The sequence below is a fragment of the Neolamprologus brichardi genome, chromosome 11 (assembly GCF_056152115.1).
Source record: "Neolamprologus brichardi isolate AB-2024 chromosome 11, ASM5615211v1, whole genome shotgun sequence".
NCBI lineage: Eukaryota > Metazoa > Chordata > Actinopteri > Cichliformes > Cichlidae > Neolamprologus > Neolamprologus brichardi.
Window position 1 is genome coordinate 23931042 of NC_142114.1, and position 51753 is coordinate 23982794.

Genomic DNA, 51753 nt, shown 5'->3' on the forward strand with positions numbered 1-51753 from the left:
TTTAGTGACTGAAGAGAGAATGTCTTTGGTAGAACAGCTCTATTGATGGGTGGAGAATAGGAGCATGCCAGACAGCTGCTGTAATGCCATTCCAGCTCTTCAGCTTTGTCATCCTGAATACAACCGTCCGCAGTTTCCTTCCTAGCTGAATCTCCCATTGGGCAGATATGGGCAGCGAGGAGGCGAGCACCCACTGAAATAGCCATCATTGTTCGGTAAACTGACTAATGAAAGACATGAGGGGGGTAGGGGGAGTGGGGGCGGGGTTGTGAAGGAGAGGAGATGAGGTCATACATTGTTCTCTTTTGTACTTTTCCCCCGGTCGCCTCATGGGATGGCTGCATGCTTACGGAGAGCCTCGGTGGTGCTTTGTTGTCTCGCCTGCTTCGAGGTCAGCGAAAACTGGGCTGTTGCCAAGTCCAAGCACATACGAGCTTTACTCCCTTCTTCTATGCAAACCCCAAAGGAAATGGAGATGGATGTTGCTGGAAGGCGGCAAGCAGCTGCTTTTCTTGACCTTCTCTTAAGAATACAGCTGTACTCTAAAGGAAAAGTTCAGCACTTTTGAGAGGCTTGTCTCATTCACATCAAACAGCTTTTTGTTTGATCTGATTTAAACCCAAATAAAATCTACTGGTCATTTATTTGTTATTAAAAGCTTAATTTCTCATGTTGGATTCTAGCCTGCAGGAAGATTTTATACATATTCAACTAAACATGTGACAACCAAAAGAGAGCTGAGCACTGTCCCTGTCGTTCTATAACGAGTAAAAAAGACAGGCATGTAAAATGAAATGTTATTGTTCTAAAGCAATAATTTGGCTTTCAGGGTTCTGTAAAAATGTGTAAAAAGTTAATAAATTCAGGCGCTAACTGAGTCGTGTGGAAAACGCTAATAAGATGTTAATAATGTTTACCAAAAACAAACTTGACCATTAAAATATTTCTGTTTAGCTTTAACCTTTACTAGTGATAAGTAGGAGTATATTTACACCAGTGAAAATGTCATGTGGAAATAAATGCATGGATGAGGGGCACTGTGCAAGCAAATAAGTTCAAAAAGACAAAAAGACAGAATGTCTAGAAGCTATTGTTTATTTTGGAACTTGAACTGTACCGCAGTGTATTATATATTTTCATGAATGGAAAAACCTTTATTCTTTGAGATCAGCCAAATACAAACACAACTATCTGCTTATCTAAACTGTTTTATGCCATTTTACCACCAGTTATTCATTTTACATGTGTAAAACATGCACCAAGTCAACTCTGGTCTAGTTAAATAAAATAACTCACTAACAGAAACACTAGCTGTCTGTCGTTTCTTTGAATAGTAGCTCGACAAGTAATTCTACCCTTCTGCTATTATTGATTCCCACTAGTCAGTACAATCAGATTAGCAAACAATCAATAAATGCTTTGACTTTCAAATGACATGTCTTTCATTGTGCCGTTCCCTCATGCAAAAGCCCCCAATCTTTTTCCACAGCATGCACACTAACTGACTGAAACCTTTAAACAATTAGGAATGAGGAAAACGTGAAACACGGCAAGTGCTCAGTATGTTTGTAGACAGAATTGGCACATTGGTGGTTAGCGTCACTAAGGAGCGCACCAAGGCACAACTTTGGTTTTAAAGAAAACACACTTTTGACTAACACTACATCTAAAACTTCACACATTTTTATGCTGGTTCCTCTCCAGATGACCACAATTCAGCTTCAGCTTCAGACTCCTCAGAATGAACCAACTCCCCCTCGCTAACATTTCTACCCAACACCTGCTTTACTTGTTTGTGCATTTGTTCCTGCTCGCTCTTAGTAGTGAGCGCTGACTCAATATCCACCCTGGACTTGCCGTTAAAGGCATTCTGGTTTTTTGTAATCTCCCAGACTAGGTTGTCAACAAATCCCAGATTCTCATTAGTTTGCTCAGCTGCTTCATTGCAGGCATCAGCTGGTTCACAGGTGGCACCGCGCTCTAAAGAGGACACCCAGAAGTCACTCTTTATGCCAGAGGAAAAGAGACTATTGAGCCCATTGTTTGCTGGATCATTTGCCTTGAAAATACCATTTTCATCAGCTGTACTTTCATTGGGAATCTCAAGGGGCTCCTCCTGGTGTGTAACATCACCCTCGTTTGTGGTTTCTGGCACTTTTTGACATTTATCATCATGTTCAATCTCATCCCTGGCTTCAGAATCCTCTCTTGGGTCTCCTAGAACTTCCCATTCAGCTTCAGGAAGCTCCTGGCAATCTTTATCACTCTCACCTTGTTCTTGAGACTGACCAATAACTTCAAGAGGGAAAGCATCTTTTACCTCATCCTGAGCTGCCATATCTTGCACATTTTCCTCATCTGTTGTCACGAGTAACACAGAATTTGGATCCACTGAGTTGTTGATTTCTTCCATCTCAGGACTGCTCATAAATTTGCTAAATCCAGACTGATCTTCTGCTACATCAGCATGCGTCACCATGGACACATTAGGCCCACCCTCTTCTTCTCTTTTCTCTGGGGTATCTTTCACTTCTTGATATTCATAGTGGATGTCCTCTACCTCTACAGTGTCTATGTGATGTGTCATATCCGCCAAATCACTGACACTTGGGTTTTCAGAAGTTTGATCTATAATTGTAGTGGAAGATACAAGTTCATGGTGCACCTTTGTTCCAGTCTCACAGTAAGACACGTCCTCTTCTTCCTCTGTTATCTCACGGTCAGACTCGTCATTCGTGTATAGCATTTGGTCGCCATCTTGCTGCTGCGCAAAGTGAGCACTATAGCTGTCTGTGCACAGATTTTCTAATTCCTGCTCCACAAGTTTGTCCGTTTCCAACTCTTCGTCATAGGCTACATTTGCAGGTACCATGTGCTCTGTTAGTTCTTCAGTTTCTTCATCTGAATGTCCCTCACGGTCATCTCTGATCCCTTCTTCTGCACTTTCTTTATCATTCACCTGGATAACGCGCTCACTTACAGTTGTACCGTCATCATCATCCCCATCTTTGATATGACTGTAACTCAGATTATATTCATCATCCATTGTTTCTCCCTCAACTTCTTCACACAGATCTTCCATTGTTCCAAATTTCTTTGCCTTGCTTTCACTCCACGTTCCAGTTCCTGTCTCTCCGAACTTTTTTTCCTGCTCACCTTCACTGGACTCACTCTCATCCATGTGTGACGCCTGAGTGTTGGCATCAGTCTCATCGCTTTTGTATCGGATCAGAGGGCGAGTATCAGCCAGAGTGTTATCCTGAGCATAACTGTCACCCTCCACCTCGGTCTTCCAAGACATGGAAACATTTTGAGAGTCTTCATCATCATCATCTCCTTCATTATCGGGAGGTGGAGCGAGCTCTTGCTCTAATGCAGTGTGCTCTTGGTCATCTGCTTGCTTGTCAATCAGGGAAGAAGTCATAATGTTGCCTTGCTGTACAACTGTAGCAAAATCCTGCATAATGCTTCCTTTCTGCTCATTCACTTGTTCTCTTGCTGATATGTCCTCCTCTGGTTCAGCATGTTGTCCTTTTACTTCATCATTTGTAATGCAATCGTCTTTCTTTACATCAGTCTTCCTCTCTATTACACTATCCCATGTATCCATCTCTTCTCCGTCTGGGTATAATTTATCTTCGACATCCATTTGGTTTGTCTCTATCATAGAACAACTTATTTCTTGTTTTATTTCAGTTGGATCGACATCATTTGTAACATTTTCATCTAAATTTTTATCAACAGCTTGGTTAAAAACGCATTGAGATTCTGGGCTGCTAGGCCTTGATTCGGGTGTCGGTTCGAGCACTGCCTCTGTTTCAGAATCTGAACTCTCCTCTTGAATATGCCCTGTATCCTTGTCTGTACACACTTCCCTTACACATGCATCAAGTGGATCCTGTTGCTTGTATTGCTCTTCAGCTTCCCCTAACAAAGCTACATCCTCATCAGACTCATCTGGGAAACTGCTGGGTTCTTCTTTCAAATTTGCATGATATGGTGTATAGCTCGGTGCTGTAAACTGGTGACGACCAACTTCATCATTAAAGGATTGCTCAGTGCTGAGGGTAGATTCAACCTGACAACTGACAACTGACTCAACAATTGGCCTTTCATCAGAGCATTTAACATCAACATCGTTCCAGTCTGCTTCCTCGTCCCCTGATGGTGCTTTAGCATTAGTTTCTGGCTCATTAGGAGGCGACAAAGGCTCAGCATACGTGACTTTTTCACAAACTTCCTGTGGTCTGAAATTTTCAACAGCTCCATCCTGCATTATTTTTGGATAAGGGGTTTCCCATGTTTCTGCCTTTCTTGCATCAGGACATTTCTCTGAAGTATTTGGTGTTTCATTTGATGTTACAGGTTTTCTACTTAAAAATAGAGTGGTAGACATTACTGTTGGTTCTGCTATGCTGCGAATTAATGAGAGAGAAGTGGTTTTGCGGCTAGCAGACAGCTGAGTCTGGTAATTCTTTTTAACCCCTTGAGAACTGAAAACTGCATCTGTGGAAGACAAGAGCGCAGCTCATGAATACACAATGACCTTAGCTACTGTAATAATAATGATGTACAACAATCATTTCAACACGTGTCATCTAAATGTTACTAATGTTCCTGACAGTTTTTCTACATGCTGAAGTATCTCCACAAAACATTAGTCAGTGTGTGTAATTTTCTGAGGAAAACTGGCATCTACAATGCGTTATTAAATGTGTATTGAGTATGTGTATTGTGTGTTGTCAACCGGGTTTGGACACTAATGGGGAGATATTGATCGCAGTTTCCTTTCTCTGCTGTCTAAGTTACTGGAAAGCAAAGCCATATGGCTCAATAACCTTTGGGGACTGTCATAGGTTGCTTGCATTACAAGACCCAAAGTGCCTACCTCAGCCCTTTTAGTCAAGTCCCCCCACCAGCACCAGTCTCCAGTGAGACTAACGCGATTACAACTGAATCAAACATGTCTCCCTCTCTGAGGAGCCTTTACTTAGAATAATTTCAACTTTACTTTGAGAAAGGATGAGGTTTAAAGTAGTAAGAAGAGTGGACAAAAGCAAGAGGATTAATGTGACGTGCTGTGGTTCTAAACAAGCCAGAGGTAAAATCAGTGGTGATGATGCTGCGGATGTGTTAATACAGTTTTCTTTAATTACCTGTGATGGAAATGTTTCTTGGCTGATTTAACACATCTCCCCTCAGGCTTTCACCATCCATCAAAGCTCTGTGGAGATAGACAGCAAGACACAATTACGTCCTGAGGTTCCAGGATAAGATTTGGAGGATGCAAACATGATGCTGCACATTAAGCTGTGGGTGGGAAGAGGAGCGAAGGGAGACTCTAGCTGTTCTTAAGCAGAAAGAAAAGACTGAGGTCTGTTGTTATGGTAATGAGAGAAAGGCAGTGCCATTGAGGAGCCATCTGCAGTGCACAAACCTCCTCACATACACAACAACAGAGGGGACTCTCATGAACACACATACGATGACAGCAGATTTTACAAGCAGCCCATGCAGCACTAATACAACTGTTTCCATTCTCATGTTTGGATCACTGTTGTTTCCATTCCAACACATACTTAAATAACTAGCTCTATTACAAAATAATTTCTTCTTTTTGGCGTAGCATCACAATTGAACATGGTATAAATGACATTCAGATTTGTCCTCTAGTAATGTCCTGTCTCCATCTGCTCCCCTACGCTGTAATTCTAGACTCCCATAGCTGAGAAATTGGTAGCTTCTCACTAAAGGGTGAGGGTCAATATTTTGAGGGTGGGGTGGGGACGTGGGCTATAGAGCTTCATAATGGATAAGTTACTCAGTTCAAGGCAACAGAGGCTGCTGCTTCAAAGAAATGACCTTCCAGACAGGCTGCTCCCTCCGCAGGCATCTTTTCCTTTGTCAGTTACTCTAACTACTGGAAGAGACAACATATACCCTGTTACTGAGCTTCTAAGTGGGTTAAATTAATCATGCAACTCATAGTTTACATGGTAAACTGAGCTAATTGCTAAGCTGAATGCATGTGTAGTTTGAGTCAGTTTGTCAAAACCTATTTAATTAAATCTTTAAATCATATTTTTTCCACGTCAGTTTGGTTCATTCTTAGAGTTTTGCAGGAAATCAAAAACACTGATTGTTTTATGCATTAATAACCAATTTACAGACAAAGACTATTTCTGGAAACTGATTTTGGAAATATGATAATTTAGCCATTTAGTGAGATTCTTCAAACACCTATCAAAAACACATGAAGCTGCACTTGCCTCTAAGCAAGTCAAAATCAACTGCAAGGTGCAGCCCCAACTGTCTGACATCAAGCAGCTCAGTGTTTCAGATCACCCTACCTGGTGAAGCAATATTGTTTTTACATTGCACTGTAAGGCACTGATGTTTTAAAACAGCAACCTGAATACAGGACGTCTAAGTCAATCCACAGGCCGACTTCTTAAAATAGAAAACATATCCAGATCAGTCTAATGTTTCATTTTAAATCACAAAGAGCATGAAGCATCTTCAGCCACAGATAACCAGTGTTGGGACTAACGCGTTATTAAGTAACGCGTTACAGTAACTACGTTATTATTGTGGTAACGCGCACGGTAACTAGTTATTATGCCAAAACCAGGAACGCGTTACTCGTTACTGGGATTTAGATAGGCTCGTTATTCGTTACTTCGTGTGGTGGCTATCGCGGAGCTTCCACAGATTCAATAACATTAGCAAGTGGTGGAAGCCAGCAGGTGGATGAGGGAAAAGGGAGGCAAGAGGAGAGACCCGAAGCGGCCGCTGGTCCGAGAGTGTCAGGTGAACTGAACTTCAGGTAAGAAGTTATAACCTGCAGTCCATCTGGGTCAGATATGAACCAAGTTTAGGTGGAGTTTATTTTCGTTATGCTGACTTTTTCGTACTGCGTGCTAGCTAGCATGACGGAGTTTCTATACAGCTGGGTGGGTGAGCTGAAAAGGAACACAGTTTGTCCCGGACTTCAGCTACAATGAAAAAGACACAAAGTTGGAGTTATTCTGTGTTTACGCTGCACAGCTGCCTCTTCTTCTCTCATCCTCTCACCCCCCCTCTCCTGTTTCTACTTCAATCATGAAACTGATCAATGATCAGCTGATCGGCTTTTCTCTCTTGTTTATTTATCGCCCACTTTGCGCCAGAAAGAGGAAACCAGCGGATGTCACGGTAAACAAGAGCAGCACTTTTAAGCTTGATCAGCTGTTGTTAGAATTTATTTAATATTAATTAAGTATCAGCTGATGTTTGCTGGAGCCACAGCTGTAAACCTGCTGGTCATGATATCGGTTTGAATATGTGGTGAGAGGGAAACATGAGGATGAAACCAGGAGATGACAGCTGGTAACTGTGCAGGGGCGGGTCTAGCAAAGTGTTGCCAGGGTTCCATGTAGGGCATTAAAAGGGAAAGGGGGGCACAAGGAAATACTTTTCTTATTCTCATTTAAAATGTCTCACTTTTAAAAAAATAATTATCTGAGTCTTACAACAAACGATTGATAGATTGATACATATATACCATCAGAACAGTGTACATCACTGTTACAACAGTGTTTATTTTCATTCAAAGGCTTTATGATTTTTCCTATAATGGTGGGCCGGTCTCTAGCGAAAATGCCCAGGACGATTTTTTTTGTCCCAGTCCAGCCCTGTATGCAGCTCATCTGCAGTCTGGTGTTGCCTACATCTTCATATTCAGAAGGCAGAATTTCCGAGTTCTGAGTACAATCGAAAACACCATGACTGCAGTTTTTGTGTTGGATGTAAAAAGCAGGCTAGGATAGAATCAGGCGTGGGATTTCTCTTGTGGAAATGTGCACATTATTTTTTCCTTTCTATTGGTAGGTGGCACAGTGCACTTGTGGCAAGTAAGCAAGCTAGAAGACTGGCAATCTTGCTGGGTATCCAGTTACGGAAGCAACACATTAACAAGAGAATTCTGAGTAAAACCAAAGTTACTTTCCCTAGTAACTAGTTACTCTGAAAGTAACGAGTAACTTGAAGTAACTGAGTTACTTTTGATAGAAGTAACTAGTAATGTAACTAAGTTACTAATTTAAAGTAACTTACCCAACACTGCAGATAACACAGAAGAAAGGGGGGCTGGCAGACACAGCATTAGACAGTCTCTTTATTAATAAATAAAACAGAAGACCTTCTGCAAACTGTGTGAACCTCATGCAATAGTGGCATTGCGAAATCAGGTAGTACTGCTGATGAAATAATGACTCACAATAAATTTGACAGAGATAAATATGATAATTTTGTAACCACTAATCTTATATTCTGTTACTGAAGCACATAAGACAAACTTTATTTCACTTTGAAAGATACTCCATGTGCAAAGTAACCCATGGTTTTGATACATTACACACTCATGAAAAAAATAGTAAAAAAAATTTCTAAGTACAGTTTAGCTTCTACTTCTACTATCAGGTAGAAAAATAAGTGTTAAAGGTGCTTTAGAATTGACAGTGCAACAGGCAGTTCAGTGTACCTGTATGTTGCTACTTCGAGACCTAGAGACATTTTCAGCTGCATCAGGCCTCGGTTCTCCATTATGATATGATCAATCTGTTGACCAAGCTCATGCTTCTCCACCTCTAAGGCCTCCAAGTGCTCCTGCCAAAACAGGAAGCAGAAGAGGAAAAGGAAGAGGTTAAAAAAAAGCATTGGAAAAGAATTCAGTGTTGTGCTATATTAACCAGGAATAAATCTCCTTTGTTCTTTTGCTTGTTATATGTGGTGGGTTGTTTACAGGCTTTTATTGTTACTGCATCTAAGTTATTCAACCTGTTTTACTTATCACACTAGCGTGCTTTTAGATTTACACACTGTTACAAGCAATATAACCGTCTGCTAGTGATCTGGGACCTCAGTGGGAGAAAAAGCAGCAATGCCATAAAAAGTATTTAGTGTGGGTGCTTCACCCCTCAGACCTAACTGTGACCCAGAACTAATCCCATCAACCCCAGCCTATAAATATGTAGCCCCCAGTTGCTTTCATAACCAAATGTGTTCATTTCATCAGCATATAAAATGTGGATGCCGAGGGAGCAAAATCCCTGGGGAGGGGGGGGGACTCATAAATGCTTCCAAAAGCCTTTAGTGGAGCGTCTTGCATATTTTGCTGGAGGCCTTGAATATTTCCAGGAAAATCTATATTCAAATAAAATGTATCTAGTATTCTTGTTCTTTTTACTGAGTACTTGATCTCTTAGGACATGGCTAATCAAATGTAGTGACAGTAGATATCCACAGACTCTATTTTGTCCAGCTGTCACGAGTCTGCCAATTATCACATGTTCAAATTCCACTGTGGTTTGTCCATTTGTTATCTTAGACTGTGACATTGACCACAATGACTTATTGCATATTTCACAACCAACACCCAATGATTTTGTTGGCATTCTTTTCCAACCAGTCAGAAGTTGCCTAATGTGCGAATATGCGGAACAATTTTCAGTTTCAAAGGGTAATAATTGGATTGAATATCATGTACATTCAACTATTGCAACTGTTGTAATAACTGTTGCATCCCAACATGTATGGATTGTTTCACTCACCTGGAGCTGCTGCATCTCTTGGCTGTATGTGTCTGTCTGCTGGGCAACAGTTTTCTCCAGATGCTGTCTGATTTCCTGAGCTGAGATGATCTCCTTCTCCAGGGCTTGGAGCTTCAGCTGGCTCTCACGTTTCTCCTGGCCCACTTGGGTCAAACGGCTCCTGGCCTGGTTAAGTGACTCCTCTAACTGAGTCAGCTGGCCCTGATAGGCCTCTGCTGCCTCCTGCCATGCTCTGGTGGCACTCTGAGAGTATTCATGTCCCAGCTGAAGGAGATTCGGTGTATGGTTGCCCTTTTGAGAAAACGTGTAAGATAATGTAGCTCTAGAATGGGTCAGTGTGGCTTCCAGGTGGGCTACATCCTCCCCATGTGTTTGGATGAGGAGTCTCATCTCATGCTCCAGCTGGTTGACCTTCTCTCTAAGCCAAATCTGTGCCCTCTGTTCCTCCTCCAACTCCTTCCTGCTTTGCTCCAGCTTTGTCTTGGCCTTCACTTTTTCTTCAGCCTCCCTCTGTCTCCACAAGTCCAGCGCTTGAAGTTCCTCAGTCAACTTGCCAACTTCCAGCTCTGTGAGGACCCTATCTCTCCAGACTGCATCTACTTCCAGTCTTGCCTGCCGCAACTCTTCCTCCAGGCCTCTTCTGCGTGTCAAAGCACCTTGATTATTGTGTCTCGTAGCTTGTATCTCCTTTGCAAGCAGCATGTTTTCCTCCTCTAGGAGTTTAACTCGGTTCAGGTAGGTCCCGAGTCGTTGATTTAGGTTCAGCATCTGCTGCTTCTCCTCACCCAAGTGGTTGGTGTGGGTGGTCCTTTGTAAACTGTGGAGCTCCATGTCAGTGTTAAAAAGAAGAGATATGAAAAACTGAAGCCTCACTCAAAGGTATGCTGATTAGAAATTGGCAACTGATCCCTGTATCCAGGCCTGAGACAGCGTGTGTGTGCGTGAGAGTGAGGCTTCTGGGAGACCCCTGAAATGTGACTGCCTGCAAGAGGGTTTCCTTTCATACTAGGAAGGGGCCGGGCACATGGACAAAAGGGGAGGGGGATGGAGAGGGAGGAGACTCAAGGCTGGAAAGGGAGAGGAGGGGAGAGGAGAGGAAGATGGATGGAGTGACTAAGTGGGATGAAGGAAAGCAGAGATGAAATGAGATAGAGGGTTGGAGTAGCAGGGGTGGATATAGCAGTGAAAGGGCAGAGAGAGAAGCAGTGATCTAATTTATAAAATTAACTCTTTCACCACTGGCACTTTTTTCCAGCTGAATTTGAGCTGAGCCATGGAACCTTCCATACTTCCCTCTCCTCTGTATCCCACTTTATTAGGAATTTAAAGCTTAAAAGGACTCAGTGTCAATACGTTTTTAGTTTAGACTTCACAGTATTAAGCAGACTGAAACAAGTGATCTTGAAAACCCTAACCAACAGTTAATACACATTTTTCTTTAAATAAATCTGACTAAATTCACAGTGACGTGTATGAATCGTTAACCCTGATAATGCAAAAATAATATGAGCTTATGAAATCCATAACCTTATTATGGAACAAGGAAGCTCAAAGATAAAATGTGTGTGTAAGCAAAAGTCGAATCAAGCTTTGGTTTGGTAACTATGAACTTCTACAGCTACAAAATAGTGAGAGCCTGTCACCATCTACAAGAAATCATAATTAGGCCGATGCCAGAAAAAATTTTCTTGGGCCGAACCACAGATAGAAACATATAGTCTATGGGCCAAGTTGGAAAAAAAAACCCTCCTAATAACAGCACAGAGGGACAATAAATTGAATTGTTTTGCTTCACGGTTTATATAAAATCAACATTTAAAGTCTAAGGTACACATTAGGTCTTCTCGTTTGGCTCTCAGCGGAGGCGGTCGCACTTTTCTCCTCTCCTCCTTACCCTTATCTTCCCTGCTTAGCCTCTCTGTCCTTGTCTGTCATGTGCATTACTTTTTCCCTGGAACAGTCTCTCACTGTCGTTCTCTAAAACCTAAAAGAGAATTATGGATTTGATCAACTGGTCTCTGAATGCTATTGACACCCTCTTCTCAACGAGAAGTCTGGGCTCGGGAGAGCCCGAGTGCCCCGGAGGGACTTTCCCTGCCGGATACACGATGGACGGGTGGCAGAAATGGAGGCTCGTGTGCCTGGCGGGACTGTCGATCGAGGACGCTGAAGATATTTACCTATTCGGAACCATGATAACGGGGTTCTTGCTGATCGGAGCTGGCATGGCCCTGACTTATCGGAGAAATAAGAGAGCGGAACCGGCTGTTCAAACCCCCCCAAAGCTGCCCGCTGGAATTGAAGCGACGGGACGAGTCGCGACCTCTCACAACGAACGCAGCATGGTTAACACCTTGGAGACGCTTATGGCTGATGTGAAGGCTCAAAACAACACCATTGAGCGTATGGTGGGATACATCAGAGAGGGCCCTGCTCAAAATGAGAACCTTGAGCGAAAGCTGGATCACATCACAGAACGGATCACAGCAGTTGTGAGGTCTCAGAATCAAAAGAATGATAACACCACGGATCAGAAGTTTGATACCATCATGGGGAGGCTCGCGGCTCTCCAACGGGAGATAGAGAGACCAGTATCAGAGTGTTAAAGATCAGCTTTGAAAATTCTCAATAAATCAACAAATTCGGGATCAAATGCAGACACCACCACGGCGCCAGCTGCACAGGCCCAAGGCTGAAGCCGGACAAACACTCCCTGATAACGACTGTGATTTGACTATTCTCCCCATCCCATGCAAGGCCACCTGGATTGGCTGGAGGACTGTTTACTTAGCCTGATAGGGCGAAGGACACTGTCTCAGCTGAACTATGGACACGCATACACACACACTTACACTGATAAGCACTCACTCATCTCCCCTTCCCTTTCCAACGCCTTCGATGCTTGTTACCTCCTGGGAACACGAGGCGGGTCTGGGCCCGCGCTGGCGAGTCGGCGCAGTGGCAGGATGTCTGCTGTGTTGCCTGGGATTACTCCATCCCCCTACTCCCACCCTGTGGCTTGTTATGTCTTCATAATGTTGTGCTGTGAACATTCATGTGCTTTTTTTTGTGCAGAGGAGTTTTTTTGTTTCCTGTTCTCGTGCTGTCCTACCATGGAAGCACAGCATGAGTAGGGGTCTCTTTTTTTCCTCTTGTACCTTCCCATTGTGTGTGTACATTTCAGTGTTTTTTTCCACAACTGCCGATCTCCGACTTGTAACCCCCATGTAATGTCTGTGTTATGTGTGTAAGGTCGGGGGGGGGTGTCTCATTTCACTGCGGGGAAACCTGTATGTGACAAATAAAATCTGAATCTGAATCTGGTATCTGTTCACAACATATTTACCGCTCACAGTAATAGTATTATCTTTTCATCATACTGTAAAGTGTTTCCAGCCAGACATGTATGCAAATTACATTCAAAGCCAAAAGCAGAAGTTGGTGTTAGAAACAGACTTAACATAACTCGGGAAACAACAACTTCTCTCATGTATACCCTGTGGTTCAAATACAATACTCTTCTCTGTCTACGAGTCACAAAAAACAAAATAGAAAGACTGTAAGGATGGCAGAGGACGAGGTTAACTACGCATCAGTTGTATTTAAATCTAACCAACAACAAAAATCAGAAGGTAAGTTAAGCCTTTCAAATGCACTGCGTAAAGAAAAAGAGATTAATCAACTCAGGGTATTTATGTAGTCTTTTCAGTATAATGGATGTGAAGACACACACTATTATTTTCACTTCCTGTTTAAGCAACCTCCACCGAAGATTACAATGTGACTAAAAGAATGAAAAAAGATTTCAGAAGAATGTAATGAAGCACATTTAAAGTTTTTTAAGGCAGTTGATCCTTTCTTCCTCTTAGGCAATAGTTATAAGACAGGGGGAAACATGGACTAAAGATGCTGTAATGTTAAGTCCAAATAATGAAATAAGCATTAGAATGTCCTGTTATTTGATAACTTGTGATTACTAATTCATTTTTAAACCTTTCAGTTAAAAAGGAAGAAACAGTGTATGACGAAGTAAAGGTGCAAAATAAGGCAACAGAACAAACTCCTGTCACAAATGGTGAGTAGTCAAATGAAAAACATGAAAGCATTTCTTCTTCTTTTTTCCCCGCCTGTCCCGTTTGGTTCTTTTGCCATCAGAATTGTTGTCTAAAGGCCAAGAAAGATGCCCAATGGATTCACTCCACCAAGTGGACCATCCCGGCCTTGCCATATTGGTCCATTTGATTGACCTTTGTTTTTATTGTTTATTTTATTTTATTTTCAGTTGTTACATATGGGACAGACATGACTGGGGGAAAGGAAAGGGAGAAAGAAAGAGAAGGGGGGGGGCACTGAATGAGAGCTCACATGCATTAAAGATATTGTGATGTTAAGTCAAAATAATGAAATAAGCACTAGAATGCCCTGTTATTTAATAACTTGTGATTACTAATTCATTTTTAAACCTTTCAGTTAAAAAGGAGGAAACAGTGTATGACGAAGTAAAGGTGCAAAATAAGGCAACAGAACAAACTCCTGTCACAAATGGTGAGTAGTCAAATGAAAACCCATGCAACTGAAAACATTTCTTTTGCAATATTTTATTTTAATTTTTCAATATAGAAAACCCCGTCAACAAACAAATAAATGCAGCTCAGGTGCTAAGGCAAGGCAAGAAGACAAGAAATAGCACAGTAATAATAAAAACTACCAGTATCCAGAGTAAATCAAATATCGTGTATTTGTAACAAACAAAGAAACCACAGCGCCATGACACATGTTCATATAACCAGGGCTTTCCCAAGGTAATTAAAAAACAGAGTCCAGGATTTTGAGAAAACATTTACTGCAGAAGTTTGTAGGTATCGAATATTTTCCATTTGTATGACTAATAGCATGTCATTGAGCCAGACATTGAAGGAGGGAGGAACATCGGACTTCCATTTCTTTAGGATAAGTCTTTTTCCAACCATCATTCCAAGATCGACTGGTACCCGCATAGTTGCAGGAATAGTTCTGGAATGTATGCAACCAAAAACTGCAAGATGAAGATTCCGTAAGCTTTAGAGTACCAATCAAATAATCTCGACCAGAAATTAGTCAATGAGGGACAATGCCATAAAGCATGAGACTGTGTTCTATCTGATATTTTACATCTGTCACATATGGGGGAAGTTGGAGAATACATTTTGTGTAGTCGAACCTTGGAGTAGTGTAGCTGATGGACAACTTTAAATTGTATTAATTGATGTCTGCTGTTGAAAGGGCAGGAATTAATTTTGGATAAGCACTTGTCCCACATTGATTCCAATATTTCTATACCCAGTTCATCCCTCCAAGCGTCTCTTATCCTCGTAGTCCACGCCTCAACACTGTCATCAAACAAATGTACAATTGTAGAAATCAGATGTTTGGAATAAGGAGGGCTCAGGAGCACATTAAAAAAGTTGTGTTAATTTGGACAAAATGCCTAAGCTGATTAAATGATGGGAATGTCTGGTGCCAGAAGGTCAGCACTTGTACATTTGCAGCCCAATAATAATGTTTGAATATTGGTAAACTCAGACCTCCCTTCAATTTGGATTTATGTAGATGTAGTTTTGAGATTCTAGGATTCTTCTTGTTACATATGTAAGAATGAGGATGAGGAAGTGAGATAAATAGGAAGATTCTGGCAAAGATACAAAAATCTAGGAAGAGAGACAATTTTTATGGAATTTATACAACCAATCATGGATAAGGGAAGAATTTTCCATTACTCAATATTATGCTTTAATGTTGATAAAAAAAATATCAAAGGTCAAGCTAAAAATTACATTGGGATCTTTAGGGATAGTCAGTCCATAATATGTGAAATGGTTATAACTATTTTGAATGGAACATTGCAAAGAAAACTTGGTGGACATGTTTTAGATAAAGGCAACTGAAAATATTTCTAAGACTGTCACTAAATTAGGTTGTGGCAAGTACTAATCAGCCTATTTGTCTGACAAACTAGAGATTTTGAGGTTTGAATAAAACTTAAATTATTCAGAAAGCTAAAACTATATATTTTTATCTGTTGTTTAGCCTCTGCAGAATTCTTGCCCGACAAGAAATCAAACCACAGATGTCGCCACTATCAGCAGTTGGCTTGTTGTTTGGGCACGCTTTGTATAATTTTGGTGTTGGTCATCATAGCAGTCGGTGTCTACCGTAAGTATGAAAACATTCATACATCAGTCACACTTATGGTACTTTCTCTTTCTGATTTTGCAGATCTGTTAGCAAGAAATTTCACAGAAAATTATGCTAAACAATATTTTACAATTTATGTTTAATTTAATTTAATTCAATTTAATGTTTCAAAATTATCCCAAACAAAGCTGTTATTTGACATTGGAAATGTTCTATAATAACATAATTGGTTTTAAGGTGAGGTGATACACAAAGAAATACAACAGCAGTCATAGGGGAAGTCTCTATGCTGTAACTGATGACACACCCAATGTAGCTGTGGACTCTGCATTTAAAAAATGAATTCCCAACAAAAATGCATTTTATACTTTTTATTTTCTGAGTGGATTTAATTCATACTAAAAGATTTAAATAAATCTAAAAAAGACTAAACTAAAAAGGTTTAATTAGAACAGAAGAGGAAATACTTTAAACAGTAGTAAAATGATAATAAATAAATTGAGATCCACCATATTCTAAAAAACTAATTTTAATTTTGCAGATGTCACATCAATTTATGAGAATGATGAAACTGAGCTGAACCAACTGAAAGAAAACCAAACAACTTTAAATGCTGTCAATCGTAACCTGACAAAACTCAACAACAAACTCAGCTCAGACAATGAAGACTTGAAGAGGAACCAAACCCAGCTCACACTCCAGATGAACAACCTGACTCAAACCTTTAATGTCTTAGATAAAGAGGTGACAAACCTGACAAAAGAAAACCGGAACCTTAAAGATAAAAATAAGGAGCTGAAGACTCAGAATAAGGACCTGGAGGCAGAGAAGAAAAACCTAACAGAAACAGAAATACAAAACCTGACAACATCATCGAATGAGCACAATGTTAGTCGAGCTCAGTGGAGCATTGATGCCTACTGTCCCCAAGAAAATAACAGTATGTTCCAATTACATTTCCTACAATAATACCAAATTTAACAGCAATATGCAGTGATGTTTATTAATTGATCTCCATCCTTGCAGACAGAAAGTGTAAGGCTTGTCAGAAGGGCTGGGAATTAAATTCCAGCTGCTATGCAACTAATAATGCTGACCAAGGTGAAAGGAAAACCTGGGAAGAAGCTCGAAAAGACTGCAGAGGAAAGATTTCAGATTTGGCTGTTGCAATTAATGAAGAAGAAACGGTAATGACAGCACAGAGAGACTCTTTATTACAGACTTAGTTAAATAGATCTGAACTCAGTCAGTGGTTTAAGCAAAGTATTTAAATATCTCTGATCATTTTCCCTCTGTTCTCAGAAAATTATTTGTGAAAAGAGTTGGCAAAAAAATGAAAACACAGGATACTGGATTGGCCTGAGAGTTGAAGATGGGAAATGGAAGTGGCTGGATGGAAGGGATCTAACTAATAAGTAAGAGACAATTAAAATATTTGCCAAATTTGGAATAAATTAGTTACAATGTACAAGTGTCCATCAACCTTGAGCAAATTTGTTACTTTCCTCAGCTCCTGGATCGACCAGTCATCTCCTTCTGATGGTCACTGTGCAATCTCTCTCCAAAACCAAGGATTTAAATCAGTGAGCTGTGATGAGAAGAACCGATGGATCTGCAAGAAGAAAGCTTTGTCTGTTTGAATGCTGCAAAGTAAATACTTCAGAAGACTACTGGATATTCAGAAACTACTATATTAATATTGATGTTAATATCAATAAAAAATATTAATGTAATTTATAAATAGAATATTAAAATGTGAAGACTGATTTATGATTTTTGTATAGTTTTAATGCCAAGACAATCTTGCGGGTCCTTGTTTTCAGTTACCGTCTGTAACCTTGTTAAAATGTGCTTGATTCCTAAAATTAATTCTGAAAAACGAGTTGAAGTTTTACTGAAGCACACCTGATTTTTTAAAAGCCTGAAGGTTATAAATAAATGGTTTAACATGTGACCCATCTGCAATTGAGCAGGTAACAACCCAGAACCAAAGAACCAAGGTCACCCACAGTAATAACAGACACAAGTGTTGATTCAATAAATGTCCTCACATTTAACCAAACACAATATCATACCTCTCACTGTATCATACACATGCCTGTATGTGTAGACTAGGCTCAAGAAAGTGAGATGCGATGGGAATAATGGAAATTCTTTTCAAACATAAATCATAGAAAAAATATTGTTTATTGAGGTGCATGTGAATTTACTATGTTTTTTTTATAGAAAAAAAGAGCAGTCACCTCCAGTGTCTAATTTAATCTCTCCAAAAGCTGATTCTGTTCATCTGGACTTATTCTGTTCATCTCGACTAATTTAATTTAATCTAATCTAATTCCTTTAATTATAGCTTTATGAATTCTTTTCTTCCATTGCAGTGTTTGTTTTTGCAGCCGACAAAACAGCAGGAACTGAACATGTTAACATGTGAATTCAATTAATGCTAAGAGGAATTAAAGCACTTTTGAAAGCATACGAGGGTCCAAACCAGTTAAGGTAGATGAGGGATTCCCAAAATTTTGGGCCCCCTGGTGGGCTGCTAAAGTACTGCAGATGGGCCACAGTAAAAAAAGAAATTCAGTTTGAAATAACTCACAAGCATGTACAGTTATACATTCATATACGCTTATTTATTTATGTAAAAGTAAATTAAAACTGCTAATATCAGGTGTTTGGTTTATGATGTTACTCATTATTCTGACCTAAATTTAATGTTCTTTCATTGAAGTTTGTGTGATATGGTAACCTGATAACCAACAGCCTGTGTTGTTTATGTTTTTGAATAAACTTTTCAGGAAAATACATCACTTTCTTTCTTTTGATTAGAATGAAGATTTAAGATTTGGGTGGGTTGCTGGTATTTATGGTTTTTAAGTGGGCTGCACTGGTTTAGGTTTGGTTTGCTGCTGGCATTTTGAGATCTTAAGTGACTTGATTATTGGTTGCAACCTGCCCCTTTCTATTGTGGAAAACAAGAATTTTCTGCACTTTCTGACAATAGTTGACTGAAAATACAGCCCGGTATGTTGCAGAACAATTACATCAAAAACAAAGAACCTCACTGCTGAGAAACGTTCAATGTTAAAAACTCAGTTGAGCGAGACTGATCATGTTTCAGTCACTGTGGACAGTTGGTCGGACCGAAGGATGAGGGGTTTCCTTGGTATCACTGTGCACTGGATACAGAAAGAGATAGAGAGGATGCAGCTAAAATCCAAACTGCTGGCCTTTGACCACTGCAAAGGATTACACACTGGTGAAAGAATCTGTGAGAAATTTGAAGTTATATATGATGAATACAACATCAAAGATAAACTAGACTATATTATTAGTGACAATGCTGCCAATATGCGGAAAACATTCACCGTGTGCTTCCCCACTGAGCAAGCTGAAAAACATGATGATGACGGTGATCATCTTGACGACCCAGAGCTCTGGCACGATTTAACCTTGAAAGATCAGGAAACAGTAGGTGCTGCTAAGGCAAAGACACAGCGCCTGCAGTGTTTTGTGCGCACACACTTCAGCTGGTGGTGAGAGATGGTTTGTCAGAGACCAAAGTGGCAACTCCTTCACTTTCAAAGTTATCTAAGCTCAGCTCTCTACTGCACACAAGCACAACATTCAAAGATGTTTTTGAAGATGAATTTGGTGAACAGAAAGGGATCCCTGCTGCTGTAATCACAAGATGGAATTTAACACTGAGACAAGTAAATGCAGTTCTCCAATGTGAACATTTAAAACTCTGCACTGTTCTTGAAATGGCTGGGCACAAGGAGTTATTATTCACAACACGAGAGTGGAACCTGTTGAAAGAGATGGTGGACATCTTGAAGCCTTTTGGAGACGCAACAGATTTGACACAAGGTGAGAAAATAGTCACGATCAGTGCTGTTGTTCCATCCGTGCTGTCCCTCAATCACCACCTTGAGAAACTGCAGCCTCAAGTCTGTTTCCTGAGTGGCCTGGTCAGGAGTCTCCAAGCATCTTTGAACACAAGATTTCTTGGACTCTTTATCAGTGTGTGAATGGCTAGAGCAGAAGATGGGATCACTGCCCCCTTTTCAGATCCAGTGTACCTTAAAGCAGCTGCTTTGGATCCAGCATTTTCTCTGTTGTGGGTGGAACACCATGTGTTGGGCAGTTGTGACATAAAGACAGAGGTGACACAAAAAGCTAAAGGTAAAGATTGAATATAGTGTATATTTTTTCTGTATTTTTTTGTCTAAAATTGTAAGAAAGGGTCTTTTGCTGTTGTTAATTTGTTTTGCCAGATCTGATTCTGCAAGATGCTGCAGATCCTGCAAAGTCAGAGCAACCTGTGATTCCTGGTGAGGAACACCAAGAGGACTGTGAAGATGGAGGACTCCTTGCTGCTTACTGTAAGAGTCAAGCTCTACTTTAAGTCACTACCTGGATATTGCTGATGGACAGAACGCCCCCTTGTTCTGGGCAATGAACATGCAGACTCTTTCTTCTCTGTTTCATGTGGCCACCAGAGTTTTGGCAGTACCTGCATGTAGTGCTCCTGTGGAGCGAGTTTTCAGCTATGGTGGCATCATTCTACGGCCTCATCGTGCACAAATGACTGACAGACTTTTGGCTAATTTGGTCTTTTGCAAATGCAGTGCAGAATAGTTAACTGAAATAACTTAAAGTGCACATTCTTGTTCATCGTTCATTTATATATATATATATAATGATATATATATATATATATATATATAATGATATATATAGACTTGAAAGTAGTCTGTCTTGACTTAAGACTCTGACTTGCCTGACTTTACTTGAGACTTGACTCGTGGCTTGAGGATATAGACTTGAGACTTACTTGAGACTTGCAAAACAATGACTTGGTCCCACCTCTACACCATCTACAAGAAACCATAATTAGGCCGATGCCAAAAATCTAAACAAAAAAAACTCCTAAAAAACAGCACTGAGGGACAATAAATTGAATTATTTTGCTTCACAGTTTATACAAAATCAACATTTAAGGTCTAAGGTACACACTAGCCATCTGTTCACAACATATTCACTGCTCACAGGAACAGTATTATCATCATTCTGTAAAGTGTTTGAGGTTCTTCCAGCCAGACATGTATGCAAATTACGTTCAAAGCCAAAAGCAGAAGTTGGTGTTAGAAACAGACTCGGGAAAAAACAGCTTCTCTCATTTATGCCCTGTGGTTCAAATACAATACTCTTCTCTGTCTACGAGTCACAAAAAATAAAACAGAAAGACTGTAAGGATGGCAGAGGACGAGGTTAACTACGCATCAGTTGTATTTAAATCTAACCAACAACAAAGATCAGAAGGTAAGTTAAGCCTTTCAAATGTACAGCGTAAAGAAAAAGAGATTCATAAGCTCAGAGTACTTATGTAGTCTTTTCAGTATAATGGATGTGAAGACACACACTATTATTTTTACTTCCTGTTTAAGCAACCTCCACCAAAGATTACAATGTGACCAAAAAGTGAAAAAAGATTTCAGAAGAATGTAATGAAGCATATTTAAAGTTTTTTAAGGCAGTTGATCCTTTCTTCCTCTTAGGCAATAGTTATAAGACAGGGGGGGAAACATGGATTAAAGATATTGTAATGTTAAGTCCAAATAATGAAATAAGCATTAGAATGTCCTGTTATTTGATAACTTGTGATTACTAATTCATTTTTAAACCTTTCAGTTAAAAAGGAAGAAACAGTGTATGATGAAGTAAAGGTGCAAAATAAGGCAACAGAACAAACTCCTGTCACAAATGGTGAGTAGTCAAATGAAAAACATGAAAGCATTTCTTCTTCTTTTTTCCCCGCCTGTCCCGTTTGGTTCTTTTGCCATCAGAATTGTTGTCTAAAGGCCAAGAAAGATGCCCAATGGATTCACTCTACCAAGTGGACCATCCCGGCCTTGCCATATTGGTCCATTTGATTGACCTTTGTTTTTATTGTTTATTTTATTTTATTTTCAGTTGTTACATATGGGACAGACATGACTGGGGGAAAGGAAAGGGAGAAAGAAAGAGAGGGAGGGGGGGCACTGAATGAGAGCTCACATGCATTAAAGATATTGTAATGTTAAGTCAAAATAATGAAATAAGCACTAGAATGCCCTGTTATTTAATAACTTGTGATTACTAATTCATTTTTAAACCTTTCAGTTAAAAAGGAGGAAACAGTGTATGATGAAGCAAAGGTGCAAAATAAGGCAACAAAACAAACTCCTGTCACAAATGGTGAATCTGCTGCAGTAAAGGCCAGAAAGGCCATTTAAAATGAGGAAACACAGCATGTGGCGATGTTGGTTGTGATGTGATGTTGTGGTGATGTCAGTTATTTAATTTGTCCAATTACTTTTAAACTTGGGTCAAAAATGCTTGTTATGGAAAATGTAACAATAACCTGCAACACACCCAGTGCCATTGCAATGTGGAGAGAGCATCCCAGTGAAACACTAGGACCATCTCTGAATTACATCTTATATACAGAGACACAGACAAAGAATATTCCACAAACTCTTCCATGTTGGCCCCTCTCACAGGGGGGCTATACCTTCTCCCTCACAGAGAGAATTATGACCTTGTTTTCTGCTTGGCCGTCACCTAAGGATTTACATCCCTGATAAGGAGGAGTCCCACTATCTGTTTAACATCTCCCATTACAATGGCCTCACTGTGTTAACATTCCACATGCATGCTAACTGGTTACAGGAGTGCTCTTACTATGGTAAAGTGAGAAAGTAATATTACTATAACTAATGTGATATGTTAAAATGTGTTATTAATACATGAGAAAAGAAATTTGCCTCCACATGCTTTAGTTCCTCAAATTGTTATGCAATCTTTTTGTTCAACCCACTGATTAAACCTGGAAGTCTGCACATCAACTGCATCTGGGTTGTTTTATTTAAAATTCACTGTGATAATGTACAGAACTAAAATGAGAAAAAAAGTTGTCTCTGTCAAAATATTTATGGACTTAACTGCATTTCTATCTGTTTAGCCTCTGCAGAATTCTTGTCTGACAAGAAATCAAACCGCAGATGTTGCCACTATCAGCAGTTGGCTTGTTTTTTGGGCACGCTTTGTATAATTTTGGTGTTGGGCATCATAGCAGTTGGTGTCTATCGTAAGTATGAAAACATCCATGCATTAACTCAGTCTTAGATATAAATAACAGCACTTTAGATGAATTATATTAGTCACAAGAAAATGTTGTTAAACAATGTTTAACAACATTTTGTTCAGGAAACAAATAAGACAAATTTCTTGATTAATATATTTTTGACCATTTAAAAAATACTTGTGATTTTTCAGTTTTAACTTTTTCGTTTTAGCTGCAAATTCCCACAAAAAATATGCAAACCAAGAAATGATCCCAAACAAAGCAGTTGATGCAATTTTACATTGTAAATATTCTATAATAACATTGAATACAGTGGTTTTAATGTGATACACAAGGAAACATAACAGTAGTCATTAGGGCAGTCCTTGTGCTGTGACTGCTGACACAACCAGTCTGCAGCTACATTACCAAAATAATCCCCAACAAAAATGCACTTTTATACTTTTAATAACATTTTCATAAAATTAGAACCTCTATTGCATTGTGGGAATTTTCATCTCCTTTACCCATTAAGGAAATATTAGACCAACTATAGAGTTGTGGGTTTTATTCATATTAAAAGATTTTGTCATAAAATCTAAGAAGAAAAAAGGTAGCTAGTAAAAAAAGTTTAAGTAGAACAGAAGAGAAAATACTTTAAGCAGTGGTAAAATTATAAAAACAAAATGTGAAAATGAAAAGTGCATCATTACCATGTCTGAAAGCTAATTTTAATTTCGCAGATGTCACATCAATTCATGAGATTGATGAAACTGAGCTGAACCAACTGAAAGAAAACCAAACAACTTTAAACGCTGTCAATCGTAACCTGACAAATCTCAACAACAAACTCAGCTCAGACAATGAAGACTTGAAGAGGAACCAAACCCAGCTCACACTCCAGATGAACAACCTGACTGAAGTCATCACTGTCTTAGAGAAAAATGTGACAAACCTGATTGCAGAAAACCGGAACCTTAGAGGGAAAAATGAGGAGTTGGAGGCAGAGAAGAAAAACCTAACAGACCAAATACAAAACATGACAACATCGTGGAATGAGCTCAATGTTAGTCGAGCTCAATGGAGCATTGATGCCTACTGTCCCAAAGAAAATAACAGTATGTTCCAATTATATCATGTACAAAAATACCAAATTTAACAGAAATATGCAGTGATGTTTATTAACTGAACTCTATCCTTGCAGACAGAATATGTAAGGCTTGTCAGAAGGGATGGGATCATGTTGAGTCCAGCTGCTATGCAGTTAATAATCCTGACCATAATCAATGGAAAACCTGGGAAGAAGCTCGAGAAAACTGCAGAGGAAAGATTTCAGATTTACCTGTTGTTATTAATGAAGAAGAAAAGGTACTGAGAAAACTGTGGGACACTTTATTACAGACTTCATGAAAATAAAAATGTAATTTCTTTAGATTGAAAGCTTTCTTAGAGCAAATTGTTTAAATATCTCTGACAACTTTCTCTTTGTCCTCAGAAAACTGTCATTTCTATGAGTTGGAGATATGATGAAAACAAAGGATACTGGATTGGTCTGAGAGTTGAAGATGGGAAATGGAAGTGGCTGGATGGAAGGAATCTGACTAATAGGTAAGAGACACTTTGAACCAATAGAAATGTCAAGTATTTCCCAAATCTGTGATAAATCAATTACAGTGTACCAGTGTCCATCAGCCTTGAGCAGAATTCTTGTTTTCCTCAGCAACTGGATCAACCAGTCTCCTTCTGATCGTCACTGTGCAATCTCTGTCCAAAACCAAGGATTTAAATCAGTGAGCTGTAATGAGAAGAACCGATGGATCTGCAAAAAGAAAGCTTTGTCTGTTTGAATACTGCAGTAAAAATATCATGACTGGTGGAGATTCTAAAATACAAAAAAACAATGATATTACTATTAATGAAATCTTTAAATAGATTTTTTTTTTAAATTGAGTTTAATTAAAATATGTAGACACAAAAAAAGCTTAACAAAACTGTACTGATTTTGTTTGCCCAGCAGAGGGCACTGCATTACTTCCCATCAAAGACAGTGGTTGTCTAAAGTATCTGTATTCTGGCATTTCTATATTTAAGTGACAATTATTGTTGTAAAAAAAATCAACCAACCAACCAAAGAAACAAACAAACAGTACTGAACAAAATAAGCTGAACTTCCTGTTCTTCGCTGTTACTCAATGGCAGATCTTGACAGTGTGACTGATGACGGAAGTCTAAATGTAGTGTCGGCTCTCCTCCTTCCACATCTGAATGTTGTTCTTAACTTGATTAAAACCATCCATTCATCCATTCTCTGCCGCTTTTCATTTTCACGGTCGCAGGGAGGCTGGAGCCTATCCCAGCTGTCTTGAGGCGAGAGGCAGGGTACATCTGGACAGGTCGCCAGTCTGTTGCAGGGCTAACACATAGACAACCATTTGCACTCACATTCACACCTATGGGCAATTTAGAGTTTCCACTTAACCTATCCCCACTAACTGCATGTCTTTTCGACTACTGGAAGAAGCTGGAGTACCCAGAGCGAACCCACGCCATCATGGGGAGAACATGCAAACTCCTCACAGAAAGACCCCGGACTGATGGTGGAACAGAACTCAGGACCTTCTTGCTGTGAGGCACCGGTGCTAACATGGTGGATGATGAACACAGGTCAAAAGGGTCAACACACTACCAGTCCACTCTCCTTGAGGCTTCCACAAAATTCAGACAGAATCCACACATTCCCAAATCCAAACTAGAATCACCTCACTACTCCGTGTCAGGCAATCTCCACACAAACCTGGTCACAGGTAAGAATTTCTTAGCAAACAGTTTTCAGAGCAACAAGAATAGAAGCCAGGCTTTGCTAAGTGTTTCACTCGGTGATATCTGATCTTCTGCTACTTTCTTATGAAGCTGCCTGCACAGGATCGTCAGAAGAAGTTGCATGATTGTGACCAGGTGTGTCACAACACACCAGGTGTGTGAGCTAGAAGGTGCAAAAACCAGCCATGTCCTCACAATGCACACTTGCCGCCGTGCACACACATACAGACGTATTTGCCAGAAGCAAGAACTCTGAAGCTCAGAATGGTTATTAGAAAAATCTGATCCACATAAACTCCATCATGTTCCACTCATCCCAATTTTTCTAAAAATGTCTGAAAAACCAGTTATTTATTAGCTTGCTAGCTATTCCTAAATGTGCCACATGTTTTGAATGTGCAGAAAAGAATTTTTTCTGAGGTTGGGAATATCTATTTAAAAGCTTTTCTAATTTAAATCATTCAAAACACAAATCTTGCTTTTAGACTGAGAACTTAATCTTAAACAAAAGTGTTCACTGGAAGGCACATTACACAGACAAAAATGACTCTATCCACCACAAATCTAATATCTGTCTAAATCTTATGAGTGAGTTCTGGGGCAATTCTAGGTTCAAACCTTTAGAGGAGGCTCAGCTCCCAGTCATGATGTCATGCATGCATGCCTTGTAATTAATATTAATTCAATATGCTGCCTGCAAATGTCATCAACTCTTTCTACATTTGCAAACCACAATTCAATTGGATAAATATTACAATGTTACTTTCAAAAGCAACCTAATTAGTTGGATGACCTATTATAGTGTCGAAGAATAACTCAGAGTGAATAATCAGAGATTTCAATCTAATCCATCCAGTTTTGCATTAAAGATATTGTAATGTTAAGTCCAAATAATGAAATAAGCACTAGAATGCCCTGTTATTTAATAACTTGTGATTACTAATTCATTTTTAAACCTTTCAGTTAAAAAGGAGGAAACAGTGTATGACAAAGTAAAGGTGCAAAATAAGGCAACAGAACAAACTCCTGTCACAAATGGTGAGTAGTCAAATGAAAACCCATGCAACTGAAAACATTTCTTTTGCAATATTTTATTTTAATTTTTCAATATAGAAAACCCCATCAACAAACAAATAAATACAGCTCAGGTGCTAAGGCAAGGCAAGAAGACAAGAAATGGCACAGTAATAATAAAAACTACCAGTATCCAGAGTAAATCAAATATCGTGTATTTGTAACAAACAAAGAAACCACAGCGCCATGACACATGTTCATATAACCAGGGCTTTCCCAAGGTAATTAAAAAACAGAGTCCAGGATTTTGAGAAAACATTTACTGCAGAAGTTTGTAGGTATCATGTCCGCATGTCATTGAGCCAGACATTGAAGGAGGGAGGAACATCGGACTTCCATTCCTTTAGGATAAGTCTTTTCGCAACCATCATTCCAAGATCGACTGGTACCCGCGTAGTTGCAGGAATAGTTCTGGAATGTATGCAACCAAAAACTGCAAGATGAAGATTCCGTAAGCTTTAGAGTACCAATCAAATAATCTCGACCAGAAATTAGTCAATGAGGGACAATGCCATAAAGCATGAGCCTGTGTTCTATCTGATATTTTACATCTGTCACATATGGGGGAAGTTGGAGAATACATTTTGTGTAGTCGAACCTTGGAGTAGTGTAGCTGATGGACAACTTTAAATTGTATTAATTGATGTCTGCTGTTGAAAGGGCAGGAATTAATTTTGGATAAGCACTTGTCCCACATTGATTCCAATATTTCTATACCCAGTTCATCCCTCCAAGCGTCTCTTATCCTCGTAGTCCACGCCTCAACACTGTCATCAAACAAATGTACAATTGTAGAAATCAGATGTTTGGAATAAGGAGGGCTCAGGAGCACATTAAAAAAGTTGTGTTAATTTGGACAAAATGCCTAAGCTGATTAAATGATGGGAATGTCTGGTGCCAGAAGGTCAGCACTTGTACATTTGCAGCCCAATAATAATGTTTGAATATTGGTAAACTCAGACCTCCCTTCAATTTGGATTTATGTAGATGTAGTTTTGAGATTCTAGGATTCTTCTTGTTACATATGTAAGAATGAGGATGAGGAAGTGAGATAAATAGGAAGATTCTGGCAAAGATACAAAAATCTAGGAAGAGAGACAATTTTTATGGAATTTATACAACCAATCATGGATAAGGGAAGAATTTTCCATTACTCAATATTATGCTTTAATGTTGATAAAAAAAATATCAAAGGTCAAGCTAAAAATTTAATTGGGATCTTTTGGGACAGTCAGTCCATAATATGTGAAATGGTTATAACTATTTTGAATGGAACATTGCAAAGAAAACTTGGTGGACATGTTTCATATGAATTACAGAATAATTTCAAGATAGCCTCATCAAAACCTTTGCAATTTGTATTTTTCTGCTGTGAGACAGTGAGACAAAAGGAAACAAAAACAAACAAAACAAAACAAAATTGTAACTTTGAATAAAACTTAAATTATTCAGAAAGCTAAAACTATATATTTTTATCTGTTGTTTAGCCTCTGCAGAATTCTTGCCCGACAAGAAATCAAACTGCAGATGTCGCCACTATCAGCAGTTGGCTTGTTGTTTGGGCACGGTTTGTATAATTTTGGTGTTGGTCATCATAGCAGTTGGTGTCTACCGTAAGTATGAAAACATTCATACATCAGTCACACGAAAGATACAATTATCCCAAACAAAGCTGTTATTTGACATTGGAAATGTTCTATACAAGGAAATACAACAGCAGTCATAGGGGAAGTCTCTATGCTGTCACTGATGACACAACCAATGTAGCTGTGGACTCTGCATTTAAAAAATGAATTCCCAACAAAAATGCATTTTATACTTTTTGTTATCTGAGTGGATTTAATTCATACTAAAAGATTTAAATAAACCTAAAAAAGACTAAACTAAAAACGTTTAATTAGAACAGAAGAGGAAATACTTTAAACAGTAGTAAAATGATAAGAAATGAATAAATAAATAAATTGAGATCCACCATATTCTAAAAAAACTAATTTTAATTTTGCAGATGTCACATTAATTTATGAGAATGATGAAACTGAGCTGAACCAACTGAAAGAAAACCAAACAACTTTAAATGCTGTGAATCGTAACCTGACAAAACAACAACAAACTCAGCTCAGACAATGAAGACTTGAAGGGGAACCAAACCAAGCTCACACTCCAGATGAACAACCTGACTCAAGTCATCACTGTCTTAGAGAAAAATGTGACAAACCTGATTGCAGAAAACCGGAACCTTAGAGGGAAAAATGAGGAGTTGGAGGCAGAGAAGAAAAACCTAACAGACCAAATACAAAACATGACAACATCGTGGAATGAGCTCAATGTTAGTCGAGCTCAATGGAGCATTGATGCCTACTGTCCCAAGATCAATAACAGTATGTTCCAAATATATTAGTACAAAAATACCAAATGTAATATAAATATGCAGTGATGTTTATCAATTGATCTCTATCCTTGCAGACCGAGAGTGTAAAATTTGTCAGGATGGCTGGCTCTCCTTCCAGTCAGGCTGCTATGCAATTAATAATCCTGAACCTTCTGAGCAGAAAACCTGGGAAGGTGCTCGAGATAACTGTATAGGAAAGATTTCAGATTTGGCTGTTGTGAATAATGAAACAGAAAAGGTAATGAGAAACCAGTGGGACTCTAAATCTAATCTAAAAATAATTTGTGCCACAATGTTTTAGGAAAAATATTTATTATATATATTTTTTTGATATGATATGTGATCTATTTAATATCTCTGAAAACTTTCTTTCTATTCTCAGAGTTATATCAGTAACAACAGCTGGTCGAGTTCAGGAATCAAAGGATACTGGATTGGTCTGAGAGTTGAAGATGGGAACTGGAAGTGGATGGATGGAAGGAATCTGACTAACAGGTAAGAGACACCTTGAATCAAAAATCATTTTAAATATTTTTGAAAATTTGGGATAAATTAATTATGTCTTATTTTATGTCAATATTGATTCCCCTTCATCAAACCTGTGATTTTTCTTAGTGCCTGGATCCCAGGGTCTCCTACTGATGGTCAGTGTGCAATCTCTGTCACAAATCAAGGATTTAAGTCAGTGAACTGTAGTCAGCAGAACCGATGGATCTGCAAGAAAAAAGCCTTAACTCTTTGAATACTGCAGTAAAATGTCACATGACTCCTGGATGTTCTGAAAATATAATATTAATAATGATGTTCATATCAGTAAAAATATAAGTAAATATATAAATATATTGAAATATGAAGACTGCTTTATGATATTTGTATATTTAAAAAAAACATGCCATTAAAAATATTTTAATTTTACTTAGAAAGAAAAAAGGAAGTAAATTAACTTGTTTTTGAAATCAAATAATTGCCATATTGTTACTGACTTTCTCTTTTTAACAAAAGTTTTAAACAAAAGTTGTAGCTAAAACAACACTTTCCAAACTGCTGTAACATGATGAGGAAGAAAGAGAGCTGGCCTCTATATTTGGACTGTCAGCATCAGCCACAGAGCAGCAGAGAAGAACAGGAAGTTCAGGTCATATAGGTTTTATGTTTTGTATTTTATACATATTCTTTGTCAAATCAAGTCCAGTTTCTCAACATTGTTATTATACTGTATTTGGTGGGGGTTTTAATAATTTTTGTTTTCTTTCAGTTTTACATTTTCCAAATTAGATTCAATTACTTTTCAGTGGCTCTATATTTTAATTGCTAACACATTCAATTGGAGGTTTACTGGTTTCCTGCAGGAGATGCAAAATAATACTAGCAAATCAAACACACAACCCTTGTGAGAAGGGAGCAGCTGAAAGTAACATACAGATTCAGTTACTTTCAGAGAAAAGTTATTAACTTGAGTTTAGTTTCTATTAGGTTCAATGCTAATTTTAGTTAAACTATAACATGGTAACAGTGTAGCACAGGGCAATATCTAAGAAGCTCAGAATGGTTATTGGAAATGTTTGCTCTGCATAAATGAGTACATCCATAATTTTTCTTACAAAGTCTGAAAATAAGTTGCTTACTCATTAATCCCAAGACAATCTTGTAGGTCCTTGTTTTGAGTTGCCGTCTGTAACCTTGTTAAGATGCGCTTGATTCCTAAAATTCACTTTGAAAAACGATTTGAAATTTTACTGAAGTACATCGGCTCTATTAAAAGCCTGGAGGATATAAATAAATGGTTTAACACGTGACTCGTATACATTTGAGCAGGTAACAACCCAGAACCAAAGAACCAAGGTCACTCACAGTAATAACAGACACAAGTGTTGATTCAATAAATGTCCTGACATCTATATCACTATAATCACTAAACACTATATCATACCTCTCACTATTATACACATACCTGTATGTGTAGACTAAGCACATAAAAGTGAGAGGCGATGGGAATAATTCATCAAAAGCTTTTTTTCATCCAAAACATGATCTAAAATGGAAATTCTTTTGAAACATTAAACATATTGCTTATTGAGGTGCATGTGAATGTTATTATAAATGTGTTTTACATTTAAAAAAAAAAAAAAAAAAAAGCAGTCACCTCCAGTGTCTAATTTAATCAAATTCTTTGCATCAAAGCTTCATGAATTCTTTTCTTCCATTGCGATGTTTGTTTTTACAGCTGACAAACCAGCAGCAACTGTGCCATGTTCACATATAAGTTCAATTAATGCAAAGAGGAATTAAAGCACTTTTGAAAGGATAAGAGGGTCCAAACCAGTTAAGGTGTAGATGAGTGATTCCCAAAGTACTGCAGATGGGCGACAGTAAAAGCAGAAATTCAGTTTGAAATAATTCACAAGCATGTACAGTTACATATTTGTATACATTTGTTTATTTATGTAAACGTAAATTAAAACTGCTAAGAGCACATATTTAGTTTATGATATTACTCATTATTCTGACCTAAATTTAATGCTCTTTCATTGAAGTTTGAGTGATATGGCCGGATAACATTAACAACTGATAACCAACAGGTGTTGTTGTTAATGTTTTTGAATAAACATTTTATGAAAATACATCACTTTCTTTCTTATTTTTTTTTTTACTAGAATGAAGATTTACGATTTGTTGTAGAGAACAGCTGTAGAGTTTTATGATCAGCTTTGCAGCGGCGATACCAAACACAAGTACAGTACACTGTGTTTAAATGCCCTCAGAGGCAGTAGGTCAGCAGTGCCTGTTGGCGTAGGAAGTGTTTTCAGTATTTTTAGGAAGAACGATTCTTGTTGTTCTTCCTTCATCACTGCTGTAGTGCTGTTACTAGTATATCATAGGAGTGTATCGGAACCACAACCATGTTGACCAGTGTGACGATAAAACTAGAGAGGTGAGGTTGAGATGGTCTGAACATGTGCAGTGGAGGGATAGTGGCTCTATTGGACAGATCATTTTAATTATGGAGCTGCCAGGCAACAGTAAATAAGGAAGGACATGCAGAGGATTGGTGCATAGTATAGTACATTGTAGTTTAAGCTGGAATAGTAATTAGGTTTAGGTTTGCTGCTGGGCATCTTGTGATCTTAAAGAAAAATAATCCTGGATTAAAAAAAAGTAGTTTACACATCCTCCTATGTTTATAATAGTTTCTATTGTGTGTCTGAACAATGTTTTTTCCTCCGTACTTACCATCTGTTTGACTTCCTTTACTGTCTTTCATGCAGTGCATGCTGAAACAAGCTTGAGCACCCACATACGTGCAAAGCCTGAAAAACCTGAAAAATACCTAAAAAAGATATTGACAAATCGTTACATTAAAAAGGAAAATTGTGTGTTTATTTTAAGGGTCTTCAGTCATGGTAAGAAAAAAAATGTCAACACCAAAAAAACAACAGCTGAGGAAAGGTGAACTAGCAGCCGAAGAACAAGCTGTAGATTAACTTTGTGGGTTAAAACTGCTGATAATCTGTCCTGTCACACCAACTCAGCATTGTTTCTTCTAACACAGCGATCAACAAACTTCTCTATCATGTTTAAAATTAGTTAAACATGCTGTTTCACAATTTAAAAATACGCAAATGTTCCTTTATTTTGTAAGGATCACATTTTTCATAATGATTAATGTTTTTTGAACCACAACATGAAAAAGTATGATGAGACTTACAAATAAATACAGTACATATAACAGTCATACATTTATTTGAAATTTCATCTTTGTGTCATGATTATTCCAGTCTCATGTAAGGAAACTTTAAACCATGAAGCTTTTGTATTTAAAGTGTATATTTTTAATTTACTTTTATGGCAAATTCTACTCACCAAGCTGCTTTTTGTATGTGAAAGAGAGTTGGTAAGTAGAATAGTTCATACTTGAGTAATTGTGAAGTAAAGGTTTAGAAAGTCTGAGTGTTTTTACAGAGGCAAAGATACACTCAGCAGACTCATATAACCAAGTTTCACAGCTTCCTCCAGAGTAAATAGACTCAGCACATTCATGACTGAGGTAAACGGAGGAGTAACAACCTACACTATTTTTACAGCAGTCAAGTTTATTTGTCCTACAGCAGCCACCGTAGCTAGGATTATGAAAACTGAATTCAGCTGACTATGATCTGCAACCTACTAACAGCTAGCAGGGATATTTTCCACATTGTACCTTTAAGAAGAAAAACGGTTGGATGTATGAATCTAAAATCTAAATCGATGATTTCACATAGACATACGCAATTTGAATCTACTGACAATGAAGATTAAAGGTTAAAAATGAGGCTCTTCTATTCATAAAAGCAACAGTTGCAGCATGCCAAACATTTATCTGTGTAATGTGAGACACAGCATTAGAACTCTTTAATAGCAATGAACAAAGTTAATGTAATTTAACGTGAACAGTCCTTGTGCTGTTTTTATTGCTGGCACAACAAAACCTCAGTTTGTTGTCCTAAAACACTGATTTGGTTCATCTGGACATCACGTTTTCAGTGGGAGAAACCTTTCGTCACTCATCCAAGTGACATCTTCAGTCTCAGCTGACTGCAGGTTTTCCCAACTTATAAACAGTACATTTGCACAATGACTGAAACCAGCACCACTAGCGAACAATGGGCTGTGAGGTCAGTTTGTTTATCATTAATATGCATATTGTCATGACCATTGATTATCAACCACTGAACAAAGACCATTAATCAATGGCATTGATACCTTTTACTGTGTCTTCTGATATTTTCATGTTGTGGTGATAGTTATTCTTATATATCCATATTCTGTTATTTTAAATCATGTTGTCAGATTGATGTCGAATTCTTCTCTTTAAGCCAAAAACAACACTGTTTAAGCTGTTGTAACATGTTTGATCAAGATGAGGTAGAGGAAGAGCTGGCCACTACATTTGGACGTCATTAACAAAGCACCCTGTCAACATCAGTCACAGAGCTGCAGTGAGGAACGGGAAATCCAGCTTATGAAATGAGTCTCATGTTGTCTGTTTTACATAAGTTGTCTTTCCAGTTTGTGTTCAGTGTTTTTCAGTTAATTTTCAGAGTGAATTATTTGTTTTGGTTAGTTTTATATATTTATATCCATTTTAGTTTTGTATATATCTTTTTGTTTATTTTGTTAGTATCAACTATAATATGTTTGGTATTTTTTAGATGTAAAAAGCTATCAGTTGTTATTGATTCACAGACTTTCTCATGTACACACCTAGAGCTTTATATTTATAAAGATCTAGATAGGCCAATGATGCCTCATGTCATGTCGACAAAATCAGAAGCTGAATATAATCAACTCTGTGAAAAATACCTCCAAAGGACATTTTTCTCATTCTTTTTTTTAGTTTACATGTTTTTTCTAGTTGCTTGTTTTCCAATCTTTAGATACGGCCCATTTTCTCATTTTCAGTATATTTTGGAACTATTCCACTCACAAAGGAACCAAAGCACCTGATATCAGACAGATCTTATGGATTCATTAAATACCATCAAATCTGCAGCAATTGTGCTGCTGATGCTATCATGCTGGCATGAACCAATATCTGTGAGTCATGTTTCCAGCTCCTTGTTGAATATACGCCATGAAGAACCTGGTACTAGCAAGGTGTACCTAATAAAGTGTAATAAAGTGAAAGACATGGACAGCTTACTTTGTCAGCCAAAAGCAGAAGTTGCTAAATGAGATGGGTGTGACAGAGTTAAGAAACAACTTGCTCTGTGGCTGTAACACGGTAGTATTTCTCTGTCTATAATCGCTTAAATCTCAACAAGACTGTAAGGATGGCAGACGAAGAAGTTAACTATGCCTCAGTCACATTCAACACCAAGAAACTATCCCAATCACAAGGTAAGTTAAGTTATTCAAATATACTGCAAGAAGAAAAGATAAAACCAACACTGCAAATTTACACAATACCGATGTTTTTTACTGGTGTTTTCTGCAGTAATAGAGGTTAGAAAAAAAACTTGTGGAAATCAGGTCCAAGTTAGATGTTAAGCTAGCTATCCCAAACGTTTTGCACCAGGATACTGAGTTGATTCATTCAGATGCTCAAACAAACTAAACTGATAGCTTGGGCATCTGATTTTGATGCATCCTGGATGTGGTGGTAGCTGATGGGGGGGAGGTGTGGGTATCTGCTTGGACTGCTAGTTGCATTTGCATGATGTTTAACTTCAGATACTATTAAATCCAAATAATAATAATAAAAAAACATTAGAAGGAATTTGACTGCAAAATAAAGGTTCAATATTTTACCACCTACCACTTCAAGATACAATAACTGATGTGAGCTATGCCGGACGGGCTGTGGACTAGTTGGGAACTTCACAAATATATTTTGTGAATGTCCAAGGTTGGTTGAAAAAAAGAGATAAAACAGAAATAAATGTTGCAGCCAGAACTGAAGAATGATTTATTAATTACTATCAGTCAAAGGTTTGAACGCACCTTTTCATTTAATGGTTTTTCATTATTTTTACTACTTTATACATTGTTATTCATGCTGAAGAAATCAAGTATGTAAAGTAAGATATATTGAATTATGAAGCAAATAAAAATTGTATAAATAACTCTAAACAAATCATATATTTTAGATTCTCAAAGTAGCTGCTCTTTGCTTTGTTGACTGCGCTGCAAACCCTTGGCCTTCTCTTAATGAGCTTCATGATCCCCTGAGATAGTTTCCCCTTCACTGGTGTGCTTTATCAAGGTTTATTTGTATTTTAAAAACTGAAGGTCAATCAGTCCTGAAAACTGCTCGAACTTTGAGTGTGTCCCCAAGTGCAGTTGCAGAAACTGGCTCACATGAAGACCAAGAATCACCTCTCTTGACTATTAAGGCTGGTTTATAGCCAGCAAGTTAACAGCACCTCAGATTAGAGCCCAGATAAATGCCACCCAGAGTTCCAGTAGCACATACATCTGTACATTAACTGTTCAGAGGAAATTGTTCAGAGTGTTGTGTGTGTATTTTGTTGGATCACTTGTGAGTGTTGTTGGCCAGGTGATGGCAATAACACTGTGGGGTGCTGAACCACCCTTGATGTGATCATTGTGTGGCCATAGCTCTCCATTTTGTGGTTGGTCACTAGCATGCTTGCTTTACTGAACTTTGTGGATTAAGTAACTTGTTGTGGTATAGGGCCACTCATATGTGACCGTTTGTGTGGTGGAGACCACAGATCACTTGTGTGTGATTATTCGTGGCTGGTTTCATTTTGTGTTGTAACAGGCTGAATAATCATTTTGGGTTTGTGACTGTTGTACTCCTTTGTGTTGGTCACATGTTACTTTTTGTGTGTTCAGTGTGGCAACTTCAGATCCTCATGTAGGGGCATCCATGCTTAAAGATGCCAACTTATTTTTGAGGGATCAACGCTTCAGAGGGACTTTTAATTTGTTTAGGGGTCCTAGAGGAACCCTTTTAAGGGAGGAGGTGTTATGTCTCTCTGCAGCCTCTAATCTGCTCAGTGTGTTCAGCTAGTGCTAATTGGCCACACCTAGTCAGGTGTGGATTAAAGCATACCTGAGGCAAGCTTCCCGGGAGCTCACTTGTCTTTGCCTTGGTGGCACCAGCCATTTTAGCCGACCTGATATTCCATTTTAAGACAAAACCTCTGTTCACCTACACTCTGGTATTCGTCTCCTTTTTAATGTTGCGGCTTTGAGCCGGGTCGTAACACTGCGCAAATCAGGCCTTTATAGTCAAATAGAAACACAAGGAATGGACATTAGACCAGTGGAAACCTGTGCTTTGGTCTGGTGAGTCCAAATTGAGGTTGTGATGGTGTAGGAGCACTTTGTTGGTGACACTGTTGGAGATTTATTCAAAACTGAAGGCACACTGGACCAGCATGGCTATCACAGCATCCTGTAGCTACATGACATCACATCTGGTTCGCGTTTAGTTGGAGCATCATTTAGTTTTCAACAGAACAATGACCCCAAACATACCTCCAGGCTGTGTAAGGAATATTTCACCAAGAAGGAGAGTGATGGAGTGCTGCACCAGATGGCCTGGCCTCCAGAGTCATCTGACCTAAACCCAGCCGAGATGGTTCCAGATGAGATGGACCGCAGAGTGAGGCAAGAGGGCCAACAATTGCTCAGCATCTCTGGGAACTCCTTCAAGACTGTTGAAAATCCACTTCAGGTGACGACCTCATGAAGCTCATTGAGAGAATGGCAAGACTGTGCAAAGCAGTAATTAAAGCAAAGGTGGCTATTTTAAAGAATCAAGGATATTAAACATGTTTTTAGTTATTTCACACTTTTTTGTTTACTAGATAATTCCATATGTCTTCATTCATAGGTGCATTCCTTCAGTTAGAATCTACAATATAAATAATCATGAAAATAAAGAAAGATCATTAAATGGCTGGTAATGTATATTCATACACATATCTATATGGACATCTTCTGCTGCATTTATCTTTTTTGTTGTATTAATGAATAAAAGAAAGTTAAAAGAACTACTAAATAGGCACTATAAAGTCCTATATTTGTGAATACTAATAAATCTTTAAACCTTTCAGTTAAAAAAGAGGAGGAAACCATTTATGATGATGTGAAAGTGAAACATAAAGCAACGGAACAAACTCCTGACACAAACAGTGAGTAATAAAAAGAAATCACAAATCCACCTGTAATCATGTCTAACGCTGCAAAGATTTTTTAAAACTTTTACTACAAGATGTGGTGATGAGTACTAATCAGCTTCTAAATTCATTTACAGTGTGTTTTCACCCTATTATCCTTCATGTTCATAAGGGTTGATAGGAGAGTACACTCTATAAAGGCTTTCATGGTAAAAGACAGGGGAGAGCAGGCCTTATACAGTACAGAATGCGTTCAGCTTGTCAAATGTACATAAATCTTCGATCGCTAGCAATGTGACTCTGAAGTGCTGTACTATATGTTTGTAAGTTTTCTCTCCAACAAACACAACAATGTTAACAAAATGGTTTGCACCGTCAAAGGCAGCTGCGGCTGCCTTTGGTTTCACTCTATAATAGGCTACTGGACTTAGTTTTCTACCAGTTTGAAATTTGAGAATGTTTAACCTCCTACGACCTGGCGTCCACATATGTGGACATCACATTTTGGGTTATTTATACCAAAATACTCAATTTTGCTCTACAAGGGCCTGATATCCACTTACGAGGACATTATACTGCTACTGCTCTATCAAAATTTTAAATGAATATCCTCATATGTGGATCTCATTTTTCTTAGAAACAAAAATGAGGTAAAAAAAAAAAAAATCTGGTAATTCTTTTTTTTTTGCATTCATCGGGCCCCAATATGGCCAAATATCAAAGAGAAATTAAAAATGCATGCCGTGGAAGAGTTCAGGTCTTCGGAGGTTAAACAAGAGAGAAAAGTGTAAAAATGTTCATGCCTGTCTGAGTATGTAGTGTGTAGTGAGGCGTTTTACAGCCGTAAAACACCTATAATAATTGTAAAAAATAAAGTTGACTACTTGGTTTCACCTACCATGATTTCACTTATCGCAGGTTATTTTTAGAAGGTAAATCCCGCGACAAACGAGGGACCAACCACTGTAAAGGAGTTTTCTGTATTAATTTTTCAAGAATTTTTCTCTTATTTTTTAACCACACATTGAATTTTACCATTTATAGAAATATCTGTTTAAAACTGGATTATTTATTGGCAGAAAATTATTTATTTACTTTAAAAAACAGTGTGTAAATGTGCAGTTTAGAGCCGATATGAGGCTTGAGCAGTGCAAGATTAAATAAAATACTTATTTTTTCAGATTTTTTTCTCTGGAAATGTATGCAACTTTTAATAACCAATAAACAATAATGACATTCATTAAGCAATGAATGTAAAGTAAGTAAAGCAATATATTTCTGTCCTGTAGACGTCTCGGTTGACGAGAGATCAGGCAGTAGACGTCATCACTATCAGCAGTTGGCCTGTGGTTTGGGCACATTTTGTGTCATTTTGGTGTTGGGCATCATAGCAGTCACAGTATACAGTAAGTATGAAGTATACATACACTCACTTTAGAGCTCAGGCAGATTTTAAAGCCTTTTTTTTTTTTTTTTTTTTTTACAAATTAACAGTCAAACTTAAACTAATTTCTGTTAGTATTTGTAAAAGGAAAAAAATGTCATTTCTGGAAAAAACTAATTACTGAAGAGAAAAATGCAAAAGATACATTTTAATGAATACAATTTTGACTACATGTAATATTTTTGTGATTAGTTTTTTATCTTTAGAGTCAACCTTCCACAAAAAAAAGATGCAACACTGAAATGATTTCACACAAAATCTGTGTATATGTGATTTGAGATACAATAATAAGCAATATTCTATAATAACAGTGAATGCAGCGTTTTTAAGACAATCCATAAGAAAAAAAACATGTATGATGTGACCTAACGTGAGACTCTACTCTGTTAGAAAAACAGGTGATGAACCTGACTGCAGAAAACCACAGCCTTAGAGAGAAAAATGAGCAGTTGGAGGCTCAGAATAAGAAGCTGGAGACAAAGAAGGAAAATCTAACAGAACAAATACGTGGCATAATGATATCATGGAACGAGCTCAATATTAATCAAGCTCAGCAGAGCATTGATACCTACTGTCCCAAAGAAAATAACAGTATGTTCCAGTTATATCATGTACAAAAATACCAAATTTAACAGAAATATGCAGTGATGTTTATTAACTGAGCTCTATCCTTGCAGACAGAATATGTAAGCCTTGTCAGAATGGATGGGATCATGTTGAGCCCAGCTGCTATGCAGTTAATGATGTTAACCGTGATCAATGGAAAACCTGGGAAGAAGCTTGAGAAAACTGCAGAGGAAAGATTTCAGATTTACCTGTTGTTATTAATGAAGAAGAAAAGGTACTGAGAAAACTGTGGGACACTTTATTACAGACTTCATGAAAATAAAAATGTAATTTCTTTAGCTTGAAAGCTTTCTTAGAGCAAATTGTTTAAATATCTCTGACAACTTTCTCTTTGTCCTCAGAAAACTGTCAGTGAAAAGAGTTGGACATATGATGGAAACAAAGGATACTGGATTGGTCTGAGAGTTGAAGATGGGAAATGGAAGTGGCTGGATGGAAGGAATCTGACTAATAGGTAAGAGACACTTTGAATCAATAGAAATGTCAAGTATTTCCAAAATGTGTGATAAATCAATTACAGTGTACCAATGTCCATCAGCCTTGAGCAGATTTGTTGATTTCCTCAGCTCCTGGATTAACCAGCCTCCTTCTGATGGTCACTGTGCAATCTCTGTCCAAAACCAAGGATTTAAATCAGTGAGCTGTAATGAGAAGAACCGATGGATCTGCAAAAAGAAAGCTTTGTCTGTTTGAATACTGCAGTAAAAATATTATGACTGGTGGAGATTCTAAATACAAAAAATCAATGATATTAGTATTGATGAAATCTTTAAATAGATTTTTTTAAAATTGAGTTTAATTAAAACATGTAGACACAAAAAAAGTTTAACAAAACTGTACTGATTTTGTTTGCCCAGCAGAGGGCACTGCATTACTTCCCATCAAAGACAGTGGTTGTCTAAAGTATCTGTATTCTGGCATTTCTATATTTAAGTGACAATTATTGTTGTAAAAAAAATCAACCAACCAAAGAAACAAACAAACAGTACTGAACAAAATAAGATGAACTTCCTGTTCTTCGCTGTTGCTCAATGGCAGATCTTGACAGTGTGACTGATGACGGAAGTCTAAATGTAGTGACGGCTCTCCTCCTTCCACATCTGAATGTTGTTCTTAACTTGATTAAAACCATCCATTCATCCATTCTCTGCCGCTTATCCTTTTCACGGTCGCAGGGAGGCTGGAGCCTATCCCAGCTGTCTTGAGGCGAGAGGCAGGGTACACCCTGGACAGGTCGCCAGTCTGTTGCAGGGCTAACACATAGACAACCATTTGCACTCACATTCACACCTATGGGCAATTTAGAGTTTCCACTTAACCTATCCCCACTAACTGCATGTCTTTGGACTACTGGAGGAAGCTGGAGTACCCGGAGCGAACCCACGCCATCATGGGGAGAACATGCAAACTCCTCACAGAAAGACCCCGGACTGATGGTGGAACAGAACTCAGGACCTTCTTGCTGTGAGGCAACGGTGCTAACATGGTGGATGATGAACACAGGTCAAAAGGGTCAACACACTACCAGTCCACTCTCCTTGAGGCTTCCACAAAATTCAGACAGAATCCACACATTCCCAAATCCAAACTAGAATCACCTCACTACTCCGTGTCAGGCAATCTCCACACAAACCTGGTCACAGGTACGATTCTTAGCAAACAGTTTTCACAGCAACAAGAATAGAAGCCAGGCTTCGCTAAGTGATTTCACTCGGTGATATCTGATCTTCTGCTACTTTCTTATGAAGCTGCCTGCACAGGATCGTCAGAAGAAGTTGCATGATTGTGACCAGGTGTGTGAGCTAGAAGGTGCAAAACCAGCCATGTCCTCACAATGCACACTTGCCGCCACGCACACACATACAGACGTATTTGCCAGAAGCAAGAACTCTGAAGCTCATAATGGTTATTAGAAAAATCTGATCCACATAAACTCCATCATGTTCCACTCATCCCAATTTTTCTAAAAATGTCTGAAAAACCAGTTATTTATTAGCTTGCTAGCTATTCCTAAATGTGCCACATGTTTTGAATGTGCAGAAAAGAATTTTTTCTGAGGTTGGGAATATTTATTTAATTTATATAAGCTTTACTAATTTAAATCATTCAAAACACAAATCTTGCTTTTAGACTGAGAACTTAATCTTAAACAAAAGTGTTCACTGGAAGGCACATTACACAGACAAAAATGACTCTATCCACCACAAATCTAATATCTGTCTAAATCTTATGTGTGAGTTCTGGGGCGATTCTAGGTTCAAACCTTTAGAGGAGGCTCAGCTCCCAGTCATGATGTAATGCATGCATGCCTTGTAATTAATATTAATTGAACATGCTGCCTGCAAATGTCATCAACTCTTTCTATATTTGCAAACCACAATTCAATTGGATAAATATTACAATGTTACTTTCAAAAGCAACCTAATTAGTTGGATGATCTATTGTAGTGTCGAAGAATAACTCGGAGTGAATAATCAGAGATTTCAATCTAATCCATCTATTTTAGGATGGAGACTTTAGTTATCAAATCCAAAGCAAAGGCTCAGTCGTTAAAGAAGTTAAAGAACTATTTGTGACAGATAAGAAACATGTACAACATTATTTTAGTCTCTTAACCACATAGAGGCAGTTCATCATCAGACACTGGAAAAGCACCTGTCCATGGACCTGCACAAGGAGCAAACTGGTAATAATGTATTAGTATTGTATTGTATCTTTATTTCAGACATATACAGAAAAAAACAACATATAGAAATACACATATTTGCATTTACATGTACAAATATGAATATATATGTAAATACACACATATATGCTGAGACAAAACAAAGAGAAATAAAATAAATAAAATAAAACAAAGTCTAAATGATATCAAATTACAATTATTAAGTCTGAAATGGAGTAGGAAGAAGTATATACATACTTATTAATCCCTACCCCATGCTCAACATTCTATTGAATCCCACTTTTCACTGTTACCCCTAATTCCTTCATTACTTACCCCACACAATAAACAAGGAATGAAGAAAATGTATAAACATAGCTACAGTGATAGATATAATTTTGATGCAATTTAGCATAGTTATATATTGAATGGGTCATCAACTTTATCAGTTTCATATTTATCCAAAAGCAGTTTTCGAAACATCTTTATGAACTGACTAATGCTTGAACATTGCTGTAGGTCCACAGGAAAACTGTTCCACAGTTTTACCCCACAAATGGTAATACAAAAGGTTTTAACCTTTGTCCGTGCTTTAAGAGTCTTCAGATTTAATTTTCCCCTCAATCCACAGTCCCCTTCTCTGTCAAAAAACATCATCTGTACATTTCCTGGTAACATATTTTATCTGGCTTTGTACATAATTTTTTACAATTTTATATTTTATAAGATTCTTAAACTTCAAAATTTTTAATTTCAAGAACATAATATTAGTGTGGTCTCTAAATCCTGCTTTAGTAATCATCCTGATGGTTTTTTTCTGAATTTTACATAATGTTTGAAGTGAAGTTTTGTATGTATTTCCCCAGATTTCAGTTTTCAGTATTTCACAGTATTCCAAATATGGCAATATAAGTGAACAGTAAAGTACCCGGAGTGATTTGGAAGGCAAAAAATGTTTAGCTTTACTCAGTACACAGATGCTTCTTTACAGTTTAGCTTGTATTTGCTGTATGTGAGGTTTCCAGCAGATTGTGTTGTCTATTATCACACCCAGAAATTTTGTATGAGAAACTCTACTTCAACATTATTTATCAACAATTTTGCTCCAGCATCTTTTTTTTTTCAATTTCCAAATAACATAAATGTAGTTTTATTCAAATTTAGTGATAACTTGTTTCTGTCAAACCATGTTTTCAGTTTAATCATTTCTTGTGTGACAATTTACAAAAGCTGCTGTGAATTCTCTCCAGCACAAAAAAACATTTGTATCATCTGCAAATAAAATAAATTGTAATATATCAGATGTTTTACATATATCATTGATGTACAGAGTAAACAGTTTTGGTCCCAATACTGATCCCTGTGGAACTCCACAAACAATGTCCAGGCACTCTGATTGATATTCACCAAGCTTCACAAATTGTTGCCTGTCTCTCAAATAACTCCTGATCCACTCTAGCACCACTCCTCTAATGCCATAGTGCTCCAGTTTATCAAGTAATATTTCATTATTAATTGTGTCAAAAGCTCTTTTTTTTAGGTTTTTCCAGTATTTTTGAAAATTGTGAAAGTAGAGAAATAGGCCTGTAATTTGCGAATTGGTGTCTATCTCCATTTTTAAACAGTAGTATTACTTTAGCTGTTTTATGTTTTATATTTATGTTATTTTATATTTCTCCTTTCATTATTCCCTTGTGGAGTAGGGCTGGGTTTTTATAATCGATTTATCGATTAAAATCGATTCTGGCTTGGATAACGTAAAATCGATTCATTAAAATCCTGAATCGATTTTTTAATATAAATTTATTTTGCCTGAAATGCCAGAATCTCTGGTGAAATCTCACAAAATTTCAACAACCACCAAACAGCTAAGACAGTAAAGGAGAGCAGGAACACGGATTCTGCACAAAGACTTAAACACACAGCGTGAACCCGTGGATCAGAATCAGTTAGATGTCTTTCTCACGGTCGGGGCTGAAAGCCGACAGCTTGCTGATTCTGATCTGTCGGCGGGTCCGCGCTTTGTGTTCACGCCGTTTATGCGCTGATTCTAAAGCTGTTAGTTTTATCTCTCTCCAAAAAATATTGACCGAACCAGCAGCAAAAGAAGATCCAAACTACGCTTCACATAAACATCGTCATGTATTCACTCTTACTTTTACTGTTTTGCTTCGACCACGATGCACAGCTCTCTCTCTCTCTGTACTGTTTTCTGCATTATTCGCTTGCTTGTTACGCACAAGTCTACCGTTGTTTACAGCGCTGTCGGCTGACGGTTTTTTTTTTTTCGTTTTATATACTTCCGAAAAGAAAACCTAATTTCTGCTGTTCAATACTGAACAAATTTAAACTTTTTAAAATTATGCAAAATGCAAAACGCTTAGCCGTGTCTCTAATAAAACCGCTGTAACGTTAGAGGTAATGTTCATGTGTTGATTAATGATTTTCTTTCGTTTTTGATGTACTGCAGAATATTTTTATAAAATCCCAGGCCAGGAAAATCGCCTTCATGTTTTTCTGTGTTTTATCTTTAGCTACTTTGACACAAAGGCATCTGCTGTGATGCTCACACCTTTGATAAAGTCTTGCGTATGTCAGCTTCCTTTTTATATATACAAAAATATGTAAATGTACTGATATGAATTATAATATTTCTTACTGTCAAAATTTCCCAGATTCAAATCGAAATGAATCGAATCGAATTAAATCGAATCGTGGATCGAATCGATTCTGGACCTTGTGAATCGGAATTGAATCGATTCTAGAAATCAGTGACGATACCCAGCCCTATTGTGGAGTTACCCTTTGTTCACTAGAGATCCAGTGTCTATGGCTCGGGGATGTTTTAAAATCATAACAATAGCACACTAAAAAGACCTTGTGACTGATAAGCAGATATCATAAGTGTATAAACTGATTAGACAAGCATGAGGCCTTCACTTCTACCTTTTAATGTTTCTAAGGCCTCTTCATGCTGGTTTTCATCTTTGCTTTTTGTTGTTGATTTTGTGTTTCTACCTTAATACCTAAATATTAAAGATCATATGTATGTCCTCATTAGAACAGGGATTTGTGTTGGTGTGTGGGACTTATTGTTAAATGGACAATGTGTTTCAGATAATTTTATGGAGAAACACAAAAGTAATGTGCTCAGTGTAATACATTACTTTTTTGAGTAATGACCCTAACACCCTTCACCACAAAGAAGGGAAATTCCTCCAACACAAACACAAACATAAACATAAGAGAAGGAATCAAATCACTGAATGATATTGAAGATGGAATAGGAATCGATAAATTCTTGTCCAGTCTGACTCATGATGTCATGATTGATTCATATGACAAACTTTAAATTTTTACCTCTAAACTCTTTCAAATCTGTCTTTTTCCCAAGATAATATTGGACAATTACCTTAAATGCTATGGTTTTGTCAATTTTATATGTAAATATGTAAAAGTGGAGTTTTGGCCAAAAAACAGAATTAAACCAGCGAGATGTATGCTGGCAGACCGTGAAGGTTGAAGTGGGACCCAAAAGAAACAGAACTTGATATCAACTAAGAGTGGGGTGCTTATTAGAAAGTGGGGAGCAACATACAAATGAAAGAACAAATACAAGAATAAAGTGGGAAAACTGAACCAAACTAAACACTGGGAACAGGAAACAGGAAACCTGAAACCTGGTACTGTGACATGGACATGGAGTACATTAGCTTGATGCATGACAAACAGATAACCTGACAACAAACAAAGGGAAACTAATACAATATATACACAGAAGGTAACAAGGGAATGTGCAACGGGAGGAAAACACCTGGACCTAATCTTACATAAGGAGACAGCGAGGAAGCAAAACTGAATAAACTAAACGCAGGACGCGGGACTATCAAAATAAAACAGCAAGTACGAAAAATACGGAGACCAGTCCCCATTAGTACCTACTCGGATCGACTTGGCACGGATCAGCCTGGCTGGCTTTCCATTACAATCTGGTACTACCTTTTTTTTTTCTTTTTTCTTTTTATAACAATATTGTTATTATTGTTTTCGTTTTCACAAACAATCCATAATTACATAACATAATATAGTGTAAAACAAAAACAAACCAAAAACTAAACACAAAGATCAGATCTATCTAAAAAAAAAAGAAAAAGAAAAAAATACAATACAGTACAGACCTGTGGTCCCAGTAATAATATGCAGTTTGAACACTCAAGAGAATCCTTGTAGCATAATATTAGAGACATCAGGTTCCACACGTTGAAGAATTGGTCTGTTTTTGAGTGTAGTGCACGTGTAAGATATTCCAATGGCACTAGATCCAACACTACTAGTTGCCAGCCTTTAATAGTTGGTGCTTTTTCATTAATCCACTGCAGTCGAATATTCTTCCCCGTCACATAGGTGAGAATACAATACAACCTCCTATTATTCTTAGATATTAAATGCTGGCTGGGGAGGCCCAGTATAAGCGACGCAGAGTCCATTGCCAATTCACAACCCAAAATCTTCTCCATTTCAGATAACACATTAGACCAAAATCCTTGCAATTTCAAACAGAACCAAAAGCAGTTAGGCTACCAAGAGTTAGGGTACCAATTTCTGTCTTGCATTTGAGGCACGTGGGTGAAAGGGTAGGATTGTATTGATGTCTGCAGTACGTTGATATGTACATTCTTGTAGAATTTTTAACTATATTGCTTTGGTACGATTACAGACTAAGACTGATTTGGAACTCCTGACATCTTTCCACTCTTCATCATCAATTATTATACCTAATGCCTTTTCCCATGTGTCTTTAAGCCTATGTGAAATCATTAAGGGTGTGAGATATAAAGCCTTATAAAATATCTTCACAGGCACCTCTTTATCTTCTAAAAAGTCATAAATAAAATAAAAATCCTCCATCAATTCCAATGCATCAACTGGTTGTTCAGATGCATATAATCGGCAGTAAAATTCTTTGAAGGTGTTATTTATTTTCTTGGTAAGATATGCCAAGTGTTTTCCATGTTCATAAAGTCTTTGTCTAGTAAACTTAAGGTTAATCTCCTCATCTTGCGTAAAAAGGCTATCTAAGGTTGATCTGACTGCAGCTATCACTTGCTGTGCAGGCAGGAGTGGGGGAGTCAGCATAAGTCCTTCCTTTTGTTTTAAGCGCAGTCATTAAAAGATTCTGCTTCCTCAGTTTCTGCCACCACTTACTTGTTGAGTAAGAAATAAAAATCCCTCTAGTGTACGCTTTAATAGTTTCCCACAATGCAGGTTGATGGACAAATAAACATCTAAACTCAGTGTTAAAATTGGATACAAATGTATAATCCCTTAAAATAGTTGTATTAGCTGTATTTAACCTCCAGTATTTTGCTCTATTTACCATACCTTTAAGAGAAAGATCCAGCACCACTTTGGCATGGTCTGAAATTACAATATTATACTATAATATGGTAAATGGACTGATTCTTATATAGTGCTTTTCTACTCTCCTGGAATACTCAAAGTGCTCTCTACAACACGCTGCATTTACCCCATACACACCCATTCACACAAGCCCTATTATCTATGCTTTCTAGCTATCACTCATCCGATGGATGCATCAGAGAGCAAGTCTGTATCTTGCCCAAGGATATTTGGCATGCAAACTGGGGGGAGGCAGGGATCGAACCACCAACCTTCTGATCAGCAGCTGACCTGCTCTACCTCCTGAGTGCTACAGCACTCAGTTTTCACACGATAAAACTGAGTGCAATGATAGCCCTGATTTTACTAAAAAATTAATCAATCCTAGTATCCGTAGTAATCCAAGTGCCTTAGCTTGTGGTGTGTGATGGGCGGGGGGGTAGTAAACATTCAATATAGAAACAACCGCACCTAATAATATTCCTATAATGACTATAATATATTGACTATAATGTACCTTCCATGCTTGTCCATGACACATTATATATTTGAAAAAGGGAGTTTTTTTCTTCACAAGGATTGCCACCCCTCTACTTAACTTACTAAACGAGTAAAAAAATACCTGTCCAAATCCACCTTGCTGTAATTTAAGGTGTTCTACGTCATCTAAATGTGTTTCTTGTAAAAGTGCAATATCAACGTGTTCTTTTTTCAAAAAAGGTGAGTATTTTTCTCATTTTAATAGGATTATGGACCCCTCTTAGATTCCATGTACACAAATCCGGTAGTACCTAACATGTTGACATCATAGCAGTGTCCAAGCATCCTGCTACATAATAACTATGCGACATGAACTCTACAAAAAAGGTGGATGTCAAGGCAAGTAATAAGTTGCTGCTCTTTCTGTGGCTTTTCATCAGACTTTTCCCCATTGCTGGGTTTCAAAAATGGCAGTTTAAATTTTTGTGAATAAGATGCTCTCATGACTCATCAAGTGACACTACTGAACAACCAATTGGTGGCATGTAGTATGATGATGTCACATTTTAGCACCTGCTCAGATCACTTGGAACCCAGGTCAAGCAGGTACTAAAAAAGTACTTGGTGCCAGGTACTATGACCTAATGGAAAACCCTGAAAACCGTGGCGAACTGTGCCGAGTCGATCCGAATAGTTACTAGTGGAAAACGCAAGCTTAACACTGAGACCAGGGGGAGACAGACAGGGAACATGGAACAGGGAGACAATAGTACTAAACAAGAAACGTGAAACACAGAGAAGGCACAGTGAGAGAAAACTAAAGTAAAACTAAAATATAACATAGTGAGAAAACAATTAAGAGAACCAAAACCACAAAGGACACTAAATCGAGGAATATTAATAAAACCCAAAAAATGACAGCACTTAAACATCAAAATTACACTTCAGAGATGCCAACTTTACAAGTCTTTTTTGATAAATCTTACTTTTACAAGAAGGAAGAAATTCTAAGAGGCTATCAGAAGTTAATTAAACTTAATTATAGTTAATTGAACTATTTTGCCTTGTCTGTATAAAAAAATACAGATTTTTTTTATGTTTTTGAAGGTTCACAATTAATAGTTATAAGAGAAGTTCTACTGTGCACAGAATATGACTGCTGACACCAGCATTTAAGATCTAAAGTAGCACTTGGCTGTTTTCATTTGTGTTGTTGAAAGAGGTTTCTTAAGTCCAGTGCTGTTTGTATACTGAGTTTCTGTTCCCTGTATTGATGCTGGGTAGTGTGTTACTTCAAATCAAAGAAGGCTGTTGTCTGAAGTATCAGTATTTTGGTATTTTTATGTTGTTATATATCTGTATTTGACCGTATTCTTAGCTTTACTGGGTTATATTAAATCACATTATTGGCACACCATGTTGATATGGATTGAAACCTGTGAGGAATGTTTGCTGAATCCTAAGAAGATTTAAGGCAGTTCTCAGGGCAAAAAGGGGTCCAACCTGGTATTAGCATCATAAAGTGCCTGGTAGGTGTATAAAAGAACACACAGTGTAAAGTTCAAACATGCTATAGGACAACTTATTTTTTTTCAGCTAAAAACAGAAGTTGTCAAAAGTGAAACATATGACAGAGTCAAAAACAACAGTCAACTTCATATTATATTCATATCTGTGACTTTAACACTTTGTATTTCTCAGAATACCAAAAAGTCCAAAAAGCTTTGTCAGGGATCCTGGGTCATTGAGTCAGTATTTTCAGTTTTGCCTGTTTTCCTGTTTCATGTTTTGCTATGTTAGCCTCGGTCTGTTCCGTTCCACTTCCTGTGTGTGATTAGTCAGATTCAGTTCAGCTGTGTTCTCACCTGTCTCTCATCATCTGGCTGAGGACCATGGCCTCAGAATTGGAGGTGCTGATTCTCATTCCCACTACTTCAAATGAAGCCAACAGAACCACCTCATCTGCAAAAAGCAGAGATTCTGAGACCACCCAAGTGAAAGCATTCCACCACTTGGCTACGCCTAGAAATTGTGTCCATAAAAATTATCAACAGTCCAAACAAATTCCAACAACAAAACACAGCTTAGGTTCAGATCCGGGAGGCAGTTCCTCCAAATCATGTCCCGCCAAGTCTCACTGTCATTGCTCACATGACTGTTGAAGTCTCCCAGTAGGATAACAGAGTCCCCAGGTGAAGCACCCTCAAATACTCCCCCAGGGACAAGAGGAAGGCTCTGAACCATCATTTGGCGCATATGCGCAGATGACAGTCAGGACCAAATCCCCGACCCGAAGATGCAGGGAACACCAGGAGAAACCGCAACGTACAGGCAGCAAGCCAAGGGGATACTAAGATACCTACTCAAACTCCAGACTAAGTCCAGCCCCTCTCCAGAAAACTGGGTTCAGAGTCCAAGCTGTGTGTCAAGGTGAGACGGACTACATCTAGCCTCTCAACTTCATGTACTAACTCAGGTTCTTTCCCCACCAGAGAGGTGACATTCCATGTCCCAATAGCTAGTCTAGGTATCCTCCCCTCCTGGCCATGGCTAGGCACTCATTGCACCCGACACCCCACGGCTCATCCTGCGGTGGTGGGCCTGCAGGAGGACGGGCCCATGTCCCTTTTTCGGGCTGTGCCTGGCTAAACACCCAATGCCCAGCCACCAGACACTCGCCCTCGGGCACACTCCCCAGGCCTGGCTCCAGGACGGGGCCTCGGTAACCCTATTGTGGGCAGTGTGAACTGTTCCCTTGATCGTGTACTCATAGGGGTCTTCTGAATAGCTCTTTGTCTGGTCCCTCACCCAGGACGAATTTGCCATGGGAGACCCTACCAGAAGGCAAAAGCCCACGGACAACATAGCCCCTGGGATCCCTGGGACACACAAACAGATTCACCACGATAAGGTAGCAATTCGCCCAAACAATTGATAGGTGGAATAAGTGCTTTATAACTGTTGGCATGAAACTGTGCTGTGGTGAACCATGAACTAGTGGATCTGCAAACTTCAGAAATCTATTGGATAGCCTGTGAAGATAAGTAAGTAAATTAAAACATGGACATTATAAGTTGCTGCTGCTGTTTGGCCAATAGTGGGCACTGTATTGCTAATCTCTGGCTCTCTTCCATAGTTTGGTTTTTGTCCTGTCTTTCTGCCCATCAACCATACCATTCAAGGATGATGGCTGCCCCTTTATGAACTTGATACTGTTGGAGGTTTCTTTCTCTCAAAAGGGAGTTTTTCTTCCCCACTTCACCAAGTGCTTCCTCAAAGGGGGTTATTCAATTGTTTTGATTTTCTCTGTATTATTGTCGGGTTTCTACCAATATAAATACTAGACCTCCCGATA

The 51753-nt window shown here is 38.1% G+C and overlaps 4 protein-coding genes and 1 pseudogene across 9 annotated transcripts; 4 read left to right on the forward strand and 1 right to left on the reverse strand.

The window, feature by feature from the left end:
* Positions 1-1084: 1084 nt before the first annotated feature.
* nes (nestin) lies at positions 1085-10704 on the reverse strand. Its single transcript, XM_006791774.3, has 4 exons — positions 9591-10704; positions 8522-8646; positions 5157-5224; positions 1085-4506 (listed from the first exon to the last, which is right to left on the reverse strand). Exons 1-4 carry the CDS (start codon positions 10419-10421, stop codon positions 1685-1687), a joined length of 3846 nt encoding a protein of 1281 aa, XP_006791837.2. The 5' UTR covers positions 10422-10704; the 3' UTR covers positions 1085-1684.
* Positions 10705-13140: 2436 nt separating this feature from the next.
* Positions 13141-17414, forward strand: LOC102781859 (uncharacterized). Of its 4 annotated transcripts, XM_087848399.1 has the most exons (8): positions 13156-13222; positions 13591-13665; positions 14061-14135; positions 15657-15782; positions 16306-16704; positions 16791-16951; positions 17067-17179; positions 17275-17414. In XM_087848399.1, the coding sequence occupies exons 1-8, from the start codon at positions 13156-13158 to the stop codon at positions 17402-17404; spliced, it is 1146 nt and encodes a 381-aa protein (XP_087704525.1). In that variant the 3' UTR covers positions 17405-17414. The 4 variants fall into 4 exon arrangements, with proteins under 4 accessions (XP_087704526.1, XP_087704525.1, XP_087704527.1 ...); XM_087848400.1 differs by lacking the exon at positions 14061-14135 and having other exon boundaries at positions 13141-13222; positions 15666-15788; positions 16405-16704; XM_087848401.1 differs by lacking the exon at positions 14061-14135.
* A 3605-nt stretch (positions 17415-21019) lies between these two features.
* Positions 21020-24716, forward strand: LOC148100565 (C-type lectin domain family 12 member B-like). 3 transcript variants are annotated; one of them, XM_087847819.1, is made up of 8 exons: positions 21020-21086; positions 21456-21530; positions 21927-22001; positions 22768-22893; positions 23613-23987; positions 24074-24237; positions 24365-24477; positions 24590-24716. In XM_087847819.1, exons 1-8 carry the CDS (start codon positions 21020-21022, stop codon positions 24714-24716), a joined length of 1122 nt encoding a protein of 373 aa, XP_087703945.1. The 3 variants fall into 3 exon arrangements, with proteins under 3 accessions (XP_087703945.1, XP_087703946.1, XP_087703948.1); XM_087847820.1 differs by lacking the exon at positions 21927-22001; XM_087847822.1 differs by lacking the exon at positions 21927-22001 and having other exon boundaries at positions 22777-22893; positions 23808-23987.
* Positions 24717-25513: 797 nt separating this feature from the next.
* On the forward strand, positions 25514-31186 carry LOC102788429 (uncharacterized). Its single transcript, XM_087847955.1, has 7 exons — positions 25514-25673; positions 26653-26727; positions 28260-28382; positions 28866-29141; positions 29227-29390; positions 29535-29647; positions 29768-31186. Exons 1-7 carry the CDS (start codon positions 25514-25516, stop codon positions 29892-29894), a joined length of 1038 nt encoding a protein of 345 aa, XP_087704081.1. The 3' UTR covers positions 29895-31186.
* Positions 31187-34962: 3776 nt separating this feature from the next.
* Positions 34963-40608, forward strand: LOC102782437 (C-type lectin lectoxin-Phi1-like; annotated as a pseudogene).
* Positions 40609-51753: the final 11145 nt, after the last annotated feature.

Excerpts from the sequence above, each read along its gene's own strand:
- nes (XM_006791774.3), bottom strand. The coding sequence starts at position 10,421 with ATGGAGCTCCACAGTTTACAAAGGACCACCCACACCAACCACTTGGGT. Across the intron at positions 8,647-9,590 it reads AAGAGATGCAGCAGCTCCAG|GAGCACTTGGAGGCCTTAGA; the intron begins GTGAGTGAAACA and ends CTGTTTTGGCAG. Across the intron at positions 5,225-8,521 it reads CTCGAAGTAGCAACATACAG|AGCTTTGATGGATGGTGAAA; the intron begins GTACACTGAACT and ends CTATCTCCACAG.
- LOC102781859 (XM_087848399.1), top strand. The coding sequence starts at position 13,156 with ATGGCAGAGGACGAGGTTAACTACGCATCAGTTGTATTTAAATCTAAC. Across the intron at positions 13,223-13,590 it reads CCAACAACAAAAATCAGAAG|TTAAAAAGGAAGAAACAGTG; the intron begins GTAAGTTAAGCC and ends TAAACCTTTCAG. Across the intron at positions 14,136-15,656 it reads ACAAACTCCTGTCACAAATG|CCTCTGCAGAATTCTTGCCC; the intron begins GTGAGTAGTCAA and ends TCTGTTGTTTAG.
- LOC148100565 (XM_087847819.1), top strand. The coding sequence starts at position 21,020 with ATGGCAGAGGACGAGGTTAACTACGCATCAGTTGTATTTAAATCTAAC. Across the intron at positions 21,087-21,455 it reads CCAACAACAAAGATCAGAAG|TTAAAAAGGAAGAAACAGTG; the intron begins GTAAGTTAAGCC and ends TAAACCTTTCAG. Across the intron at positions 21,531-21,926 it reads ACAAACTCCTGTCACAAATG|TTAAAAAGGAGGAAACAGTG; the intron begins GTGAGTAGTCAA and ends TAAACCTTTCAG.
- LOC102788429 (XM_087847955.1), top strand. The coding sequence starts at position 25,514 with ATGGTGGATGATGAACACAGGTCAAAAGGGTCAACACACTACCAGTCC. Across the intron at positions 25,674-26,652 it reads CCACACAAACCTGGTCACAG|TTAAAAAGGAGGAAACAGTG; the intron begins GTAAGAATTTCT and ends TAAACCTTTCAG. Across the intron at positions 29,391-29,534 it reads TGAATAATGAAACAGAAAAG|AGTTATATCAGTAACAACAG; the intron begins GTAATGAGAAAC and ends TTCTATTCTCAG.